This window comes from Drosophila novamexicana, unplaced genomic scaffold, assembly GCF_003285875.2.
Source record: "Drosophila novamexicana strain 15010-1031.04,08,12 unplaced genomic scaffold, DnovRS2.1 tig00000121-arrow-pilon, whole genome shotgun sequence".
Classification (NCBI taxonomy): Eukaryota; Metazoa; Arthropoda; class Insecta; order Diptera; family Drosophilidae; genus Drosophila; species Drosophila novamexicana.
In genome coordinates, this window is record NW_020824773.1 from 49 (window position 1) to 72,137 (window position 72,089).

At 38.0% G+C, this 72,089-nt stretch overlaps 1 protein-coding gene across 1 annotated transcript; it reads right to left on the reverse strand.

The window, feature by feature from the left end:
* Positions 1-3,601: 3,601 nt before the first annotated feature.
* LOC115758042 (uncharacterized protein DDB_G0271670-like) lies at positions 3,602-47,764 on the reverse strand (the record flags this gene model as incomplete). Its single annotated transcript, XM_030698555.1, is given in 3 exon segments — positions 3,602-3,786; positions 3,789-4,360; positions 47,712-47,764. Coding segments are annotated over 2 exon segments (726 nt in total), but the record flags the coding sequence as incomplete, so codon positions are not given.
* Positions 47,765-72,089: the final 24,325 nt, after the last annotated feature.

Genomic DNA, 72,089 nt, shown 5'->3' on the forward strand with positions numbered 1-72,089 from the left:
TATAAAAAGCATTTGTATTTAGTTCCAATTATAAAATAAACGAATTTGTTACTTTTTCAATATTAGTTTTTACTTTCAAATTATAAAATACTATTTGAAAATTTAAAAAATTAATATAAATGTATATATATAAAATAATTAATAATAACATATTATATCTTCAGACTTAATTATTTAAATCACCAATAAACACCTATTTGAGCACATGCACTCTGCGCTTTTTTGCTGAGCCCAATTCAAAGGTATTTGCGGGTTGATTTCTTTATCGCGCTGTTCACTCACCTCATTTGCAGTCAATTTTCGCGCTGCTCGGCGGTCATAAAAATTGTTGCAGAAAACATTCTTTTTAATAAGCAATTATTGTCTGCTCCTTTTAAACGTTGACGCGTAGAGACTCTTAACTAATTACAAACGATTTACATGCCATGCAGCTAAGGCCAGAGAGTGGAAGAGAGAGGTGGACAGAGAGACGGGAGAGAGGTAGGGAGCACAAGCCCCAGAACTGGGCCCAGAACCAGCCAGGCCTCCGGTTCGCTTGTGGATAATCCCGCTTTAAATATTTGCAACATTTAAAGTAAATGCAGAAACCGGTTGCCACTCTTAGCTGCCAGTTGCTGTTCTGTGCTCTTGCCGATCATCATGATGATGACGTTGCAGATGTGAAATGCGAAAGCACACTCATACACTCTACACACACACACACGCATACACACACCCACCCAGCAGGGCAGAAGAGGCAGCGCACATGAATCCGCTTGGCACTCACGTAGCCGCAGCCGTGTCAAACGTGGCAGCCCCACGCAGCAGAAGGCATCCTCATTGCACATGCGCAACATGTGCGCTGTAAAGCGAGTAAAGGCGTAAGTATGAGTATGAACATGAGTGTGAGTGCGAGTGCGAATAGTGCAACCAGCCTGTGCTTATTCAGCGCAGCTTGTAATTAGCGACTTTAGACTTTAAATTAGAGTACATGTGCGGACTGCGGTGCTTTCACCAGAGCCCGGCCGGGCCAAGCCTCGGGCTGAGCAGGCTCATTAGACGCTGCAGTTGCCAACATGAGTCACCCAGCGGGCTGGCTGCCGCCTTGGCCTCAAATGCAGCATTGAAATTGCAGTTGCGCTGCCAAAGCCGTCAAATTGCGTAGCCAATGGGCTGCCCGACTGCCCCGATCATAATTAGCTGTAATATATTGTGAACTGCACCCAGCTCCGCTTCCCCAGCTGCTGTCAGTGCGCTATTGTGAAGTTGCTTAACTCGAAATACCCTTACAACAGAGTTGCTCGCCAATGTCTTGAGGCTGTGCAACTAAAATTGTGGCAAACACTTTTCACAAGGCGTCATAGTTGTTATGAGACTATTGTTATTAATTTAAACTAAAAACTAAATTGATTAATTAATTAATTTTAGGAATAATATTTTACAAACTTTTGCTATCCTTGCAAGTGTATGTAAATTTCGGTATTTTAAAAACTTGGCTTTCTCACTCTTTTTTTCTGTGGCCTTTAATACGATCTTTATAGCACCTGGATTTTCTTGTTTCAGTCGCCAATATAAATTTATTCTTTTTTTGTACGAGTGTGTGAGTGAATGTGTGTGTGAGAGTGTGTGTTTGTGTGTGTGCTGATTATTTTGCGCTTATTATTTGGCTTATGCGATTTTTTTTCTTGCTGCTGTCGTTTCTTTTTTGTTTAATTTTCAATAAATGCTGCTGGTTTATTATGTCGCTCTGTTGTTGCTGCTGACTCTATTGTGTGTGTGTGTGTGTGTGTGTGTGTGTGTGTGTGTGTGTTTGGATCAGGCGATTACTCATTTGACTGCATGCACATAAATTTTATGCACTTTTTTGATTGCTTTATTTTTATTAATTGCTTTTTACACATTTTGTTTGGCTTTTTGAGCATTACAAGTCGCATTTAGTTGCATGATTTGCTCAAGGGAAAACGGCAGGCGGTATGCAGGGGTCGCTGGCAGGGATAGAGGGGGCCTAAATCGCATGAGAGGTGTCACTCGTTGTGTGTGCGTGTCGTGTGAGCTGATTGTGTCATTAGAATGAATGCGGATCGGACAGAGACAAAGCGAGCAAAGCCAAAATGCGGTCAAAGATATCAAATATGTTTCTATTATTTATCGAATATGGAATGGCCAACAAAGAGAACAATTCGATTATTTTATAATTGCAGTTACTTGTGAATCAATTTGAATACAATTTCTTTTTCACTCAATCAGGAAGATTTAGATTTGAATTCATTTAAATTTAAATTTGATGGAAAAAATGTTTATATAATAGAAAAAGAAAATATGGTTTAAAATTAATGATTCGAAAAAATATACAATTTTTGATTTGTTTGCCTAAATTTGCTGCACATCATAATTTTATGGATCCGAAATTTGTAATTGCCTTTATTGCTTTTGTCAGCCTGAACCTACTCGAAAAGGGACAGCATTTCGGCCATAATTTAGCCCAATTTTACGAGCAACGACAACAATCGCCTTAGACTTAAAATTAAACAAAAATAAACTTGAAACTTGAGAGAAAAAAAAAACTGATTTAAGCTCGGTTCGGCTATCGACGGATCGGCGTCTTCAATGTTGTTTTCCTATTGGCATTGTTGCTGTTGTTCTTGTTGTTGTTGTTGCTGTTGGTTTCTGCTGATTCGCCAAGCAACTATGCGCCAGCAGGCACAGATCGAGCCCAGGCAAGCCAATGCGAGCCCAAGCGAACTGAGCCAACGAGGACATGCGAAATTTTTTATTTATTGCTGACAATTGCACAAACTTTTTTGTGATCTCATTTTGTTGGTGTTGTTGTTGTTGTTGTCGCTGTTTTGTTTTTTGCTCAGTTTTTATGGTCATTAAAATTGGGACAAATATTTGACCGAGTGTTGCTGCCGCTGTTGTATTAAGTTTTCGGCATTTGTTTTTTATTTATTTACTCGTTTTTGTTTTGTTTTTGTTATTGTTGTTTTGTTTTTGTTTTTGCGCACGACATGGCTTCAGCCTGCGGCTGCTTTATAACGTTTTGTAGCGTAAAATGTTTGACGCCAAGTTTGCCCTTGACGCTCGGCCTGAGTTGCAGGAATTGTCAAAGTTGTTGTAGTGGCAACATTTTGCGGCAAGCTCGCTGATTTCATGATTAGCCAGTCGGTGCCGCGACTAATTAATGATCGCCGCGCCGCTTGCATGCTAATTAAATGCAAACCAATTTAAGTATTCAACTAGAGATGCGCGCGTGACCATATTATTTGTCACGCAGAACCAAGCGAGACTATTTTCGTGTCAATGGCAAGAGTTTAGAATAGATTTTAGAGGAGTTAAATATAGTTTTCTGCGTGATTCGTAATATTGCACTACATTTTCGATTTCAAAAAGGCACTAACTTTTATAAATAATGCAAGAATCGAATTTGGTTTATAATACCCCATTTTTCTATTAAAAACGCAATTAATTTTGTTTTATTATCTCTTCAACTATGCACTTGATCGTTTTTATCCGCCCAGCTGATCTATTTCGATTGCGCTTCATTTAACCCCCTTAAGCACGACTCACGCAGTTGCTCTGATTAGAAAATTCTAATTGGAAATGTTTGCGTTTAGCGACTCACCGACTCGGTTTTGATGTTGAGCGCCAGCACATGCGACGAGCTGTTGGAGGAGACAGATGGCGGCGAAGCGGGCGTGGCACCGCCACATGGTGACTGCGCCGCAGCGGCCGCTGGCGAGCAGCGGCTGAGCAGCGGGCTGGCCTCGCGCAGGGGGCTGGCGAGGGCGACGCCGATGCCGATCGTGCCGCTTGGGAGTAGGGCGAACCGGGCGACTTGTTGGCATTTGTGGAGCAATTGGAGGGCACTACGGCCGCGGTGGTACAGCTGGTCAAAGTGCTGGCTGACGAGCTGGACGAGCTGGATGAGCTGGAGGAGGAGGATGATGATGAGCTGCTGCTGCTGTTGGCATTGCTGTTGTTGTTATTGTTGCTACTGTTAATATTGTTGTTGCTGCTGCTGCTGCATATCAATGCTTGCATTTTGGTATTGTTGTTGTTGTTGTTATTGTTGCTGACGGCGCTGTTGTTGTTGTTGACACTAGCACCTGGCATGATGCTGCCATCGCAAAACTCTCGCTTTACAATGTTGCTGGCAGTGTTGTTGCTGCTGCCGTTGTTGTTGCTGTTGCTGCTGCTGTTATTGTTGTTATTGTTGTTGCTGCTGCTGCTGCCGGGCGTCGCTACAATAGCCGCCTCGCAGGGCAGCACCGTACCCAGCATCTTGTCGAGCTTATACTGTGACGTGGTGGATTCAGCGGCGCCGGCAGAGTCCTCGCAGCCCTCGGCCATGTCACTGACCCGCTCGCATTGTGTGCGCCGTCTGCAAGAAAGGTGAGCAAAGAAGTCAAGAGTTGCCTTAATCAACAGTTCAGCTTCAAAGGATCATCTTAACAGGTTGTCATCGTGTGGGTGTAAACAATAAATGAATGACTTGCATGAGTTATATTTCGTATATATGACAAAATTTAACGCTGTGCAGCAGGATTCGAGTTCCCCTTTGTCTGCTTTGTCAGCAACTATTCGGCATATTAGCTTATAGGTTTGATAGAACTAAATTATTTTCTATTTGTAATCATCTAATTAATAAAATCAATATGCTATTGCGCGAAATAAAGTGAAATTTGAAGTCTTACAGTAATATTTTAATTAGAATAATAGTTCTACATATAATTTCTACCTTAGCTAAGAATATAACCTGTTGCTTTATCCGTCTAAGACCTATTAACGGCTGGCTGAACCCTTGCTTAGCATTAATATAATAATAATATAATAATACTTGAAATATCTGGAAACAATAAAAAGAGCATTTATCAGCCTGAATTTTAAATATATCCCTGCCGGAATACAAGTGTCCTCATACAAAAACTTAACTTCTGACCTGTAGGAGCTTTTTTATATCGAAAAGATATAAAATTAATTTCGCAAGAGTATCTAATTTTCGGCACCTCGAGGGTATAATATTTGTGAAATTTCTTAATAGGTATGCCAATGTGTCTACGGAAGTTAATTGCCATTAAAATGCAGCTGGTTATGCGAACAACCCTATCGACGGGCATTTGGCTAAATGGTGACTGTACCTGTGCCTTTTGCCTGCTACGGCTCATAATTTAGAATTTACATTTATCGAATATATTTCGTGCACTTAAAACTCATGCCCAAGCGCATTAATTTCATTAATTATCCCTGTTGCCATCCGGTTGACCACAGCAACACAGCAAAAGCAACAAACAAAATAACAAAAGCCAAAAGCAGCGTCAGCGGCAAGGGGGAAGCGGAAAAGGCGGAGGCGGGCCTTTGGTGTGGGAAGCGTCGCACACATGCCGCATAATTTTGCAAATGCAAAACGTTGCCTCGAGTCCGAGTCCTGTGCATGTCCTTGCAAGCCACGACGACCTGCACTGGACAATGACTCCGCCGTGGAAGAAGGGGATTCGCAAAGTAGCTACAGCAGCGCAGTGTGGCTTCCAGCGGGTGGTTAGGGCTGCCCGCCGCCTGTCGTAATCGAAAATTTTACACCTACTCCGCATTATAATTTATATGCCTGGCGGGACGGGGTCCAGACTCTGAAAGGGAATGAGTCACGTCTGGCAAGAAAGTTTTTGTTATACATACATACATATGTTTCGAGCTATATAAATGCGAAAGTCTTTTGTGTATATAAGAGATCAGTGTATGTGCGAAACTTTTTTCATAAATCATGGAGGGATGTGCTTAAGACTTCAGGCCATGAGGAAATCTTATGAGAAATAGTCTCTAAATTTTATAAGACAAAACATAACTGATCAAAATAAAAATACAAATAACTACATTAATTAAAAAAAAATAAAAATATAAAAAAATACTTAAAAATAAATTCGACAAAATAAAAACTTAGTGAACTAATAAAAGAAAAAATTAAAAATCTTTAAAAAAAAATAGGGAATATTTACATAATGTTAAAAGCTTCTGTTCTCGTACTTGCATTATTTGACAAGATTTCAAGAAGATTTCGACATCAAATAGATGTCTAGTTTAAGCCTTTTATGCTTCAATGGGTAAACTGCAAATTGACTGAGCCGAGTTAAGGCGCCTAAATGAAGGCAACCAGCAAAGTATGCCCAAATCATTTGCTTCCATACCTTGACATTTGTGTCCAACTCAGTCTCACGCACACACCCACAAAATGCGTGTTACTCGTATAGAGGCGCCTGGTCGAAAATCGAACACTAAATGCGAAAGTCGAGCTACGATTCTGGATGTGTTGTTCCTGTCTTCGGCTTCGGTACACAAAACGGGCGTTGATTTTAATGCATAATGCAAATGGATGTGCATGTGTATGCCACTGAGTCTGAGTGTGTGTGTGTTTGAGTTTCTGTTGTTGCAGTTGTTGTTGTTGTCGGCAACTATGCAGGCAACTCGCCTACAACTGTCTGCAGTTGTAATAATGCAAAGCCGCCATGACCAACGTCATCAACAACAACAGCAACTGCACTCAGAGAAGGAGGTCGAGTCGAAGCTGGTGTCAGAGTCGGGAGTCCGAGTCACAGACGACACTGGGCAGCCGGCAGCAGTCAACGAACGCACTTTTCCGGCCACGTCGCCGACGTCGTTGGTCATAATGAGCCACAAGCTGGGGAAGGTGGGCAGGCGGGATGGCGAGGACGATGCCTTGCAAGTTGTGTGCAGGACATGTAATGCCCGAGTCAGGGCAGCAGACGTTGTATTGTAGATTTTGGACAGGAAGTGGACAGCACGAGGAGCCGAAGCACAGGCCACTCGCATCGGCCAGAGAAGGAGTAATAATTAATTTTGTACATTGCATGCAAATGTCTGGGCCCTGGTCGTAACCAACTGCTGGTCTGGGCTAAGAGCCACCCACCCGGTTCGAGGCATGTGGCATATGCATAAGCAGCAAACAATGCAAAACAAAGCAACACACGAATGCACAGCAGCAGAAACAACACCAAAATAATTTCTACAGAGAGAGAAAAGGTATGGTAACTACTTAGGAGACATGCCAAGAATATAATTTGATAGGCTCAGTGTATGGGCACGTGCGAACGAGATGGCTGAGTTGAGGCTTAATGAGCAATTGTTGCTGCTGCACCTTGGCAACATGTTGTGAAAGTTAGTCGTAAATACGGAAAATTGCAGCGACAAAATATGCCAGCCAAATTAAGTACAATTTGCGCATATTAAAACTCTGTCTAAATTGCACAGGCGAGCAGCAACTTGCAGCATGCAACAGCGCTTCCTGCAGCAGCAGCAACAGCAGCAACTATGCTGCTGCAAATCTAATCAATAACCGACAAACTGGTAGAATTTCATGTAGCACACTAAATAGCACGATTAATTATCGCTATGGCCGGGCAGCTATAATTCAAATCAAGTGCTGGTATGTGTTTGTTGTTGTTTTTTTTTTTTTGTAAGCAGCAGCAACATGCAACATCTGCAACATGCGCTGGCCTATCGCACATAACGCATTACAAACCGGTCTAATTATACTCATTTTGTTGCCGCAACGCGCTTGCAACATGTTGCTGCTGTAAAATCTAGCTATAAATTGCAATCTCCATGCAACTTTCTATTGCTAAAAATTTATCATTTGAGACACTCGACCGGCCAATGTCTTGGCCAGCGTTTTGTCTTGCCCCATTCGAGAGCGGTCCGGAGCGGCAGTTCCTCGCCAATATTCAAATTAATAAAATCATCAATAATTTTGCATAGCTGCAACATGCTGAACATGTTGCTGCCACGGCTGCTGCTGCCACTTGTTGTAATTAATAGTCAAACTAAATTGTAGCACATTCTGCCATCCATTCGGAGGTATCGCTTCAAATGTGGCACAAAGCAATTTCTGATTGGAAAACTGCGTCCGGCTTGAGCCAAACTCCAATTTATGCCGCAGGCTATTAAATTGCCTTTTGATTTGTAATTAGCACAGAATGCACATTAAATGCCAAGCGAATGGCGACTTCTTTAAGCCTGCGTATCTGGCCGACGGCAGGGAAGGGGGCGGGGCGGCCTCGGTGCAACTTTTTGGCAGCCAAACTTTGCGAGTGTCGGCCTGAAAAATAATCAATAATGCGCCCCATGCCACAGGGTGGCCAGCACAACATTAAGTCATTCAGTTAAAATTATTTATGCAACATTTACTTACGCACACACACAGACAATAACACACACAAACACACACCCGAACACACGTGAGCTAAAAAGTTTTCTGGCTGAGTTGTTGTTGGCCATTGCATTGTTTTAGGGTTGTTGTTGTCGGGGATGTTCATGCACTGGCACGAGTGTGTGTGTGTGTGTATGTCTATTCGTCTGCATGTGTGTGGGTGTGTGAGTAAACGTGCAATTTTCTTAAAAATTACACACGATTACACATGAAATACAACCGTTAAGGTGGAACATTATGTAAAGTAGATAGAATGGTATGAGGGCGTAATGGGGGTATGGGGGGGAGCGATGGTAATGAAAGCACGAGCAGAGCTTGTAGTTTTCCAAATTGAGTCAGAGCCATAAAGTTTGGAGGGTGCACTGCTAAACGGATTACAAAGACTCAAGTGTGCGTTGGCTGAAAGCTATGCGATATAAGTAGATCCAATATGAGAAGCAAAATATATATTTAAGAGATGTTGGAAAATATTTAATTATAAATGTAAAGTAAAGAATTTCAAATCTTTAAGGTAAATCCAAATTGTTTAATTAAAATATTTTAGTTAGTTAAGCTTAGAAGACTCCATTAATGCATCTATATTTTTTGCGTACATCTAAATTTTTCGTCTCCAGCTCTTCAAAACTATGCGATGTGCTGCAAGAACTTTATATTAAAATCGATATTTACATATACTTTATACCTATATATACTATGTAAGTAGGGGCTGATTCTATATACATTTCCAAAAAACTTGCTTACCCTACACTTACTTTTACGTTTGATTGATATTGCTTCTTGAAGCAATCTTAAATCAATGTTATTGATAATTTAAACCATTTTAATTTTTATAAATATATATATATATATATATATATATATATATATATATATATATATATGTGGAGCATCGATTTCAGGGACCCCAAAAAGTGGGGGTTTTCTCTTTGGGGAATCATGATGGAACTTCTAAATTAACCTCTGGGAAATTTTAACGGTCTTAGAAGCATAGCCTCGTGACTTATGAGAAATTTTATATACAACCATTATTTTGGGTACACACCATGTAACGTGTTTTACGAGGACTCAGTTCCCGAAATACTCTCAGTATATAACATAAAAATTTTCCGTATAATGAACTTTATATATAAGGTCAGTTTTAGGAACAAAAACGCAGGGTTGCCATATGCAGACCTTTTTGCATAAGCAACGTGTATTATAAGGACACAGGAACGATGAGATTTGGTCCAGTTCACACTTCAATTTAGTAAATAACAGTCAAATAGCTGTCCCCAAAAACATACTGATTTTATATAAATATAGAGACTCATATATAGAGGTTATGAGGACTAGGGAACAGTGAATTTCGATAAAACTCACTAAACTAAATAAATATAACGCTAAACCACGTAAGACTCAGCAATATTTTATTAAATTTATACATTTTAAATTTAGTGGCAGACTGGCTTAATTGAAATTAAGAGTCAAATTTATTTTGAATGTAGTTTTGGATCACTTTAGGTTAAAGTAAAATTAATAATGTGAATTAACATAAATGACGTTATTAAATACATGCATTTAAAATGAATTTTTTTTTAATTCCAAAATTTTTTAACATAAATTAATATTAATATACGAAAAAGTATAATCCACTTATTTTAAATATGGTCAACATATTTATTATTTAATCTATTTGCGGAGTTCCTTGATTTAGCCTTGCGCTGATTATCTATCCATGTTTTTACTTGCGCCGGTGTCCTACATTTTAGATATGTAGAATTATTTATAACTGTGTTGCATTGATTAAGTGACGGCAATCCTTTAAGCGACAACAGGTCGCCAAAAGCCTGGTATATTTCTTCACGCTCTTCATTCGACCACCGGTTTCTTATCGTTTTTCCAAATGATGATCCTGTTAAATAATAGAGTTTAATACAATTTAGTGTGAAAAAGAATAACGTTTTAGTAATATAGAAAAATATTAAAAACTTTGCAGTCGGTTGCAACCGTCGCAATACTCAATCATAGACCAATAACAGATTAATACAGCCTACCAGAACAATTTATTAGGTGATATCAATTTTAAACATTCGCCACGCACCCAGTCAATCGTAGGCAAACTAATTTTTATCGATCTTCAGAGTAGTCCATCAATAGTATTCATGAAAAAGTTAGTCAAGCTCTAAGATTCTGTAAGATTTGCGATTGTGCAATTTAAAACGATTTTTAGGATTTACAACGCCCCCAGTGGTCGTCATTATATAATTGTAGCACTTTACCTATCGTGGATATATACGTGTATATATTTCAAGCCCAAAGTTTCTAACTTCAATGGGCCCGCAAAATAAGCACGATATATTTTTTCACTTTGCGAATGAGGATAAATAGGACAGACTAATCGCAATGCATGTAAGCACGTGACAAAAATATGTAGGTTGCAATTCAATACTCACTACTTGGACGCTTTCCTTTTGCATTGGATTTTTCTACAATTTCATCATCGGAAATATTAAATTCGCTTTCTGATCGCTGTTCAGAATAATCTGATTCCGAATCCTCTAAAGGATCATCTGCAAAATACATTTTAAGTATAATGTAAAAACATTGACAATAGGGCTTATTGGATAAGTAATTATTAGATAAGTTAAAATATTATATTCTACACAATAACTACACTTAGTATCACTCACAACCTTGATGAATATATTTACTCACTTTCTTTTAACTGATCAAGGGCTACTGTGTTTTCATCCTCAACATTATTTCCAAGAGCTGCCATAAGCATCTGGGATACTTCGGCAATCTCCGCTACTGTTACAGGGATTCTGTAGATTTCTTTGTGTATATCTTTATGATGACCCATAAAATTGGCAAGCCTATCAATTTGGACATCTTCGACGTTAAGCATCGATGTATAGGTAGCTAAATGCTTTCGAAGCATCGTTCCCCTTAAGGCCCCTGGGCAGCGAGCCCCACACTCCAGGGCAAATCTTTTTAGAATGGGGCAAGCCCGTACATACTGCTTTGCTAAAGGCTTGGCGTTAGGCACGCTAAATATGTAATCATTATTTTTCTTAACACCAGCTCTTTTACGATATTTAAGAATAGTTTCAATACAATACTTGTCAAACGGTGTGAGCAGCACTGGCACAGTTCGATTTAGTTTTCCACGGATAGTCAACCTTGTGTATTTTTGAGCAATTTCTCTAGTTTCTTTCGTGAGACGGTCGAAGTTTTCTTTATCCACATTTTCATCGATGGCGTGGCCTGTTAGATAGTTCTCAATTGTTAGTCTTTCAATTTCACCAGCTCTACGGCGGTTAAAAATTTGAAGGCCAATTAGTGTGCTTTGTATTAACGATGTCCATGACAAAAAATCAAACTTAATTTTCAGCACACTAAGAGAATTTTCAGACTTTTTTATCACATAATCAAAAAGTTTTTTGATGTCTTCTTTACATGGTAAGATAGTTGGTAGAGCTCTCTTTTTCTTTGACTGATCTTCTATAGCTTTTTTGTTTATAAAAAGAGGGATTTCGGTTTCCCATAGAACAAGAAAATCTTTAATTATTTTTTTTTTTTCATGATTTTGTGTTTTTATGCAATGAGTCCATAATATTTTTGCGCACTTTTTAATTAAAGTTGTAAGGTTCGTTGCGACTGAAGGTGTTTTAAAAAACAACAAAGAAGAGTCCCACTGAGCCACTTTTCTGATACAAGATATCATTAAATCCAAATGTTTGGGATTAATGGCGTCTTTAAGTTCCTGTATCTCATTGGGTTCAGATTTTTTTATTTCACATAATAGTCTGCTTAGCAATCTCATGTTTGCTCTGATCATATCGTACTGAAGTTCGCCGTGCTTCATAGATTCTGCGTTTGCGAATAAAACAATCAATTCATCATATATCAGATTCCGAGAAATTGGATCATCATTTAAAACAGGCATTATTTTTGTGCGCACAACGTCGTTTGCACTTTTATGCATAAAGCCGGTTTTGGAGCGACCTTGTTTAAGCAAGTCACGAGTTCCTTTCTTATGATCGCTGCCTTTGCAATTATTAATATGACTTCGTATTGTGCTTTTGGGAAAAAATCCAGAACATCCCTTGCAACATATGAAATCAACAACTTCATTTTTAGAATTAACTCGCTTTTGACGGGGCACGATTAGAGTTCCATTATTTAACGATGCATCGATATTATGGATATAATCACCATTTTTTCTAATTTCATCAATAAGTAATCTCCGAGTTTTGTCATTTTTCGGCAGGCATATGAATTTTTGTACTTGCGGCTCATTTTTATGAACAAGCTGCAAGTGACGAGCGAATTTTGTTTGCAACTTATTGCAAAATAAGCAAAAATGTTTCTTACAATTTTTTTGGGTTTTCGCAGTTTGAATAATCAAATCCCTGACATCACTTAGTGGAGTTTCAGTTGTGTAAGTAAAAACTTGTTTATTGGTTGAATTATTTAAAATGCTGGACTGGTTAGTTATATCCGGAGTATAACTGGAATCGAATCCATGAGTGGAATCTGGACAGTTAGTATTAAGCGATTGAAATGTATCATTTATCGTTGAATGATTTTGATTTTTTGCCGATGAATCTAGCCTATCATAGCCAAATTCGTTAAGTAGTTCCAAAGATCTTCTATTAGTCGATGAATTTTTAGTTGTATTGATAAATTCTTCGGATGCATCTATTTGAATATATTTAATAATAAATATATAACGAGGAATCCATATTAATTATTACTGGACATAATTCAATATTTTAAGTAAATATTTCGTATCTAATATAGTAGCACCAGGAGCTGTGCCTATATACATATTTAAGAACATTTATTTTACTTAACTTTCAGACCTGTAAGGATGTGATAGTATGACATAGTGTATACCTCCACTTCACTTGCAGTTAATTAATCATTCGGATGTGTCTCTATTACATCTTATATTTTAATGTATACAATTATTTTTATATTACGTTAAGCAGAATGAACGTTATTAAAAAATGTATATCTGTACTGATCATGATAAGCATTTTATTTATATATAGATAAATATTTATATTTTTCATTACCTTTACTAGAAACATATTAATATGAGACGAGAACAAGACAGCTGATAGGAACACAAACTAGCTGGAACGAACACGAATCAGTTAACAAACTATAAATTGGGTGATGTCAAGTATATAAAGTTAGCATTAGTAAATAAATATTAAAATTAGCAAAAAACGGTTTAGATATGTCGGGAGGCATATAGCTTAAAAGAGAATATACTAATCCAAGTAACGCAATGACGGATTGTTTCTTTGATATAGTAATTTTATGATAAGTTAATCAGATCTTACCAATATGAAAAATTTTTAATTCATAACATATAAGGTATTGAATCTTTTAATGTATATCTTCAGATTCTGGCTTTGAAACTGTGCTAATCAAAATTATACACATTTAACGCTTAAAATTGTGAAGGATTGCATTTATTTGCTGTGTCACTATTTGACTTATCTTTAAAAGTCAAATTTAACATTAGAATTTTAAACGGACGTTAATATTGCAAGTACTGGATTTATCTTCATTCGTTGCTGATTCACTTTCATTTAATTTAGTGCCTGCTTCTAGTGTCTATAAATATTTTAGGTATAAGGGAAAGTTTCCTTTCATTTTTGTTTCATAATTTTGTGTTTAATTGCAATGAGTCCATAATATTTTTGCTTACTCTTTTATTAAAGTTGTAAGGTTCGTTGCGACTGAAGGTGTTTTTAAAAAAAACTTCGAAGAACTGAGCAACTTTTCTGATACAAGATATTAAATCCAAATGTTTGGGATAAATGGCGTCTTTAAGTTCCTATATCTCATTGGAATCCGATTTTTTATTTCATGTAATAGTCTGCTTATCAATTTCATTTTTGCTCTGATCATATCGTACTGAAGGTCGCCGTGCTTCATAGAGTCTACGTTTGCAAATAAAATAACGTCACTTGCACTTTTATGCATTGGGCAGGTTTTAGATCGACCTTGTTTAAGCAAGTCACGAGTTCGTTTTTTATGTTCGCTGCCGTTGCAATTATTTATGACTCCGCATTGTGGTTTTGGGGAAAAATCCAGAACATCCCTTGCAACATTTGACAAAATATTAGTCTTTAGAGTTAACTGGCTTTTGACAGGGCATGATTAGAGTTTCGTTATTTAATTATGCATCGATATTATCGATTTTATCGCTATTTTTCCAAATCTCAATAATAAGTTATCTGCTAATTATATCATTTTTCAAGGGTCATAAAAATGTTTTTACTTGCAGCTAATTATTATGTACGAACTGCAAGTGACGAGCTAATTTTGTTTGTAATTTATTACAGAAAAAGCAAAAATAAAAGTTACAATTTTTTGGGTTTTCGCAGTTGGAATAATCAAATCCCTTACATCACTTAGTGGAGTTACAGTTGTGTACGTTGAACCTTTTTTGTGTTGGAACACTTTATATAGTGCTGGACTTACTTATATCCGCAGTATAGTTGGAATCAACTACTTGGGTGGAACGTAGATAATTAGTACCAAGCGATTGATATGTATAGAATGCTTTTGCTTTTTTGATGGTGAGACTGGCCAACAAGAGGCCAGGCAAGGGATAAGTATTTTATTTATACATTTATTTCTTTTACATATTAATATAAGACGGACACAAGACAGCTGAATCAAACACATAATAGCTGGAGCAAACACAAAACAGGTAAGAATCCATAAGGTGAGTATTCTCAAGTATATAAAGTTAGCTTTAGTTAAAATATACAAATATATATAAATAATATAAATAATATATAATAAGGATGTACGTCAGAAGGCATATGGCGTACAAGAGAATATTCTAATTTAAGAAATGTAATGACAAATTGTGTATATTATATAGTATTTTTATGATAATTTCCTCAGATGTTGCCAATATGATTAACTCATAATACAATTTAAGACTGAACACTCAATAATAAATATATCACAATATATAACTCTGCCAGAAATTTTATGCAAATGATTTTTTATTTAGTCCTATTGGGCTTAATTTACTTATTTGCATACATACCGAAAGCTTCAAATTGGCCCGGGTTGCACTTATTTGTTGTGTCACTTTCTAAATTAAAGTCTGCTACTGGCGCGCCTTTAAAAGACAATGTTAATTAATTAATTTTAATATGACGTTAGTGTTTTACTTACTGGATTTATCTTCGTTAGTTGTTGATTCACTTTCACTGAACTTAGTGGCTGCTTCTAGTAATTCTATAAATATTTTATGTATTATTAATTTAAAAGTAACAAAATTGTTATATATGTACACACCATTATTAAGTTTCTGACATTGCTTCTCCAATATTTCTCGATCTTCTAAAGAAATATAAGAACATATACATACAAATACATATAATTATTGAAGGGAGAAATGTCAAGCCCAACTTACCATTCGAATCAATAATTTCCGCTTCAAAACTGCCTTTGCTGAATTTTGCAATGCAAATTTTACACCCTTCGTCTATTTTAATTTTTTTTTTTGGCAATACATAATATTGCTCGCACTTAATTAAGAAATACATCCTCTCGCACGCTTTCCAGAAATTTAATGGCGCCAAGTTTTCGAGCTACGCGACGAGTCAACACACGACAAGTCAAGTCATTTCTGTAAATATACTTTTAAGGCAGCTCTGCACTATCAAATTGAATACTCGAAACGCGTTCATTTTGCTCGTTTAATGGTAATCGATATTTATGCAATTAAAATAAGAGTAAAATAAGATGTGAGAAATATATTTGATTGATGATGGATGGTGATCACGAAAGCGGTCATAAAGAATAACTGCTAGCGGAAATAACTGTTTTAATTGGGAAAAAAATTAAGCCCATTTTTTGTTAATAGATTCTTATTTTCATGCTACTATCGATATCTTACTTACATGTGAAGCAAGGTTTGTATTACGTCATAATACAAATAGAAAATACATTTTACTCTTCATGCATTATTATTAAACATTTCATGTTGCTTAATTAAACTAAGTTAATAATAATGCTTATAAATATTAAATAATTATTTCACTAAATTACCTATAGATGCCCGATTAATTGTAAGCATTTTTAACTAAAGACTCTAACTTAAAAATACGTTTTACATATATGGGCCTTGTACGTGATTTGAGTTAATAAAAAAACCAAGCTTATAAATAAAAAATTTGTTTTATTTTTTTATACTAAAATCACGTACAAATATATTTATAACAAAATTTTATTAGGTAAGAGTCGATAGTTAAATTTTCTTACGATAACTTGACTTTGGTCAAGATATCTTGAAAAAAAAAAATTATTTTTTCTTACAACTTAATTATCGACCAATCGTTCCTCTAGCAATTATACGTTAAAATGGTCCGATGTTGACATGATTTTGCGTATATATGAGGAGTATAGTATAACTAATAAGTGCCGAGTTTGGTCAAGATATTTTAAAATACGAAAAAATTTGTCATACAACAACTTAGTTTTCGACCGATCGTCCCCATGGCTGCTATATGTTAAAATGTTCCTATGTTAACATGATTTTGAGGAGGAGTTAGTCAAACTAATAGGTGCCGAGTTTTGTCAAGATATCTTGAACAACAAAAATGTTTTCCATACAACAACGTAATTTTCGACCGATATTTCCTATGGTGTGTAACAGGCAGAAGGAAGCATCTCCGAGCCTATAAAGTATATATATTCTTGATCAGCATCAATAGCCGAGTCGATCTAGCCATGCCCGTCTGTCTGTTCGTCCGTCCGTATGTATGAACGCAAGGATCTCAGAACCTGTAAGAGCTAGAGATTTGAAATTTTTTGCTGTTGGACCTCCTAGGTCCCGCGCAGATCGAGTTTGTTTCCGATATTCAATAACATGCCGCGTTTCCATGTAATCGATAAAAATCGATATCGAAGTCTGATTTTTTGAGAAAATTGGGCAAATAATAAGAGCTATAGTCCCCAAATTGACTCGTAGCTTGCAGAATAGAATGTATATATCAAGTATCTTTTCGTTTTATATATATCACCCCCTCCCCTTTACTGTGTCGAAAGAAGATGGTTTAGGGTATTCCCTAGTCGGGAGCTTCCGACTAGAGCCTCTTACTTGTTTTAACATATGTTCTGCGTGCATAAGAAAGAGGAACTTTTGCAAAGTTTCATAAAAATAGTTTCAAAACGGAAAGACTAGTTCTCATAGAAACAGACAGACGAACAGGCGGACATGGCAATATCGACTGGGCTGTTGATACTGATCAAGAATATATATACTTTATGGGGTCGGAGATGTCTTCTTCTATGCGTTACATATTTCACGACAAAATTATAATACCCTCTTCAAGGGTATAACAAGGCCTACACATAAAATATTTGTTTTATTTTTCAATAAACTCAGAATACATAAAATGCCCAAATATATTTAAAATATATTTTATTGAGTCTTTAGGTAAATTTTCTTACAATTAATCGAGCATATATCGGTAATTTAGACAAACATGTATTTTATAAATATAAGCATTATTATTAACTTTGTTTAATTAAGCAACATTATAACATATAATTGCTAGAGGAACGATTGGTCGATAATTAAGTTGTAAGAAAAAATAATTTTTTTTTTCAAGATATCTTGACCAAAGTCAAGTTATCGTAAGAAAATTTAACTATCGACTCTTACCTAATAAAATTTTGTTATAAATATATTTGTACGTGATTTTAGTATAAAAAAATAAAACAAATTTTTTATTTATAAGCTTGGTTTTTTTATTAACTCAAATCACGTACAAGGCCCATATATGTAAAACGTATTTTTAAGTTAGAGTCTTTAGTTAAAAATGCTTACAATTAATCGGGCATCTATAGGTAATTTTTATTATTAACTTAGTTTAATTAAGCAACATGAAATGTTTAATAATAATGCATGAAGAGTAAAATGTATTTTCTATTTGTATTATGACGTAATACAAACCTTGCTTCACATGTAAGTAAGATATCGATAGTAGCATGAAAATAAGAATCTATTAACAAAAAAAGGGCTTAATTTTTTTCCCAATTAAAACAGTTATTTCCGCTAGCAGTTATTCTTTATGACCGCTTTCGTGATCACCATCCATCATCAATCAAATATATTTCTCACATCTTATTTTACTCTTATTTTAATTGCATAAATATCGATTACCATCAAACGAGCAAAATGAACGCGTTTCGAGTATTCAATTTGATAGTGCAGAGCTGCCTTAAAAGTATATTTACAGAAATGACTTGACTTGTCGTGTGTTGACTCGTCGCGTAGCTCGAAAACTTGGCGCCATTAAATTTCTGGAAAGCGTGCGAGAGGATGTATTTCTTAATTAAGTGCGAGCAATATTATGTATTGCCAAAAAAAAAAATTAAAATAGACGAAGGGTGTAAAATTTGCATTGCAAAATTCAGCAAAGGCAGTTTTGAAGCGGAAATTATTGATTCGAATGGTAAGTTGGGCTTGACATTTCTCCCTTCAATAATTATATGTATTTGTATGTATATGTTCTTATATTTCTTTAGAAGATCGAGAAATATTGGAGAAGCAATGTCAGAAACTTAATAATGGTGTGTACATATATAACAATTTTGTTACTTTTAAATTAATAATACATAAAATATTTATAGAATTACTAGAAGCAGCCACTAAGTTCAGTGAAAGTGAATCAACAACTAACGAAGATAAATCCAGTAAGTAAAACACTAACGTCATATTAAAATTAATTAATTAACATTGTCTTTTAAAGGCGCGCCAGTAGCAGACTTTAATTTAGAAAGTGACACAACAAATAAGTGCAACCCGGGCCAATTTGAAGCTTTCGGTATGTATGCAAATAAGTAAATTAAGCCCAATAGGACTAAATAAAAAATCATTTGCATAAAATTTCTGGCAGAGTTATATATTGTGATATATTTATTATTGAGTGTTCAGTCTTAAATTGTATTATGAGTTAATCATATTGGCAACATCTGAGGAAATTATCATAAAAATACTATATAATATACACAATTTGTCATTACATTTCTTAAATTAGAATATTCTCTTGTACGCCATATGCCTTCTGACGTACATCCTTATTATATATTATTTATATTATTTATATATATTTGTATATTTTAACTAAAGCTAACTTTATATACTTGAGAATACTCACCTTATGGATTCTTACCTGTTTTGTGTTTGCTCCAGCTATTATGTGTTTGATTCAGCTGTCTTGTGTCCGTCTTATATTAATATGTAAAAGAAATAAATGTATAAATAAAATACTTATCCCTTGCCTGGCCTCTTGTTGGCCAGTCTCACCATCAAAAAAGCAAAAGCATTCTATACATATCAATCGCTTGGTACTAATTATCTACGTTCCACCCAAGTAGTTAAGTAAGTCCAGCACTATATAAAGTGTTCCAACAAAAAAAAAGGTTCAACGTACACAACTGTAACTCCACTAAGTGATGTAAGGGATTTGATTATTCCAACTGCGAAAACCCAAAAAATTGTAACTTTTATTTTTGCTTTTTCTGTAATAAATTACAAACAAAATTAGCTCGTCACTTGCAGTTCGTACATAATAATTAGCTGCAAGTAAAAACATTTTTATGACCCTTGAAAAATGATATAATTAGCAGATAACTTATTATTGAGATTTGGAAAAATAGCGATAAAATCGATAATATCGATGCATAATTAAATAACGAAACTCTAATCATGCCCTGTCAAAAGCCAGTTAACTCTAAAGACTAATATTTTGTCAAATGTTGCAAGGGATGTTCTGGATTTTTCCCCAAAACCACAATGCGGAGTCATAAATAATTGCAACGGCAGCGAACATAAAAAACGAACTCGTGACTTGCTTAAACAAGGTCGATCTAAAACCTGCCCAATGCATAAAAGTGCAAGTGACGTTATTTTATTTGCAAACGTAGACTCTATGAAGCACGGCGACCTTCAGTACGATATGATCAGAGCAAAAATGAAATTGATAAGCAGACTATTACATGAAATAAAAAATCGGATTCCAATGAGATATAGGAACTTAAAGACGCCATTTATCCCAAACATTTGGATTTAATATCTTGTATCAGAAAAGTTGCTCAGTTCTTCGAAGTTTTTTTTAAAAACACCTTCAGTCGCAACGAACCTTACAACTTTAATAAAAGAGTAAGCAAAAATATTATGGACTCATTGCAATTAAACACAAAATTATGAAACAAAAATGAAAGGAAACTTTCCCTTATACCTAAAATATTTATAGACACTAGAAGCAGGCACTAAATTAAATGAAAGTGAATCAGCAACGAATGAAGATAAATCCAGTACTTGCAATATTAATGTCCGTTTAAAATTCTAATGTTAAATTTGACTTTTAAAGATAAGTCAAATAGTGACACAGCAAATAAATGCAATCCTTCACAATTTTAAGCGTTAAATGTGTATAATTTTGATTAGCACAGTTTCAAAGCCAGAATCTGAAGATATACATTAAAAGATTCAATACCTTATATGTTATGAATTAAAAATTTTTCATATTGGTAAGATCTGATTAACTTATCATAAAATTACTATATCAAAGAAACAATCCGTCATTGCGTTACTTGGATTAGTATATTCTCTTTTAAGCTATATGCCTCCCGACATATCTAAACCGTTTTTTGCTAATTTTAATATTTATTTACTAATGCTAACTTTATATACTTGACATCACCCAATTTATAGTTTGTTAACTGATTCGTGTTCGTTCCAGCTAGTTTGTGTTCCTATCAGCTGTCTTGTTCTCGTCTCATATTAATATGTTTCTAGTAAAGGTAATGAAAAATATAAATATTTATCTATATATAAATAAAATGCTTATCATGATCAGTACAGATATACATTTTTTAATAACGTTCATTCTGCTTAACGTAATATAAAAATAATTGTATACATTAAAATATAAGATGTAATAGAGACACATCCGAATGATTAATTAACTGCAAGTGAAGTGGAGGTATACACTATGTCATACTATCACATCCTTACAGGTCTGAAAGTTAAGTAAAATAAATGTTCTTAAATATGTATATAGGCACAGCTCCTGGTGCTACTATATTAGATACGAAATATTTACTTAAAATATTGAATTATGTCCAGTAATAATTAATATGGATTCCTCGTTATATATTTATTATTAAATATATTCAAATAGATGCATCCGAAGAATTTATCAATACAACTAAAAATTCATCGACTAATAGAAGATCTTTGGAACTACTTAACGAATTTGGCTATGATAGGCTAGATTCATCGGCAAAAAATCAAAATCATTCAACGATAAATGATACATTTCAATCGCTTAATACTAACTGTCCAGATTCCACTCATGGATTCGATTCCAGTTATACTCCGGATATAACTAACCAGTCCAGCATTTTAAATAATTCAACCAATAAACAAGTTTTTACTTACACAACTGAAACTCCACTAAGTGATGTCAGGGATTTGATTATTCAAACTGCGAAAACCCAAAAAAATTGTAAGAAACATTTTTGCTTATTTTGCAATAAGTTGCAAACAAAATTCGCTCGTCACTTGCAGCTTGTTCATAAAAATGAGCCGCAAGTACAAAAATTCATATGCCTGCCGAAAAATGACAAAACTCGGAGATTACTTATTGATGAAATTAGAAAAAATGGTGATTATATCCATAATATCGATGCATCGTTAAATAATGGAACTCTAATCGTGCCCCGTCAAAAGCGAGTTAATTCTAAAAATGAAGTTGTTGATTTCATATGTTGCAAGGGATGTTCTGGATTTTTTCCCAAAAGCACAATACGAAGTCATATTAATAATTGCAAAGGCAGCGATCATAAGAAAGGAACTCGTGACTTGCTTAAACAAGGTCGCTCCAAAACCGGCTTTATGCATAAAAGTGCAAACGACGTTGTGCGCACAAAAATAATGCCTGTTTTAAATGATGATCCAATTTCTCGGAATCTGATATATGATGAATTGATTGTTTTATTCGCAAACGCAGAATCTATGAAGCACGGCGAACTTCAGTACGATATGATCAGAGCAAACATGAGATTGCTAAGCAGACTATTATGTGAAATAAAAAAATCTGAACCCAATGAGATACAGGAACTTAAAGACGCCATTAATCCCAAACATTTGGATTTAATGATATCTTGTATCAGAAAAGTGGCTCAGTGGGACTCTTCTTTGTTGTTTTTTAAAACACCTTCAGTCGCAACGAACCTTACAACTTTAATTAAAAAGTGCGCAAAAATATTATGGACTCATTGCATAAAAACACAAAATCATGAAAAAAAAAAAATAATTAAAGATTTTCTTGTTCTATGGGAAACCGAAATCCCTCTTTTTATAAACAAAAAAGCTATAGAAGATCAGTCAAAGAAAAAGAGAGCTCTACCAACTATCTTACCATGTAAAGAAGACATCAAAAAACTTTTTGATTATGTGATAAAAAAGTCTGAAAATTCTCTTAGTGTGCTGAAAATTAAGTTTGATTTTTTGTCATGGACATCGTTAATACAAAGCACACTAATTGGCCTTCAAATTTTTAACCGCCGTAGAGCTGGTGAAATTGAAAGACTAACAATTGAGAACTATCTAACAGGCCACGCCATCGATGAAAATGTGGATAAAGAAAACTTCGACCGTCTCACGAAAGAAACTAGAGAAATTGCTCAAAAATACACAAGGTTGACTATCCGTGGAAAACTAAATCGAACTGTGCCAGTGCTGCTCACACCGTTTGACAAGTATTGTATTGAAACTATTCTTAAATATCGTAAAAGAGCTGGTGTTAAGAAAAATAATGATTACATATTTAGCGTGCCTAACGCCAAGCCTTTAGCAAAGCAGTATGTACGGGCTTGCCCCATTCTAAAAAGATTTGCCCTGGAGTGTGGGGCTCGCTGCCCAGGGGCCTTAAGGGGAACGATGCTTCGAAAGCATTTAGCTACCTATACATCGATGCTTAACGTCGAAGATGTCCAAATTGATAGGCTTGCCAATTTTATGGGTCATCATAAAGATATACACAAAGAAATCTACAGAATCCCTGTAACAGTAGCGGAGATTGCCGAAGTATCCCAGATGCTTATGGCAGCTCTTGGAAATAATGTTGAGGATGAAAACACAGTAGCCCTTGATCAGTTAAAAGAAAGTGAGTAAATATATTCATCAAGGTTGTGAGTGATACTAAGTGTAGTTATTGTGTAGAATATAATATTTTAACTTATCTAATAATTACTTATCCAATAAGCCCTATTGTCAATGTTTTTACATTATACTTAAAATGTATTTTGCAGATGATCCTTTAGAGGATTCGGAATCAGATTATTCTGAACAGCGATCAGAAAGCGAATTTAATATTTCCGATGATGAAATTGTAGAAAAATCCAATGCAAAAGGAAAGCGTCCAAGTAGTGAGTATTGAATTGCAACCTACATATTTTTGTCACGTGCTTACATGCATTGCGATTAGTCTGTCCTATTTATCCTCATTCGCAAAGTGAAAAAATATATCGTGCTTATTTTGCGGGCCCATTGAAGTTAGAAACTTTGGGCTTGAAATATATACACGTATATATCCACGATAGGTAAAGTGCTACAATTATATAATGACGACCACTGGGGGCGTTGTAAATCCTAAAAATCGTTTTAAATTGCACAATCGCAAATCTTACAGAATCTTAGAGCTTGACTAACTTTTTCATGAATACTATTGATGGACTACTCTGAAGATCGATAAAAATTAGTTTGCCTACGATTGACTGGGTGCGTGGCGAATGTTTAAAATTGATATCACCTAATAAATTGTTCTGGTAGGCTGTATTAATCTGTTATTGGTCTATGATTGAGTATTGCGACGGTTGCAACCGACTGCAAAGTTTTTAATATTTTTCTATATTACTAAAACGTTATTCTTTTTCACACTAAATTGTATTAAACTCTATTATTTAACAGGATCATCATTTGGAAAAACGATAAGAAACCGGTGGTCGAATGAAGAGCGTGAAGAAATATACCAGGCTTTTGGCGACCTGTTGTCGCTTAAAGGATTGCCGTCACTTAATCAATGCAACACAGTTATAAATAATTCTACATATCTAAAATGTAGGACACCGGCGCAAGTAAAAACATGGATAGATAATCAGCGCAAGGCTAAATCAAGGAACTCCGCAAATAGATTAAATAATAAATATGTTGACCATATTTAAAATAAGTGGATTATACTTTTTCGTATATTAATATTAATTTATGTTAAAAAATTTTGGAATTAAAAAAAAATTCATTTTAAATGCATGTATTTAATAACGTCATTTATGTTAATTCACATTATTAATTTTACTTTAACCTAAAGTGATCCAAAACTACATTCAAAATAAATTTGACTCTTAATTTCAATTAAGCCAGTCTGCCACTAAATTTAAAATGTATAAATTTAATAAAATATTGCTGAGTCTTATGTGGTTTCGCGTTATATTTATTTAGTTTAGTGAGTTTTATCGAAATTCACTGTTCCCTAGTCCTCATAACCTCTATATATGAGTCTCTATATTTATATAAAATCAGTATGTTTTTGGGGACAGCTATTTGACTGTTATTTACTAAATTGAAGTGTGAACTGGACCAAATCTCATCGTTCCTGTGTCCTTATAATACACGTTGCGTTTTTGTCCCTAAAACTTACCTTATATATAAAGTACATTATAACGAACAATTTTTGTGTTATATACTGAGAGTATTTCGGGAACTGAGTCCCCATAAAACACGTTACCCTAAATGGAGTTTGTTTCATTTCATTTTCATTTCGTAGAGTTGCCACATCGACCAAATGAGGATATATACATATTAGTAAAAAACATATATTATGGGAGAACTAGCGTACGAATTGTGTTTTGTTCTTTTTTAATGATCAAATGCATGCAAAATAAACCTAATCAGATTACATCATAGTTATGCAGATGTCAGCAAACGCATTTAAAATCTGTGTTCCCGAAAAATCTTCTCGCCATAAAGTGGACCAACTTTAAGATAATATAAAAATTATAGTATTTGAGGTACAGGCAAAGTGCTGGTTGGATAATGTTAAGAAAAGGTATTGTTATTTTTATTAACCCTTAGGTTTCTTCTAAGAACTAAGAATTATGAAGAATTATGAAAAGTCCCCAAAAGAGACATTCCAGTCCTAAAAATTTTAAGGTCAGTCCCCAAAAGAGCGAATTGTCCCCATAACCAACGCAGCATACAAAAAATGTCCTTATTATCGATGCTCCACATATATATATATATATATATATATATATATATATCTAGTTTTAGAAAACAGTTTTCTGTGTTGGGACTAGAAATTATTCTATATAAGCCGGTTAAAACTCGTTTCCTATCAACTCAGTCTAAATAACCTTAGGACAAATGGAGAGAGAGAGAGCGAGTGAGAGAGCATTATCAAACGCATGGCACGGGCCATTACATTACATTTCATACGTGATCCACAGGGCCCCTCACGTCCCTCGACCCTCACTTAATGCAAACAAAATGCATTGCAATCCGGTCAGTGGACTATTTAACTGGGTGTTTTCTTGTTTTGCTTTGTTTGTTGTTGTATTTTGTTATATATTCGTTTATTTTTTTTTTTTGCTGTCGACTTTTTCCACTCAAATCATTAAAAATAATAATAATGAAATTTGCGTGATTCGAACTGAGCACGCACTAGGCGCTGCCAATAACACAACAAACACAACAACAAACAGCAACAGCAGCAGCAACAATACCGGAGGCGTACTCAATACAACAATAACAACAATAAACATGTGCAAGCCGAACAGTCATACGCCCCCAGAGAGAGAGAACTCAGCAGAGAGGAAGTCAAAGTCATGCCAGGCCAGAGCAGGCCAAGTTAAGTCAGACCAGACCCGAATAGGATGAGGCTCAAAAGCAGCCCTCTCATAGCGTGTGTCCTGCACACATACACACACACACACACACACACACACACACACACACACACACACACACACACACACACACACACACACACACACACACACACACACACACACACACACACACACACACACACACACACACACACACACACACACACACACACACACACACACACACACACACACACACACACAAAAACACTCACATTCACACACACACCCATTCATACACGCTGTCCTTAATGCGGCTCGTAATGAGTTATTCGCATTTTGTATTTGCAATAAAAAGCAAGCCTCCTTCTTGCCAAACCCGCCCACATTTGGCAATTTTAATTCATTTAGAAGGGAAATAATAAAAAAAAAAATGAAAAGAATAATCTGCTCCTACTTGACATTTGGACGATTTAATACCCTTTGAAAAAGTAAATATTTATATATCTCAAATATAATAACATGACAAGCTAGTTCAGTTATACAAATTCTATAAAATATATATATAAATTAAATAAGAATATTTTTCGGCTTTGTGCAAGAGTAAATTTTCGTCAAATAAAAACAATAATTTAGAGTCCATTTCCAGACCGTAAATAAATAAGCGATACATTTTAAATAAACTTTGATGCTGATGCTGAGACACTTATCCCCACTTTACCAATTTCAAAGGGGTTAAATGAATGTTTTCAACGATGTTATCTTCAAATTTTCACACCTGAAACTAAAACTTTTTAGCTTTTCCATTAGAAAGGATTATTTGTTCAGTGTGAAACATAGATAGTATAACGTTTCTTCTACAATACTGGGCATTCTTCAATGGAAATGGCTAAAATGAAATTCTCACGACGAGTATGTATCTCAGATCTACTAAGAAAATATTCATACTCTCGCTGTACAAGGGTATGTGAGAGGGCATAGCCATGGGTCGAAAATTGCATGTCCCATTCGTGTTGCAGTTGTATAACAATATTTGGGGGGAGGGTTTTGGAAATGAACGACTGCAACACGAAACGCACACGACATGAGAGCACAAAACATAATTTTGCTAAATTAGCGAAAAACAAAAGAAATGGCATGTGGGCTTGTGGACTTGTGGGCGGGGTTCTCGACGAGCACCGGCCAGAAAACTCCCCAATTGAGCACGCACCAAAATCGTTTGCCCAGAGTCGCGTTTTTAGCACGGGCTTCGGGTTAGGGCGCAATAATCAACGTCTAAATATTTGGCAAAAAACGTAGAAAAAGAGCCGGAAAATATATGTAAAACCTGCTGCTGGGCCTGGATTGCATTTGATGCCGGGCAACGGGCATCGGGCAATGGCCAACTAATTATAAAAATTTTTGCAACCCCTTTCGCCGAGCACAATAAGAATTATGCGAAACCCTTTTGCAAGTTGCATGTACCCAAACCTGAGGGTCTGAGGCCAAGTCCGGGGTAAGTGATTGTGTACGTGCTCATTATGGAAATTTCTTTCTTTTTTTGTTCGAGCATTGCAAAATTAATGCAAATGCCGCCTGGCATGTGCGGATCGCAGTAGCCGGGCAGTGTGGGCCGTTAATGGCAGCCATAAGAACGGGCAACTGTAGAGCTCTGAAACATTGGAACTCGCAGCTTAGCGAGGGGCGCTTGACAAAGGTTTATTGGAGCTTTGGCACAGGCGATACGCGATTATAATTAGAATTTAGCCGCGGGATACACATGGACACATGGACAGGAACTGGCATTCCAGGCAGACCAGTCAAGGGTTGCTCTCTCTATGTGCATGGGGTTGTAAAGTGTTTTTGGGTTGATTGCAAAAACTGCGCGGCCGACTGGCTTGAAAGTGTTATGGTAATCGAATTTCGAATCGATTAACTCGCTAGCATTGGTGAGGCAGATGTTTGTGTAGATGGGGCGCATAAATACTGATTAGATGTCCCACAAAGACACAAGCAAAAAGAAAACACATTACACAAGCTCACATTAGGAGCTGCAGCTTAAGCTTGAGTTTACTTTGTGTTCCACTCTTAAAGGCCACAAGTGCGTTTGACTCATTAGCCCAGACCCCCAAAAAGCCATTAGAAACGCAATAAAAAATTGCAATGTGCAATAACTAAGCAAAGTAGTGTGCAATTAATCGATCAGTGATAATTATCGATTATATATTAAATACAATTATTATTTACATACACGTATGACTGCAAGCACGGGCAGTTTTAGACCCCCTCCCTGGACACCTAAGCGCGTCGGACTTGTGCCTATAATGAGCTGAATGCACATGCACGGGCAGACATATAGACAGGCAGACAGACAGACAGAAAGATAGAACGAGAGGCGGGCGGGCAGACGGACATCGTTTAATGGATCGTGAACAAAGTTGCATTGAAATGGCGTCTTTAAATCGCTTAATAAGCTGCGATTAAGTAGGGCATTGTGGGCTGTAGAGGGGCCAGTCACTGGGCACTTGGTAACTCGGCTCGTTGCATTAGTAAGTGCAGTAATAATAATTAGCTTCCCCCTAGTCTTGGTAATTAGCACAAGTGCAAGCGAGACGGCAATCGGTGCATTTGTAAGCGACTGTACCTAGCGAACGGCAATTGTTGTTGTTGTTATTGTTATTGTTGTAGTGCTAGCAGCTAACAATTATTTATTATTTATTTATTATAATTATTTATTTACTTTTTGCAGCTGGCAACGCTTATTAAAATCAACTTAATGCATCGCTTGCCCGCATCAGAACAATGACTACATATGTGTGCCATTAAGGCCGCCCCCAAGCCCTCCACTGCAACGGCAACTAGCCCAAACCCCGTAGCTCTAACTACGTCATAATTATAGCAGGTTACAGGTTACGCGACATTTCTATACCCTGCATGCAGGAAGCGTCAGAGAAGGGTATATTTAAATCTAAAAACGCTAATACAACAAAATATGAAGTGTTGAAAAACGGTCACTAGTTGGAACACTTATTTTAATAAAAATTGTAGAATTTTTATTCTTTTTTAAATTACAATAAATTATAGAAATTATTCGTTACTCGTGAGTCGTAAAAGTATAGAAATGTCTTCTCGAGAGATATTTTTGAGCTACAACCTTAAAGCGCTCTAATGTAGCATGAAGAGTTTTCCAACACTGGAAATGTTTATATGGAAATAACAAAAGCAGATATAAATGTTAAGCCGGACACTCGTGTATATGAGAGTGAAATATGTTTATGTATATGTATATTGCATTAGATTAACGCTAGCTTCGCGTCGAGCTCGGAGTATTCCGTAGTCAAGCACTTGTTGTACACGTACTGTAAGGCTTTAAGCGTGACTCAGAGCGATGTCATTTGCTTATGGAGTTAGCCGGTCATAATCAAGCTAACTATAAATTGACTGGCATATAAGCTGATTACAAGTCGATTGTGCTCTGGCTTTTAATTAAGCTTTGAGTTTTTGCTAATGGGCCCCCACGGAGCAAGTACGAGTATGTATGGCTTAGGAGCCATCTGGGCTAAGGGAAATTATGAAAATGCTTACGAGGAAATGGCGGGCAATGAGCGACGGTTCATATTTTGAACTCGCATGCAAATATGTTGTTCGCAACTGGAGCACTCGGCTAATGCAGAGAAATTTTTGATTTCAATTGAAATAAATTTCTATTAATATTTTTAATTGTTTGTTAAGCTAGAAAAAATTGCAACAGTAGTCACAAAATGGCGAATGTGCCGAGAAGAAAGCGAGAAAGCAACAGCAAAATCGTTATATTTGTTAATTGAGATTTGACCTGATGATATTGTAAAATGAGCACAACAACAGCAGCAACGAATAAAATTGACGTCAACGAAAGTTGTCGCCAGAAAGAAATGTGCTGTGAAAGTGTGTTAATTAATTAAACGAGAAGCTGAACACAAACTGTACTACACCGAGAATATTTCGTATGTAATAAGTGCTATGTTAGTTGTAGGAATACCCATGTTAGCAATCGATAACCGATATTACGATAAGTCTGTCGATAGGCAAGAGAGCTTGAAAGTGCGATATCTCGAGATATCGGCAAACAAGCTAGAGTGTGAGATTAAAATCTTTAAAAAATATTGTTAAATACCGAGCCAATTAAGAGCAAGTGTAATTAAACTAGATAATTTGTGCTACAAACTGTTCAAAGAGAGTATTAATAGAACTAAAAAATTGAAATAACTACAATTGATTATTGATATAAGAAAATGCAAGTAGAAAATATGTTCATCTAATCATCTATTTGAATCGAACTGTTTAAGAAAAATTAAAATGTTGATCAATTATGGTAGGCTACAAACAAATGAATGATTATAAATTCAATCAACATATAATCTCGTATATCTACATATATAGAAAAATGTTACATAACAATAGTTATCATATAAAAATTTAAATTCACTTAAATCATGATTTCAAGCACACAAACTCGATTAACCATATAGTTTTGTAAAGAGAATGTCCCAGACGGGCCAATTGAATGCCGCAAGCTGTATTATAAAGACCTATAACTAGATGCCTAAATATGCGCCGCAGTATTCATGGCAGCTCCACATAACCATTCCTAAAATGAGCCCACCAAAACGCCCCAATACTTGCACCGCAGACACTGCTCACTAAAAGTCTGCAGCCATCGTGCGCCTTGGACGTTGCGTCGTCGTCACACTTTCCTATAATTTGCGCTCATAGTGGCAGCTACAGCAACAGCAAACAGCTAAAATCAAATGGTACGCATGAAATTAAAGTTTAAGCTCGCAAAATATTTATATGTACGATGCCGAGCGCCAATTAATGTAAATTACGCGACGTCGACGACAGCAATGGCAACGGCAACGGCAACGACAAACGACAAACAGCAATGGCAAACAGCAATGGCAAACTGCGACGGCAACGGCAATCGGTACGGCAACGGCAACACCAACACCAACACTAAGATCGACACCAATGGCAAGTGACGCCCAGCGAACGCGCGATATGGCAACGCCGTGGGGGCCTGCACGCATGCGTGCATCTGTCTGTCTCCCTTGCGCAGCCACGCTCTATGGCTGAGGACAATTTTGAAAGTGCGCGCACAACGCCTGCAAGAAATTAGCGGCTACAAAACACACTGTAAATGATTATTAAATGCGCCAATTTGTTGTCGCCATCGCCCGCAGTCGCAGGTACAGTCGCCGCGGAGGCTCATTAAGTGCGTGACGGCCCCAACGTATGCATAAATGCATGAGGCCGATTAGGCAACGCCACCAAAACTGAGTCAACTGTACCGCAATGGGCTCGGCGCTGGCAAAAAGACTTTCTAATGGCTGCTCAAATTTGAGTTAATACTATTAATTAATGCATAACAATAACACTATGCAACAGCATATACCCCACTTTGATGATATCGATATTTTTCGATTGATTTAAAAAATTGGGTTTTGCAATTTGTAAATCAATGGAAGTGCACAAGTTATAGCAACAGATAAGATCCTTAGCTTTGAAAATGCAGAATATGTCAAAGAAAGTCTGTTAAAAATTAAGCACCTTGTTATACTTAATACACATCAAACAAGCTACAGTATATTAAATGTATGGGTAAATTTATGGATTTTTGAGCTAATAGACGGTGTAAGACTATGTGTTAGTTTTGCTTAGCGCACTCTTCCTTGACTATAGTAAAGTTTTTAAAGGAGAGTATCATTTGGGAATATATTATTTTACTGACAACTTCTTGGTCTTTCTTGGTATACATGGAACTTTACTATTAAAATCTTGATCATTCACGTACTGTTCACTATGTATCATTTTCTTCAGTCGATCTAGAGCTTATTTTAGCAGTACGAATTGACTGCGTCAGCTGTACTTTTCAACTGCGCAGTCATTATCAATAATTCGGCAGTACTTTTCTAACGATTGCCGGCGTCGGCATCGTCGTCGGCTTATTAAAAGGTTAAATAACTTTGCATTGAACCCGTTATCGCAATTGCTTGGCCATTATCGACATCAACATCAGCATCGACATCATCGTCATAATAATAATAATGCAAAAGCCAATCAACGAAATATATTTATTTAAATGAGTCTAAATTACGTCTCATTGAAAAATATTGAGAGGCTGCATTCATTTTGGATGTTGCCATGTTGCCATGTTGCTAGTTCTCTGATTGGAAATCAACAAATAACAACAACAAATAAGAAAAAAATCGTTGCCCATTCAATACGTAAATTAATAAAAATCGAAATCAGTGAAAAACACTAAATGCTCAATTTATGCGACAATAATTGAGGCAAGAGGCCTGCAAATGACGCCAATGAGCCAAAGAAAGCAAATCGAACAAAACACAACTGAATCGAAACAGCAACAGTAACAGAAACCAAAGCTCATAACCAATCAGGGCCATATTAATCAACTTTTAATGAAAGTCATTTAAATGTGTTAATTTGTGTACACATTCAAGTGCCCCGTGCGTTGTTCTCTTGTGCCTATTTCCAACCCCAAGCTGATGCCGATGCTGATGATGATTTCTTGATTTCTTGGAACAGCATATGCTGGTGGCCCGTGCCTGTGGAGGGGAGGCTCAGCTCTAGATGGGCAAAACCTCTTACTTGGTGCAATTTAATGTTAAAATCCCGCACCCTGGAGAAACTGTATATTAGCTAATTAGTTGGTCAGGGAAATTACATAATACGTATATTATTGGGAATAGAGTCAATATATGCTTTGGAAATTAATAATAATAAAAAGAAATTCCTAAAAATCGAATCTTGCGATAATTCGATTCTTATGGTTAATAAATCAATATAATTCTCTAGAAAATGTATTTAAACTTGGGTTGAAATTATCTTAAATTAACAAATACAAAAAAAACTTGTTCTAGTTAGTCTAATGTCTAATGCCTAGTTCCCAGCTATTAAAAATTAATATACATTATTTATTGACAACTCCATCGAGCCAAACTTTTTACTTATAGAGTCGTACTCGTTGCGGAACCTAATAATTGCTTCAGTCGCGTTTCATTTTGCATAAATTTGTGCGTATTACTTGATTTTCTCCACTCTCTCAGATTCTCTGTAGGATCCTCGCGGCGGGTAAATTGTTTCACGCGTCACAAATGACGCAATTTACGGCTCTCGGCGCTCAGCGGCTGGCAATAATGCCAATTAATAAACAACAAAAGCACAATACATATTTATTAATAATAAGTAAAATAATTTGCCCAATTAACGGCGACAGCATTCTAGCTGCCTTCCAACTTCCAGCCGAGTTCCAGCTGTCGGCCAATCACAAATCACAACGCTCCCGGAGAGCCCCCAGCTATCCAACAACTTGTTGTTGTTGTTGTTGTTGTTGTTGCTGTTGCTGTTGCTGTTGTTGTAATTGAATCTTTTTTCCAAGTATTTCTCTAAACGTTCTACGCGCTGAGCGGCAAATTGAAATTGAAATACATTTTCAAGCTTGACAGATTTAATTATTGTAAATAAACACACGCAATGGATAATTATGTGCCCATGCTTGGGATGCCTGGACCCTGGGGATAACGCTGCTGCCTTAAGCGGTGGGCTGGTAATGCAAGCGGGAGGAGAGGGGAGCAAATATGTCATTCTCTTTCCCCTCTGACAATTTATGGCCCTCTTATCATCGACTGATCTCCTGCCAAATGGCCAATATAAAACTGAAACTGCGCAAATTGTGTGCCAAAAATATGAAAAATCGTTATGAAATTTGGAAATAAATACATCAGGTATTTAGGTTCATGTGATAAGAATTTTGGCAAGTAAAGTAAGTTGTCAAAAGATCATATTCGGACATAAAATAAATGTACCAAGAAGATTTTATATACGTGATTGTTACCATGATAGAGGTATTTAATTTTATAAACAACCCTTAAATTATATATCTCTCTTTTTATACATACTTTTTTGAACTCTTCAATACGAAAATGAAATTAATTTGAAAATATTTATTAAAATGGTATTTCCACTTGTCCCCACATTGGAAACTGTATCAGAAATTATATCGAAATTCACACGTTCCACTGCGTGTATGCGCACACTTGGCCAGACAAGAGCGCTGAAATTTGCGCTCATTTTGGGCTCATAAATTGCAGGCAAGCCTCGAGCTCAAATGGGCCCAGTAACAGGCCTAGAAATAAGAATTTTTAGCTATCCAACACACATATGACACCCATACACACATATATATATATATGCACACACTCTTGCTGTTGGCATTCCATTTGCATGAAAAACATCTAATATCGGTTGTTGTTCTTGTTGTCGCTAAAATGCAACTTAACAATTTTGTAGGCGCCAAATTTGATAAAATTTATTTAAAATCAAGTTACTCATAGTTCATATACAAAATTCATAAAAAATTAATTGAAATCAATATGCAACTAATATATATCAAGCTCCCGTACTCGGCCAGAGCTCGAACCCGGATTCTCATAGTTGTGTTTCCCTGATCTTTACAAACTGCATATAAAATGCATGGAAAGCAATGAATATGACCTGCAACTAATATATCACAAGATTCATGATCGCGTACTCAAGCTGCATTTAGAAATGCTAAGGTACCATAGTAAAGGGATTTCAAACACTAATGCATGATAATTAGTTGATAAAGTAAATATGTATTCTATAAAACTGATAAATATAAACACAATATTTACTTACGCCTAACTTTACAATTCCTTATCAACATACTGAAAATGAGTTTCATTGTCCTTAAGAGCATTCATTCTTCTGATATTCCAAGGCTCCTGCAATTTGTTTAATTACAAAGGAAAAATTTTTTTGCTGCTCCATTCTGAGAGGGGCGGGGGGTCGTTAGTCAGGTCATTTAGTATTGGTTGTTTGTTGTTTTGCATTTTGAAATTATGCGAAATTATAATGCAAGTGCTGGCAGTAATGAAAAGTCGGTCGATTTGTGGCTAGCCCGGCAATCGCAGACAATTTGCATTACTTATACGCAATGTGCGCCAGTAATTGCATGTAATAAACGACCGGGGCCCATTTAGATAAGTTTTTACCTTCGCTCAGCTGAAACGGCAAATGTAACTGTAACTGGTTGCTTCGACCTGCTAATCGGACACATCAATCGACCGAGTCGGCCATAACAAACCATAAATAAAGCACGAATACGACGCCAAAAATGGCGCTCAGCGTTCGCTGTTTTTTTTATTGTTTGTTTGTGATTTTTTTCCTTTTTCTTTTTTTGTGTTTTGCTTATGAATGAAGCAAGCAAAGTTCATGAATGGAAGGCGGCGGCGACGCTGGCGAAGATTGCACACAGATTGCGACTAAGTTTGTATGAAAAACACTCGCACACTCGCGCCCCCATACACAGGCAAGGCATACAGACACACACACACGCCAAGTCGACGTCGCCGCATTAACAGCAGCGCAGCAAACGGCGGCAGCAGACAAACAGCAAAAAGCGTGCGAAAAATCAGCAGCAGCAGCCGCAGCCACGTGACGTCACACGCCTGACAAAGATGCGCACAAAAAGCAGCAGCAACAACAACACGAAGAACAACAACAACGACTGCGGGAAAAGAAAACAACTTATAAAGTTGTTAAAGCCTCAAATGCCGCCTCACCTTAGACGTCTTGGCCACGGCCACGGCTGTGCGATTCCGCCCGAGTCTGTATCTCAACTTGGCCAACAGTTTGGCGCAACAGGCGGCGCCTTCGCTGGGTTACTTGGCTAAAAGCAGCAGGCGCACAGCACAGCCAAGGCGCAACGTTGACGTCGGCGGCGACGCCACTGTCGTCTTAATGTGACAGACGCGAGTGTAAGAGTTGTTATTGTTGTTGTCGCTGATACTGTTGTTGTTTTTGCTGTTGTTGTTGTTGCTGTTGCTGTTGTTGTTGTTGTTGTTGCTGTTGTTGCTGCTGTTGCTGGTGTCGGCATGACAAGCAGCTGAAAAAGAAGCGGAAAAGCAAAGCCCCAACGACAAAGCTAAGCAGAAACAAGGTAAGTACTGAGATGGGGTGGTTTTTATGGAATCAATTGTGGCATGTGGTTAAATTATCGTTTTATATTAAACAGCATTTTAGAAAAAACGTATTATTTAAATGAAGTATGCAATTGAAGTGTTCAAATTGTTATTGTAAATAAACTTCATACAAAAACGTAATAAAAAGCATAACAAACATAAAGATAAATAAATTTATAAAATAAATAATATTGCATATTTTTAATTTGTAAATAAATAATTCAAGAAGTTCTCATATGTATTGTGAAGTGTTAGTAAATATGATTAATAATTAAATAAAAAATACATTAGGAATAGATTAAAAAAAAACATATTAAAAGAAAAACGAGAAAGTAAGAATGTCTTCGGCAGGCCGAAGCTTTATAAGCCTTGTAGAAATTTTCCTTTTTCAGATATGTGAGAATAACGAAACTCGCAAAAGCTAAAGTTGATGAAAATATCTTTGAAAACTGAATTTTACAGAAGAGCCTACTTTTCGACCGATTGTTCATATGGCAGCTATATGATACAGTGCTTCGATCTGGCCGCTTCCCTCATATGTACTGCATGCAACAGAAAGACGGATCTATGCAAAGTTTCAAGACGATAGACTTGAACATAGGAACAGACAGATGGACGGATGGGCAGACGGACATGGCCATATCGACTCGGCCATTGATGCTGATCTGGAATATATATACTTTATAGACCCTATAGAGAAGTGATGTCTTCTCATAAGACTATAATAATAACAAAAACTTAAAATCAGATTTACTTAAAGATTCCATAGAAACACCGAATTCTTAATGGGGATATCTAAAGAAAAATAAATATATTGAATATATATTAAACAATGAAGAAACTTTTTCAAAAACTAAAACAAAAGTCGTAAATTATATTTTTAGGTAAAATTCAACGCAAACACCGATTTTTTATTGGGTACATATGGGAATATTTATCCCCTCCTTCAAGAAACGTCTCTTAAAATGTGTGTAAATAACGTCCACGTCTGGAAACTGCCATTTGACAGCCCCTCAAAGACACATCCGTAAAAGCACACTCAAGCCATCAATTGTAACTGCCAAGGCAAAGTCTATTAGTATCTGAGTCGCTCACCTCACAGGTACAGTTCTTGACCTTCAGCTTCAATTTCAGTCAACGTGGCACGGCTCCTGCATACCAGCCACATACAAGTTGTAGCCACCAACTGATTTCCCAACTTGCCACTGGCAGCAGCATTCAAGTGGCCCATTAGGCGCACTTAAAACGCCCACAGTGCCGCACACCCACACACACACACACACACACTGGCAAACAGCAAGTCAAATGGGAAAAGTCTATTAAAACACCCACTAAAAGAAAAATTACAGACACTTGGCAGGCAGCTCAAAAAGCAGGACACCAGAGGCATGCAGCTAAAGATTTTCAGCCAACTCTCTGCCTCGCCCGTTAACAAATCTTAAACACAAAGAGCCAAAAAAAAGAGGAAGAACTCCCTTCGTGTTGATGTTTTAACAAATAATTTTGGCACACGACTTGGGGCACGCCCCGCCTCCACCTAAAACCTGCCGTTACATTTGCTATAAAAAAAAGTGCTGCCACTTTGGCAAATTTGTGCTGAAATATGCAACAGGTTGTTTTGTCCTGCGAAACAGCTCCTTTTGTGGGTCTGTCTCGCTGCTTGTGTGTGTGTTTGTGTGTGTGTGTGTGTGTGTGTGTGTGTGTGTGTGTGTGTATCTGTGTGTCCCTTTTTGTGAATGAGCTCATAAAACGTTTTTCTTTTCACATTGCTCGGGTGTTGATGTCGTCGTCGTCGTTTGTCTGTCCTCTGGCCGTGTGTCCCTTTTCCTGACTGGCGTGCGCCCCAAGTTGCTCTTTAGTTTTCAATTTTTTGCTTTTTCACAACAGCAACAACAACAACAACAAAAACAAGAACAACTACTACATCCTTCACAGTATCTACGAAACGCTTTTGTGCAACTTTGGGTTAAACATTTTGCCATGGCAAGGGCAGCCTTTGATAGATACGGCTGCGGGATAGACCTGGCTCGGTATTCAACAGTCCCCCACCCCACCCATCGACCCTCTGGCCCTGTCTAGAGCTGCTCATTTTGATTAAGTGCAAAACAATTAAGGCTACTGTTTGCTGATGTTTATGTAGTTAATCGTGCCCAGGCCAGAATAAAGCGAGTTTCAGTTGGGAGCGCATAAACGGAAGATGACCAAAACCAGAAACAGCTGTTCCCTCAACCACGAGTGTGGTTAGAATGGAGTCAATGTGAAGATAAGATAAATTTTTGAATGTGTCAATTCTGTATACTTGGAGGTGACAGGAGGGAAAACATAAATCAGAGAGCACTCAAGTAGTTCAATGAAATACCAAAATTGTATTTAAAAAAAAGAATGATGTCCATCTTCGGTACGCACAAATTTAATACTCTGGCGGTTCTGTAGATAGGCGAAGATCTATCTAAGTATCTATCTATATAGTATATCTAGTATAATGCAGATATTTAAAAGACGTTTTAAAATATTCTTAGCTTCGACTTATACTTTAAATAAATCTAGGAAGGAAAACTTTGCCAAAGTATCTTGTATGTTAGGAGTGTATACCAATAAAATTATATATTGCGATTCGTTTTATATATTTCTGAATTGAACAATTTTAATAAAATTTTTTACCAGCGGATATAGCCCTGCTAATCTACCCAGATTCGGTTTGAGCTGTGCGTTGATTGCCAGTCAATCAGTCAATCAGTCAGTCAATCAGTCAGTCAGGAGGTAGCTAAGGTAACGTAGCTAAACTTTGATAAAATAAGCTAAAATTATTGAAAGTGTTTAACAAAATTGAATAACTCAAAGCAAAGAATTTTTATAATTTAAGAATACTAGATAAAAGTCTATTAATCACAGCTGTCAGAAATTTGTTAAATCTATAAGTCGTATATCTAAAAATCGTACAGCTTAAATACTCTCTAAAATATCTAAGAACGATGCACGATATATGAATTACCCAAACCTTTAAGAACTATCTTAATTGCTACTTTTTCCGTTTCGTAATTCATAAGAACTAAAAATGAAATATATTAAGTTCAGGTATCGAATAGGTTAAATGAAGTTATCGGAAAGATTTACGAATTCGGTTGCGATATTTTGTGCAAGTCTTCTTCTACTTGGAAAATGTGTGAAAGCGCATAGGCCCGAAGAGAATATTGTCTATAAGCTCCTTTTCGTTTAGCTGTTTTCAGTTTCGTATCGTCTTCTTTTTAGTGTTTTTCGTTTAATTTTTGTTAATTAAACGCAATTAAAACTGTCGCTCCTCTTGACATACTATTGCTGGCAAACACATATAGAAGCATACGAGAGTCCGAGGAGAAGCTGAAGTAACATCTGCCCAGTTAATGAGACATGTCGTAGTCGTCACATGCTACTGACAACTGTCGAGCTAATTGCGCAATTAACTGCAAGACACGGAGAATGGACAGTGAGAGGCAGAGAGAAGGAGGGAAAGAGAGAGAGAGAGAGAGAGAGTGACCCACAGAATGCCACATGTTGCATGCAATGGGGCACGGGGCACTCTGCAAATTTGTTTGTATTAAGTGTTGCAAAATCTCAAGCACTTAATTCACGCTTAGCTAAAGGTGTTGAAAGGCGGTCGCTGCACACAACACACACCCACACCCACACACACACACAAGCGTGTTGAAAAACTGGGTAGACCCCAAAGGCATTACAACCAGCCAAGTTAAACCAAATGCGAAAACCGCAAAAAAAAACCTAACTGTACCGTACCCAACAAGCCAAAGGACTCGTGGTCCTGTGGTCCTTTTTTTCTAGCTATGCATATCCTGGAGTCCGCAGCTCATTTTGACTTTGGGCTGCAGAACAAGCTGCTTATCCTTTGGCTGAGCCTGGGCAAGAAAAATGTTAATTACCCTTTGTGTTTAAATAGACCCACACACATGGCACACACATCCACACACGGACATGCACTTCATCCTTTTGGCACACATGCCTGCAAAAAAAAGGAGCTTCGCAAGGGTCAAAGTCGTTGGGCAGGAAAAAAAAAGGACTTTGTGTTATTTGAAGCAATTAAAATTATTATTTTAATGTCAACACTTTGGTGGCCAGGATAATGCATGTAAAATGAAAACATTGCCAACGCCCCCAAAAGAGGCGGCGGGGCCCCAAATCCGTTAAATGTTTTTAAAGATTTTTGGCACAGCCCGCTTTCGCTTTCGCTCTCCCACTCTCGCTCTCTCTCTCTCTCTCTCTCTCTCTCTCTCTCTCTCTCTCTCTTGCTCTCTTTCTCGCTCCGCTTTGATTCTTTTGCCGTCAGCAGTTGGCGGCAACTTTAACGACTTCGCTTTGGAGTTACTTTGGTTAAGTTTTGGGGTTGATTTTACGCCCGTGCCATGGCTTACCAGGCGTTGAGAAATTCCGTAAAGTGTTTTTACGGTATTTGCGCCAGCTCCAGCTTGGGGTTAGGTCAGGTTTTCCATCACCCTTCGCATATACTTTTTTTTCTCTCTCTCTCAGTCCGCTTGAGAAATGTTTTTGGTTGCTTTGCGTTGCTTGCGGTTTAGTTTGCCCCTGTGTATGTGTGTGTGTGTGCGAGTGTGTGTGTGTGGGGTCGGGAGCTTTTTGGGTTAGGTCCGGGGTGTAGTGTTCCCTTTTGCTTGTCAGAAAAGGGGAGTATGGGGCTGCACTGCAGATAAGCAGGTGTTACATTTTTATGGCCAAAGTGGCTAAGCAGCTTGTGCCGCGGGGCTTGTGGCATGTAAAGGCTGCAAGGTTCGAAAAATGTGAGCTCTTTATTAAATTTATTTCTTTTTTATTTATCTCTTAACCTTGTAATCTTGTTTAGATATTTATTTGTTGAATTCTTTAGAGGAATACTCAGGGACAGTTGTACGAGTAATGCTTAGTAGAACCCAAATTATATTTTAATTGTTATTTAATGTGCTGCTGGAAATTCTTAGAAATTTGTTTTTGTTTCGTTTTGATGTTAGAATATTCTCTAATTGAAAGTTTTTCTTAATTGATGAACTCGAAAAAGAAGAAATTGTCTAATATCAAGTTTTTTTTAGTTGATAGACACAAAAGAAAAATTCTCTAATTCCTAGATTTTCTTAATTAATAAACTCAGACTTAACTAATATTACTTAATTTTTTTTTGTTGCGAATAAAGTATTTTTGGTTTATTTGTCATAATTAAGAAGATAATAATTAAAGATTTCCTCATTTGAAAAATGGATACTTGGCATTATGCTTATACACTCAACATTATCGGATTAATCAATCTTCAGATTTTCCGATCTAATAACTTTCTATATCTATATCTATCTATCTATCTATCTATCTATATTCATCAGCATGCTTTTCTTTCTGCACTTTTAATTAGATCTGCAGTTTGTTGGAAAATGCGACCACTAATAATCATTGATATTTATCTGATATCCATCCATCAAGCAAGCGACTGGCTACCAAAATCCACCCCTTTAGAATGTCGCTCCCTATATAGTATATGGGAGCTTGGTGCGTTGGGCACTTTGACACACGCAATGGGCTATGAAGAACTTTAATAGTTAATTGAGCAAAATACTTTTTGGTTACAAAACAACCAAAAAAAAGAGGAAAAAATTAATTATGGTTTCATGTTTGGTTTTAAGGTCTCGCTCATTGCTGGAATGCGCCGAAGTGAAAACGCAAAGCATAAATTATTTAATTGCTAATTAAGAATGAGCAAAAGCAATAATAACAACAATAACCGAATGTAATGAATTAGAAGAGAAGGCGAATCGAAGGCATTTCTAGCGTGTGACAATTCGCATTAATTATAGAAAATGGCTCCAAAAACTAAGCCATTAAAATGTTGGTTGCTTGTGCGGCAGGGGTTGAGTGGGGGCAGGGGTGTGAGGGAAGAGAAGAAGTGCGATCAGGGCAACTTATCGGCGGTGTAGGGACGAAGTGGGGGCCCGGCGCTAGTTGAAATGAAAGTGCGCATCAGACGAACAGAAGCGCTGCTCTCGCTCCCGCTACCTCTCATGATCAAAGTGTTTCTCTCTCTCTCCCTCACTCTCTCTCTCGGTCTCACATCGTGCCTTGCTGCCGCTCTTTGCGTGTCTTCCTCGCCTGGCCAGAGAGTGAGAGATGGACAGAGAGGCGAGGATCGGGGCAGCTGGCCGTGTGCCGTTTCCATTTGGACACTTGTGACATTTTCTTAATTGAAATGATGCGCGTTCGTTGATAAAAATTCGTTTGCAAACTGCGTGTGAGTGTGTGTGTGCGTATCTTTCTCTCTTTGCACGTTTTGTGTTGATTATTATTACTGTTCATTATTGTTCATTATTAAATGAGCGTGTAGAAGTGGACTTTCTGTGCATTTAGCACTTTGGACCGTCGCAGAATGTTTTCGGGCATTTTTCGTGTGGGCTTTCAGGCATGCCAGTTGAGGCATATGCTGCGAGTGGCATTGCCCCAGAGTTGAGGCATCTGAATCGTACGACTAACAAAGGCTCAACTTAATTAACAACTTAACCGTTATATGAGCTCCACAGAGGTACTCAGGAATACGCAATACAAAACAGTTCTTCGAAATCCACAATACTTTTTGCAAGGTAGATATAGATCAATTGTCTTCGCTTGAACTTTTAGTTTTTTAGGGTTATAAAGTAGGAAATTATTTAAAAAACTAACCTAGTTGTATTTGGCAATTGGAAACATCAGACTAACAAATGGCATTTATTAAATTTTCAAATCGTTTTAAGTTTAATTTTTATACCTGTCTAAAGTTATTTACTTAGTCAAAAAGCTGTGAGGGACTGTACATATCTTTAATTATTTTATTAAAAACATGTTTCCATTTTCTCCATTTTTTCTTCTTATAACCAAGCCAATATAATAGATAAGAGTGAATTTTGGAAGTTTGTGTATTGTTAAAATAGTAGCTGGAGAGTAAAAGATGCATATGTTTTGTTTATGGTGGAATACTTTAAGATTAGACTTAACTTTCTTTCAGAAAAGATATAATTATGGATATATTTTGTGAAGTAGGACAAGTAATGTGTGTTATTATTGGGCTATTGTCAAGAAAAACTCAGCTGGAATCGAGAATTCTCAGCTCCTACTCTGACTATTCCATCAACTCGATTCCCAACGCAATAAGTCGTTTATTCCAAGCCATTACAAATCCAATTATGAACAAAACCAACTTGAACTAACTTTTGTTTCTTCCCTTTAACATATACTTTAATTACATTTGTAGCCTGTTTTGCGTACGGATTTCTTTTCACAATTGAAATGCTGGCAAAAACGCATTTCCTGGGCGCCGCCCACAAGCCCGTAATAAAATTGCAAGCATAAAAAACTCCCAACTTGTAAATTGGCCGCACATCAAAAGGCGAAAATCCTTTCAAGATGCTCCTGTTCCGACTCCTCCCCCGGCTCCTGCTCCGGCTCCGGCTGTTCCTTTTGCATGCATTTACGAGCAGTAATTATTGTTTTTAATTTTGTTTAATCTCAAGACCCTCTGTGCACTTGGCCAGGTTGAGTTACATGTTTCGGGAGATCTCATGATGCACGCATGCAGCAAGCTGGGGGCGGAGTTGCAGCTCATTAGCCGGTGGGCGGTTTTAGCCAGCTGCACGCCAAAATATCTGCACATAATTACGCACTTTTTCTTCTGCTTCTTCTCCCTCTCTCTGCTGCCTTTTATTTTGTTGTTGGCGGCTTTTACGATTTGCCTACTTAAAGTGACAACGTGACGCCGGATGAGGCGGTAGCCGACGAAGGCGGGGCGGGCCGGTGCACCACAGTTGTGCAGGGGCGGAGGGGGAAGTGTGTAGTGGGTAGTGGGGGCAAGGCAGGGGGATCGCAATTGCCGCTGGCTTTTGGTTATTTTTAATGCCTGCTGCCTGTTTGCTGATTTTCGTAGCCGTTTCTTGTGCCGCACTTGCAGCATTTTTATGCGTTCGTCATCCGTTTGTCATAAAAAAGCAGCAACAACCGCAGCAGCAACAACAACCTGGAGAGCAGCAACAACAAAAACTTTTAATTTTAATTTAATATCTAATAATTGTTGGTTTTCTTTGCTTTGTAATTTTTCGTGCTGCAATTTATGCATTCAAAGTTGGCGAGCTGCAGCAACAGGCGAACATTCGGACACACGACTTTAATGGATTTCTCTGATGATGCGCAATATCATTAAAATATCTTTGAAAAATGTTTTAATCAGGCTATACGTATGTGCAGTAGCATTTACAGTGAATGCACATTATATTCTGGCTACATATATTTAGGCACACAAATATATATTACGCGACTATCGAGCCCGCAACCTTCGGTTTAGTCAAACACAAATTGTTTATATTGTCGTCGGGTTGGGTGTCTTTCTATACCCTTGCAGAGGGTATTGCAATTTTGTCACGAAATGTGTAATGCACAGAAGTATATATATTCTGGATCTGCATTATCAGCCGGTTTGATATAGCCATGTCCGTCTGTCTCTTTCTATGCGAACTAGTCTCTCAGTATGGAAAACATTTTCCATGGCAAAATATTCTGTTCTTAAATATATTTTCACAGACTCACGATACATATATTCACATATCTGAATATGGGAAATGTTTATAAGAGTGTGACGTATTCGCTGTGCTGGGGATATTCTGTCCTTCTCGCTGTTTTCTAAATTTTTAATAAAAATGGATAATTGGTAGTAAACATTTTAACACTTTGTTAATACCTAATTAAATATAAATATGTATATCACATGATAATTATTTATATCTATATGAGTATAAAAGATCTCTTAATGTAAATAATATAAAAACTTTAAGCCAAACTCTCTTGCAAATTATTGTGATATATTTATTTATCTATCTATCTCTCTATTTTTCTATCTGTCTATCATCTATCTCTTTATCTATCTATTTTTCTATTTACCTATCTTCCCATCTGTTCATTTATCAATCTATCTATCTGTCTACTTCTAGAACTTCTAGAGTAAAATATAAAATTGGCTCAAAATCAATGTATATTTATATTTATTTAGATAACAACCTCTAAAATTGCTCTCTACTGCACCGACGGCTTTTTACCCTCGATTTTTTCCAGTTCAACTGGAAAATGCAAAAAAATAATCAAAGAAGAAAAAAAATGCTGTAATATCGTTGTTAAAAAACAAACGAATCGCTTAATTAGCGTGCAAAAATAGAATAGAAATGATAAACTCATTAAATGCAAATGCTCAAGAATTGAGTAACGCGAAAATGCGAAATAAAATTAGGTTCCTCCGAGTGTCATTGGGATGTGATTTTGAAGCGGCCGGCGCATAAATTTATGTGCTACGAATCTCTAAACAGTCGGGCCAACTAAATAATTACGCGATAACTAGCCGTGGAAAACGAGTTGCAGCCCGAGCCCGGGCTGCCCCATCCGGCCCCCCACTTGGCAACAATGCAAACTAAACTCTGTATTAATTTGCAATTAATGCAGCTAATTATATTTAATTAAATGAACGAGCCAAGCGGCAGCGGCGAACAATGCAAAAAACGCAAGCGGAGCGCTCGAGTCGAGCGCATACCCTATAGATACTTTGTAGCCAGTTACAGATACAGATACAGATGCAAACGATAATTTGTGGAGCTTGGGCACACTGGGAAAAATGTAACGCGCAGGTTGGCGGCGACTGCCAAATGAAACTGATTATTACTAATGCCATTGTTGTTGATGTTGTTGGTGTGAATTGCTGCTTATTGTATCTGGCAGATACATTTTACAAGCGAACGGCGCGCGCGTATTTTGCAAAACGTCCGCGACTCATTCAAATGGCAATTGTAATATTTAGATATCTATTTTATTTTTTTCGTGGGGTGGCATCATTTGCAAGGCTTAGCACATTAAACTATTTATGTGTAGAGTTGCGTTTGTTTTTTTGTTGTCAGCACTTTTATTTTCGTATCTCACAGATACATTTGAGCGGCTCATTGTTGCAAATTGCCAGCGCTGCGTCCGTCGCTAAACATATGATTAGTTTAGTTTGGCTGCCTGCTTTATTATTATTTATTGTATTTACTTTTATTATTAGATGGCCGCGTCTATTTTCGTGCTCAAAACAAATGCCAAACGGGGCGGGGGGAGTGCGGGAGTGGGAGTTCACGCAGCTGGGGCAGCATATTCTTGCATCATGTTGTGCCCCAAACGCATTGCACTCGAGAGTTAATAACGCTGCCGCTGCTGCAATTTATTTTGTTGTTGCCTGTCTCTTGAAAATTATGCTTAATTAATGCTATTAACGCTTTTATCTCATTGCATAAAAATCACATCAATTTATTGTATTACTGCATTACGATGTCAAGGCCAAGATTTGCATAAATCTTGCATTTGGCTGCAGTTCTTAAAGTGCGTTAGATGCAAATTTATTTGCCTGTGAAAATAAACACCATAAGCCTGACACTAATGATATTTTAAGAGCTGCTCATTGATTCAACTGCAATTAGCCAAGGAAGTTGCCCAAGTGGCGAGTTAAATGGGCAGCCAAAAAGTGTAGACTCGAAAACAAGAGTTGCGATAGTTGAAGAGTAAGATAAAACAACTATTACATATTAGAAATTATATAATCAAGCTAATGAGCTCGAATTCTCATTAAAGAATGCTAATATTAACAAAAAATTAAATTCAGCTTCATCATTTCTGTAATACATATATATTCATGAACCACTTGGAAACAGATGAAACATAGCGAATCGTGTAACCCCAAATTAATTGAGGGAACAGAAATCGTTTTTCAATATTGTCAACAAATCCTAAATCACAAGTGCCGCATATCAATTACTTATAACACATATATCAAATTTCATGTCAAGTGACATTTTGAACAGCTCGGAGCTATTTGAAGACATTCGTGAACCAGTTCACAAATTTTATAGCAATTATTATATGATATGTAAATTAAATAATATATTATTTTGGATGCATTGAATAAATATAATAACTGATAAACAGAAACCCAAATTAGAAATTCCAATTTCAATAATTTTATTTTTAATTTAAATCAAGATAAATAGATCTTTCTATCGCCCAAATAAGTAAATGTTAGAATGTTGGACCAAACGTAAAAAAGGAATATCGTACTGTTCTTTAACCTTTATGGTTCTTGAAATTTCACTAAATATTATGATGCAATCTTTTAAAAATTTAACATACTTAATTTCTATTTTTTTAATAAAAGTTTCAATCGAAGAACTTATCCTTAAAGATTTTTCAATATTTCTCTTTAATTTGCATTCTGTTTCAAAATTAGAGGAACTGATCTTTAAACATTGCGAATTTTCAGTTTTCAACAAATATCCTAACGCATTACTTAAAAAAATTAAGTTTACTTAATTTGTAGTTAGCTTTAAATTAGATCCAAACTAAGAACTGATCGTTAACCTTAAGGATTTTGCAATTTATACCAAAAATTCGAATGCGTTCTTTAAACAAAGTGTAAATTATTCATATTCACTGTTAAATATAATTCATAAACAATTGCATCGTATTGCATAATTTTAAAGTATTTAATCAGAGTATTTCTTTCTAATTACCGTCTTTTTGTTGAATCAAAGCAGCAAATTGGGAATTTCCTTGAATTTCCTAGTTTTTCAGATTTGTGTCAAAACTCGCAGCTTTTCTTATTTGTTTTGGTTTTGTTTGCGTTTTCACTTCTTTTCTTTAGCGTTAATTAAGATATTTTTGTATTTATTCGTTTAAGATTTTATAGAGAAGTGCACTAAAAGCGAAAAACACTTTCTGAGTTTTACTTGAACTGTGGGTCAAAGTTAAGATTGGAATACCGAACAGAATTTATTGGGAAGAAAACACTGCGAAACGATCGGACAGGAATTGAGAGTAATTAATTGAATATTCTGATGCACTTTGTAAATCACACCCACACACACACACACAAAGATGCTGCAGTTGCAGTTGCAGTTTATAGTTGTAGTTGCTGTTTGTTGTTTATTTGTTGGTTTGTTGGTTTGTTGCTGAGCCACACGCGACGATTTCTTGAGATAAGCGCGCGCGAAATCTTTGGAATACTTTTGCTCAGGTTGCGCACCGCAGTTGCAGACTGCTGTTGCAGTTGCAGTTGCAGTTGCAGTGTTGCAGCTGTGAAATGTTGCTGCCTGGCACACGCCGGCAATGGAATGCAAAAATGCACACGCGTTGCTTTCTGTGTGTGTGCGCGTTCGAGTGTCCGAGTGTGTGCTTGTGCGCGCTCAGCAGCGTAACGGTGCGTGAGTGGTACGTACAGGCGCAAAGTCGTCCACAGACTGAATGAACGTGTGGCGCACAAACGGCGCTTGGACCCCCAACAATCATCAACATAAGTAGCAAAGCGCGGCCACAACAACAGCAACAACAGCAACAGACCACGACAACTACAACGATGACGATGACGGCGACGACGACGACGACAACGACGACTTACGACAAACACGAGCAAACAAAAATGTTGCCGAAGCCGCTGCCGAAGCCGAAGCAAATGGCCCAAGCCTCTGGAGGAGCAAGCGAGCGAGACACAACAGAGAGGGAGCGAGAGGGAAAGACAGAGAGCGCGAGCGAGAGCGAAAATCCAGACATAGTCAAAGCGACGTCGACGCAAGCAGCGAGTGGTTGTTTGAGTGGGTGAGAGGGGGTGGCTGGTTGGCCTGTGGTCTTGTCTCAGCTAATATGTGAAACAAAACGCGAGCAACGTCAGCAGCGCCGTTGACTGCGCAGGAGCAGCGCACACACAACATGCACCATTGAAATGCTCGCACTCGTCGTCGTATTTTACTGCCTCGCTGCTCCGCCCGCTGCCGAGTGTTGTTAAAATAAAAATAATGACGTCATTAAGCGCACAAATGAGCGCTGCTGCTGCCAACGACGACTGCAGCGGCGACTGCAACAGCGACTGCGACGTGGGCAGCATTTATAACTGTTTTCGGCGCAGGAGAAGTGCACACTTGACGAAGCTCCGGCCCCCCAGACTGAACGAGACAGAGAAAACTCGAAAGAGTGAGTGCGAGCGCGTGTGGGAGCACAGAGAGTAAACGCGCGTGCAGTGCGAGCGCAAATTTTGAGCAATTACTGTTGCTTCTCAATTCTTTCGGCCGGCACTCGTGGTGGGGCACATGTGGTGTTGGGCATTGGAAGTGGGCATGCATTGATTACCAGTGCGTTTTGCCAGAGGGGTGGGAGCAGCGCGTGTGCTTGGCGAATTCTAATTCTTATTTACATATTTTAATTTTTTCTAGTTGCAAAATGTTTTGAGGCTTACATTGGGAATGATACAAAAATTGCATATCCCTTTTGCATGCAACCACATTTGATTTGTACTGGGAATTTAGCCTATGTATTTGCCAATTGGGATTTGCTTGTTAGTATATCTTATTTGACTTTATAGGCACTTTTTTTTAAAGCATTAACCTCTAACCCCAAGCAATATTCTTGAGTCGACATTCTGGTAAAAAACGTTTTGGTAATAAAAATAATTATTGCAATTCCTAAAAATATCAAAAAATATATTAAATTTCCAATATCTTGAATTTTGTATAACAAATAGAGAATTTGAATTAATAATCGGAATAAAATTGATAGATATCACTTCTTCAGCCCGTTTTTGCCAATTTTGGTTAGGGATCGAATTGTATATCAACATAATAAAAAGTTAATTAATATTGAATTGTTTGAATACACATATCTTTTTAAAAACATATGAGATATGAAGTTCAAGGTTGTAGGGCCCATCTCCAACCGAATTTAAAGGAAGGGAGCTGGTTCAAACCGTGAACCTTGAAAACCTAGAATTATCTTAATAAGATTATATTAACATAAACTTATTAAAAATAATTTAAACTGACTTGTATAAATAATTTTAATAGCTTGGACTAAACGCATTTGACTTCCTCCAGTGTGCAAAGGGACTCCATTTGTTTTTTTTTTTTTACCATCTATATAAGTCGCCATTTGTCACTTGTCGCCGCATTCCAAACAATTCGAATGCTGTTCCTTTGCCAAGAAATTAATAATTAAAATGCCAATCCGCAGTCCGAACCATCAACTCATTCATACTCATCAGAAGCTATATATTCAACAGCCCCTGCTCCGATTCCTTCGGCTTGACTCAGTTCAGTTTGTCAACTATCTCCAATTGCTCTTCCGTCTGCTTTTTCTTCTGGCTTCCCCTCTTACCCGCCCACTCGCCCACCCACTCACCGTGCCAGGCCACAGCACAGACACAAACCGAAAAGTGCCAATAAATATGGAGCATTTGAGCAATGCTTCCTCACAAACCCCGACCCAAGCTCCTCCTGCTTCTCCTCCTGCTTGTGCTACCTTGTACACTAATTCACATTTGATGTTTTGTTGTCTGTTGCGATGTTGTTGCTTTTGTTATTGCTGTTGCAGCTTGCATTTTTCTGGTCAATGAGGTTACAGTCAAGTCACTAGACAAGCCAAACTAAACCAGCGAGAAGCTCCAGCCACCCCACCCCCTCCATGGGTCCGACCAGTTGCAGGGCAGAAGATGCAGCAACGCCAACTCGTGCGGTCTCTGCAACCGGTCACTCCCGGTCTCAGCCATGGCCGCAGCCCGCCGCACTGGTTGCTGTCCTGTGTCCAGTCACAGTAACAGTCACAGCCCCAGCCGCAGCCACCCACCCGGCTCAGTTCAGCTATCGCTCAGCTATCGGAGGTGTCGATGACGTCGTCGTCGTCGTAGTCGTCGTCGTCGTCGTCGTCGTCCATCGTCCGGAGTCTCTAGTCTCTGCTGTCTGTACCCGCTGCCCACCGCAGACTCTTCTATCCACATCAAGCGACTACTGCAGTTGTTGTTTATTGTTGTTTGTAATACTTAGCTGGATGGTAAAGTATAAAGACTTTGTCAGCATATTCGCACACACGAGCAACTTGGAAAGTACATATATTGCCAAATAAAATAACTATTTCCTTTCAATCAGTTAGTCAGTATTATATTGAAGAAACTGAAGCATCGTTTTATATATTTGCAACGTTAAATAAGGTTAGGATTTTGAGCACGTTAGTAACAGACTTGCAGCTGTTAGCATAACATGCAGTTATTTTAAGAGATGTAACCCAAAGCTGCGCTGTTAGCAGTATATGAAATATTCTGCTAAGATTTTAGGCACAGCTTTTAAATATCTAATATACCCATCCAGGCATAATAATCATATTTAAAATCCTCAAATTTTGTTAAAACATATTTATAAAAATGTTTATTAAAGTTACTCCCTGTAAAATGTTACTATTATGTTAACTCCTTACTGTAATAAAGCATAACATAGTTTTAATTGTAACCGAACATTAATGTAGAGCTAAACATGTACCCAAATATATATTAACTTTAGTTAATTCGGAATAATGCAACGCTTTTTCGTGGTTATAAAAGTGATCTAGTTACGAAAAACAAAAGATTGTATATATTAAGCTTAATACTCATAATTGTAAAGAAAATATGAAAATTAAGACTCAAACCAAAGCCCGGTCTCATATATTTAAACCGAATCATAGGGCCAGGCATTGGCTGCAACTGTAAATCGTTAGTTTTGCAGCCTTTTAATGTATAATTATTTCAGCAGGTGTCACATATAGAGCATCCAATTATCAAGAATACCGTGCTTTACGGAGCGTTATAGTGGTTGTTTTTAGCCAATTTGGTCAAATATTTAAGTGCTGTTGCCACTTCAGTTCGCTCTTCAACTGACTTGGCCTGAACGGACTGCAGACTGGGCTGCTTCTGGCCGAGCTCATCAACTTAATTTTCGAAATTTTCACGTTGTCTCTGACGGTGTCTTCCGCCCCCGCTGCGCCGCTCCTGGCCAATGCGTTGCACACATTGCTGTTGTCTTTATGTCTAATTTTTGTGCAGCATTTTACCGGCAGCTATAAAATTGTATTACCGTTAAATGCTGCACTGGCGAGCCATCGTCTAATTTACGTTAGCCGGCAGCCCACTGCTCAGCCCGGCGAGGAGGAGCCAGGAACTGGGCGGGGGGGTTGGATGGCTGGGGCAGGCTGCCCACTTTCCATCTTGACTTGATTGTCATTCGTTACGTTGCCGTTCGGGCCATGGCCAACAAACTGATTAAATTCAGCACGCGCCCTGCGGGCATCTTAGAAACTTCTTGCTGCAGACTCGACTCTTGCAACTGGTTGGTGGGGGCGTGGTGGGGGCAGCCGAGGAGGCAGCATCTGAGTCTCACTCAGGCAGCCAGCTCCAAGCCTCATCAGCAGCTGAGGAGGAAACTCGACGCTCTACATAAATTTGAAATTAACGTTTTCTAGCACATTCTCTCCCTCTTCATTTATCTCCATCTCTCTCTCTCTCTCTCTCTCTCTCTCTCTCTCGCTCTCTCGCTCTCGACCGCTTACTCTGGCAATTTGTATTCGTTTCTGCTGCTTGTCATGGCCTGTCTGTATGCCTTCTTCCTCCTTGTACCTCCCGCCTCTTCATAGCCAGCTCCCATCTCCGTTTCCCACTCCCACCAAGTCCAAGTGTTTACATGCTTTCTGTAATTATCATTGCCATTCCATTTGGCTTGGAACACACACGCAGCTCCATGGCTTCAAGCCGCATCTGAGTGGATTTTCGGACTGCGTCCATTTGTGCCTGCACCCTGCCCCGCACACTAATTAAATGCAAATCTTCGTCGCGTTCATGTCTAACTAATATATGGCTAAAACGCCGTGGGGCTCATTTTGGCCACAATTTCAGCAACGCACGAAAACTTGTCAGCGACGCGTACCAAAATATCGAAAAAACAACAACGAATCAGAAATCTGTTACAAAAATATCGACTGACCGTAAAATATGTTCACAGTCAAAATGAATGTAGTTTTTACACTCTACTTATTTAGTTAATTTATAGATTTGTTGAATCTGTATCATAGCCAAACGTAATTAACTGCAGATATCGCATTACCAGTAAAATGTTATTGTATGCTTAACAGATTATAACTCATTTATATATTAAATGCTCAAAAATTAAGTTTGGTTGTTATTGACAACAAAATTTTGATTCATACTGCAATTTTGCTCTTTGCTCTTAATGAAATTTTCTTATGAATTTTAGCTTTAAGTGCAATGCAGAGAAAATAACATAATTATTAAGACTACATTTTGTATGGCTGATGTAACAAAAATAGTTTATCTAAAAATCAAATGGAAAATAATAAAGTAAAAATAAGCCGTTTGCTTTACAGATAAATACAAATACAAAACTATATTCATCAGCATCAGAAAAAAGTGTTGAAACTTGAAACTTTTAGTATTAATTGAACATATTACGTTTAATAATGCAGAAATTAGCACAGATTTCCAATAAGATTTTATTATCAGAACACACAAAACATTTTTATTTTTTAGACAGGTTTTACGATGTTCTAAAAAATCTTGTTAAGATCAAAAATTAAAAAAAAGAAACAAATTGACAGAAATTACTCATAATAAATATTATAAGTATATTATATTATCTATTAAAAAAAATATAACCCAAATCTCTAACCAATCCTCCCCTCTCTCTCTCTCTCTCTCTCTCTTTCTCTTTCTCTTCCTCCCTCTCACTATCTCCATTTTGCCGTCTCTATCGTTTTCTCAGCCTCTTTCAATTGTGATTAGATGCAATTTTTTAATAATTTGTAATTTAATTGTCAGTCGGATAAATACCTTAACTATCTCAAAATATACTCAATTGCACTTTATGTGCTCTTTCACGCGCTGCTCTTACTCAGTCTATAAAAATAATTATCACCTCTACTCAGGAAAGAGAAAACGATAAATAGCCAAATAGTCAAATGGCCAAATTGCTTCATGTGGGCCGTGCAATTTATGCAGCCGACTGATATGCATAAAAGAGTGTGCAGGGATCGTGTTGCCTTAGAGAGAGAGAGAGAGAGAGAGGAGTAGACAGAGAGAGAGGTATAGACAGGGAGATAGTCAGAGCCATGATAATTAACCGTAGTCGACGCTACTAATTACAAAAGCATCCTGCAACATCATTTGAGATATTTTTCCATTAACTGGAGACGTTGTTGTCGACGCCGCGTTGCAGAAAACATATTAAAATTAACCTGATTACTCCGCAGGCGCTGCCAGCTCGGAATCGGACTGCAGCTCCGAATGGGAGTTGTGGCTCTGGGTAGGACGTTGCAAGGCACAAACTAATTTCAAATAACATAATTCATTCGCTTAGCCAGGGCTACAAGCGGCGCGGGGCGGGGACAACAGGGCGTGTGTATGGGGGCCAAAAGGGAGCCAGCGACTCAGCGACTGCGCCAAAGTTTGACTGCGGCTGACCGGTTTTGTGGAGCACCAAATTAGTTGGAGTTTAATCACAGCGCACCATTTGCAACCAGCTAAACAAAGCACCGAAGCTGTCATAACAGCCAGAGAAGGAGCTGGCGGTTTGTGTGAAAGCTCCTGTTGCCGGGCCATGCAAGACGACCCGGGCCGGGATATGCGCGGCCCATTGCGGCACAGCTGCGCAAACTGGTTTCATTAATGCTAATTATTATTGTACTTAAAGGCATTTCGCAATGCCAAATCAATAAAGAACCCGTCCCGAAGCCAAAACCAAATATGTCAAAAACTATGCTTGCCACGCAAAAATTTCGCACGCATAAAAATTTGTGATTATTGAATGTGTATATTTTTTATTATTGTTTTTGTTGAAAGCGCAACTTTAACTGCAAGCACAGTAATTGCAACAACAAGCGGCGACAACAACATAAACTTAACTAAAGTACATTGTGCACAGTGGCACAAAATATAGTTTGTTGCGGACTACAAAATTAATAGAAATTCTTTCTAGTGTTGAGCATTTAGAATTGCAATCAGCTATTAAAGTGGAAAGTTCAGATAAAATCGTATAGGGTTTCTTTCCCAGTGTATATATCATTCTTGGACATTCTCTAGAATTATTTAAGCAATCTACAAGCTTCAAGTTGCTTATTTAATTATAGACGCTTTCAATTTAAATATAGACGCAACTGCAATGTAGCTTACATGTACCCAATCCGAGTTACTCAGATCAAAAAAGATGCATATTGGTGCAAAATTGACCTATGCTTGATTAAAGTTTGGATATTCTTATTGACGTTTAACAATAGATATCATAATTTGATTAGACAGCCTCTCAATTGCATAGTCCCATCAATTTTCACCACTGTGCGCAGACGCCAAAGCCTGAAATTCTGTCCTCATTCCAAGTGCCGCAACCGAACGGCGCGTGTGCGCCGGCTGCCTTGCAGCTTAGGCTTGACTTGGGCCTGCAACTGGGCCTGGGCTGGGGGCTGCTTAAGGTGCATAGACCTGTGTGGCTGCGTCTGGCTTCAGCTGTCATATGCCGCCTGGACTACCACACGTAGCTACGTGGTAATTTTGTAATATCGTAAAGTATTTTTTAATTGAGCGCGCCTCCTTCTGCAGGCGTTGGGCTCGTCATTACGGAACTGGATATGGGCCCGAGTTCTGGCTTCGATTTGGGGCGCGCGCCTTACGAGCTGGAAGGGCATATTTTTTGAAGCTCTTTGTTTCTGTGCTTTGTCAACTGTGCCAAGAATTGGATTTTTGTTAATCCGCCGAAACGTTTATGACCAACTACCCTTTGAGCTGGCTGCGAGCTGTGTGTGTGTGTGTGTGATTTATGCGCCAAGAGTGGAGCATTAAAATTAGCTCTAATTATGACTATCGCAAGAGCGCAGGCAATTAAAATGCATTTGCTGCTTTGGCCAAGAACATAAATCAATTAAAGATTTATGAGTCTGGGCCAAAAACCAGAAAAATAATATAAGAATATACTAAAGAAACAATACGGCAACCAGAGTGAAGGCTATTTCGACCTAAGTCTACATATAATTTTTTATGATTAGTCGCTTTGAGCTTTGAGATTTTGCATAACCTTTTGGCTGCCTCTTGTATTAACCTGGCTTTATTCCGCTTTGGTGCCTCTGGCCCTGTGCTCCCCTCTCTGCTCTTCCTTCTGGCTGCCCATTCATCCCGGCGCAAGGCAACGCAACACATCGCATTCATTCATTCAGGTCCAGCCCTAACCTGTTAGCCCCGGACTCACGACTTTATAATTAGGCACAGTTGATCTTGTTGTTGTTGTTGTTGTTGTTGCTGCTGCTGCTCAGTTAATGCATTCATAATAATATTTCTTTTGCTGTTAAATTTATGCTTTTTGCCTTGTAGTCTCCCCATCGTTGTTGCTTTTTATTTATTTTTGCCAGTTTTAATTTTCTCGCTTCGTACAAGTCGCAAGTCCCAGTCCAAGAGCCGAGGAGCCGAGCAAAAATCGTTTTGCATTCTTAAACATAATTGCATGTGGGCGTGGTCATATATGAAATTTCTTTGATTAAAGTCGATTAAAATCGCAGCCTGTTTCGCCCGCTGCTGTTGTTCCAGATGTTTGTTGTCGACTTTACGGTCAGCTACTTTGGCCCAAAGGAATGGGTTCAAGGATTAGGGCGGATATAAATCGAATACACAGATTATTATTTTTAATTTTTTAGTAAAACATTTATATTTTGTATGTTTATATTTATTTATATAACATATATATTTATTGAATATGCCTAAACATATTAACAAAACAAAAATTAACATGGAATTTCAACTCTTGGCATATTTTCTTCTCGATAATCACAAATTTTAAAAATGTATTTCTTAAGCTAATAAAATATAAATTAGCAATATAAAGGAGAATATAATGAAGTGAATTAGATTGCCAGCAAAACTTAAGTTTTACTTGATTGCATGAGAATCGCATAGAGAGGTAGTGTTTATTATAAGGAAGATTACAGTTTTATTGTTTATATTTACGTATGGTTTAAAATATTTCTGGGTTATTTTAGTTAAGTCTAGGTTATTGTTTATCTGTAGGGTATGTTCTTTTAAGTCTTCGTCGAACAAGAGTTCACCTCCTTAGGAGGTTGCTTGCCAGGACATCAGGAGATTGTTAGCTTAGCTCGCTGCTAGCTTGTTGACAACTTCGCCTTTCATTAAAACGTGCATACTAACACATATATGAAAAGAGATTGCATTTGTTGATAAAATAATTGTTTGCGTCTACTGCTATATTAATAACAAGATAATTATGGCGATGAAGACGATGAAGCATTGCCTTGAGTATTTATTTACATTTAATTACTACTTAGCTGGGGCTGGAAAATAGTTTAGTGCGCAGTGTCAGGCATTCCTAGTTAGACATTCAGGTATTCCAGCCAAGTATTTCTCGCATCTGCTATTGAAATGAGATTCAAACGACGCCAAATCTGCGGCCCCAGCCTCATCATCATCATCATCATCATCATCGTCAGCATCAGCGGCTGCGTGGCTGTTGAGCCACTCCCTATTGCTACCACGGGAACCCCCGCCCCGCCAGCTAGCCCCACTCCAGTCGAAGACATGCCGCTTCTAATCTGCACTCAAGTGAATTGCAAATTACGTGTCTTAAATTGAAGTTTTACGAGTTGCTACTCTAAATGTTTGCACCAAAGTGCTCGCTAGCTGTTTGCACAAGACTCGCAACAGAGTCTTAGGCAATGGACCAATTTCTAAGCCAACGACGGCTGCGCACACACATGCCACAGTCGGGGCTGAGGCTTCGGCTTCGGCTCCGACTCCGGCTCCGGCTGTCGCATCCTCATTGCCAAAGTCTCCATTGGTTGCTGCGTGTTTAGGCCGAGTGTTGTATTTCATGTTGTGTTGCTGCTGCTGCTGGCCCAGCTTTGTGGCTACGTTGTCGTCCACTACTTCTGCTTGTTGTTTATGCGATGCAGGATATGATAATAATTACACCTTCGCCGTTTGTTGCCGCCACTTGCCTCCACTCGCTTCACCTGGCCAGGAAGTCGCCTGTTTGCCTGTTCGCCTCGTTGCTTGGTTTTCCCGTGTTTGGCTTCGTGCAACATCGCAGCGATTAAAAATTGATCTCATTATAATTATTTTTTATAATTTATGAAGCCTTAAAATGTGTGTTGCTTGTGTTGCCATTGCCATTTTACTGCTCCAATACGCGGCTACAAAGTAGTCATTATGAAAGTCATAAATTTGGATCGCCTCGAGCCCCTAACCGGCAACAGTTGGCTTTAATAAGTGCAGGGGAGGCTTCGTAGGCAAATGCCATTATGCGAAAAGTTTGCAAAAGCAAACTGTGAACTTAAGCCCAAGTACGTCAATATTTAGTTTGATTACTCTACAAAAAGATAAAGCAAAATATATTACGAAATTTTGTTACAAAATTTAGTTGGTTTTTATAAATTATAAATTACATTCTTCTGTGCTTTTCTTATGCATTAAAGTTTATTGCAGAATTGATTTATATTCTATTTTTTTAAATCATGAACCTTTCATTTGAGTAGATGTAAGTGCAAAGTAAAATATTATTCAAAAGTTTTCCAAGCTCTTGTACGAATCCAAGAGTAAATGTTCTTCAATAATTTTCCAAACATTTATAAATTTGCCTTATTTTAATTGTATCTTTTCGTAATCGCTTATTCAATTTATTTTAAATTTAATAAATAATTTAAATGTAATATTTTATATTAATTTAAATTAAATATAATTTGTATTTCAACTTAACCAGAACTACAAAATTTGTACTCTCTTCTCTTTTTACTGACTTAAGAAATCTCTGTGAGCATTGAACATATTTATGTGTTAGACAACTGTCACTATAAAAAGTCTATGCTGTCTATCAGCTTTTTTGGTATCTATATTTACCTGAGTTCTTTTAAAAGGCATGTGACTTATTTACAGTACCTTTCCTTATGCATTCGCAGAAACCGCACATCTTAGATAGAACGTAGCAAGTATTATGCATAATACATATTCGCACAGCTGTCCATTCAAACTACACTCTAAATACAGAGACATACAAATACACACACACAAACACAGACACACACACACACACACGCAATGTGGCAAAACTATGCTGCAGACACCCGCACTGAGTGTCTGACAGGGACCGGACTTGAGGTTTGCTCATTTTGCATTTTAGTTTGTAATTTAGTTTCATTTATTGCGATTTTACATTGACGCCTGACACGCAAATTCGTGTAATCCTGGCGAAGGCGATGGCGATGGCAATGCCGGCAGAACCCACCGACCATGCGCCACACAAAGTCCAATTAAATTATGAGGGTCCACACGCCAAGACGACGACGCATCGATCTGGCCGGGGCAGCGGCAGGGGCCAACTCCAACTGGAACCAGTTAAGGCTCGCTGCAGACGTTGCTTGCAACCGATTTGCGTTTCCAACTGCTTATGCCTCACTTGAGTTTGGCGTTGGCTCATTTTCAGCATCGCTTTTGGCCACTGCCCCTTCCACTTGCACTACCAGTGCCAGTGCCAGTGCCAGTGCCAGAGCCATTGCCATTGCCAGTGCCAATGGCATTGCGGTGTAAGAGTAATTAAAATCCCTTGATTAATATGTAAATTTAATGAGATTACGAATTCAGCGAACAAGATTAGGAATGCACGGTCTCCAACTGCCGACTGTCGACTGCCGACTGTCGACTGCGAACTAGCGACTGTCGACTGTCGACTGGCGACTCGAGGCAACTGTCATTGGCCAACTGCTTGGCTTGCTGCTTGTTGCTTGACTCCTTGGCCGGCTGCCAGCTCGGAGTCTTCGTCTTGGACGCCGCACACACAGTTGTAATTTTCACTTTGTTAACAACGGCCGGAGCTCAGACATGTGTGGAGTACTGCGACTGCGACTGCGACTGCCACTGGGACTGGGATACGGGTCCACGCTTGTTAACGTTTCTGTGGAAAGCCGCAGAGAAGCCACCCAAAAAGCAAATCGACATTGGAAAATTGGAAGCGCGAAATAAACTTGTACATAAATTGTGTGAAATGGATTTGCTTGCAGTTCAAAAGGTTGTCGATTTTGTCGACTCTGTTTTTTGTCGTTGCTTGTTGTTGTGGTTGTTGTTGTTGTTGTTGGTGTTGTTGTTGTTGGTTTTGTGCTGTTCGCTCGCGAACTGATTTGGTTAATCTGTCAGCAAGGCATTTACCAAGAGCGTGTTTACGTTTTGATCTTAAGGCGATAAATTTTCATTAAACTAGCAACATTTTACTCACATTTGACTGGATAGGTTGTAGTCGTATTAGGGACACGGTTTAAGAAAGCAAACTGTGCCACACTAACTATTAATACAATTAAAATAACACTTGGAAAAAAGTAACAAAGTTATTTAAAGGAGTGAAGAAATGAGTTATTTAATAGTCACAGGGGGAATACACAATTATTATTCTAAGGTATATATTAAGACTTTTTAATATTAATAAAAAGCGTAAATGTAATGGGAGGAGTTTTTTAGTCTGTCCGGCAAGCTAATTAGGATAAGTCGGAGAGGTTAAATAATAATGCTGGAAGATACGTCCATGTCGCCTTAACATTTTTATTTATATTTAAATGTGTAAATATGTACTTCCCAAAAAACATAAAAACGCATAATCAGTAGGAGACAGACAGACTATTGTATATTCACAGAACTAAAACAACAAACAGAGTAAGACATCCTGACTAACGTACTTACATTCACGAGAATCGCAAAGAAGGGCGATATTAAAAAAATATTGTTTTCATTTGTTTTCATTTGTAATATCATTGACTTGGTTCACATATATAAAAGAGACTATTTTCTGGCTTTCTATCCCCTTTCAAATAAATAAATATATAAATATGAGTAATATGTATAATTTACAGACTGAGAATTAAAAATTTTCTTTAAAAAAATCACACATTTAATATACTTATTATATAAATTAACAAAAGTATTTAAAAATCTGAAAAAGCTTTTTTCAGTATGACTGAAAACACCAATTAAATTATTAAACAAAAAATATTTTATAGAAGAGCACATGGTAAGCGAACGATACAAATATTATGCAAGAATTACTCGTAGACTCTACGAGAATCTAAGCTGAAAACAAAATAGTCAAATGCAAGTCTTACCTAAAGTTACATAGAATAAACGTTTGTTGTTTTTTTTATTTACTTTCTTATTGATTATATCATTCAAATCGCTTTCACCCTCAAACGATTGCATCATGAGCGACAACCTAAACAAATCAACGCAACCCAACCGCATCACCGAATCCCCCCGGAAAAAAGGGACCATAGCCAGGACCAAACTCAACGAAACCCTCATGTGCCCCAAATACAACAAGTTCAACAACAGCAGCAGCAGCTACAACAACAATCAGCTAAAGTCGTAATAACTTTTCCCGTTTTGCGCTATTTTCTCCACTTACATTTCCCATTTCATCCCTGAGTTTCAGCTGCTGCTGCTGCTGCTACTGCCTCCCTACTGATTAGCAGCACGGAGCTCTGGCCGGGTTTTTTCTCATTACCGAAAAACTCGCGCGCGTTTTTTGCCGCGCCAATGGCTCCACTTGTCGTCTGCGATTGGGTCGCCAGCTGCCGCTGATGCTGTCTGCGATTGGTGGGAAGCATTTTTAGGCGCTTAGTTCGAAGAGAACATTTACAGGGGTTGGGTTGGTTTAGACTGAGGGGGTAAGAGTGGGCTGATAAACTAAATTACACTGTGGGTTTCGCTTAGCTCGGAATATGCACAATCTTTGAATGAGTAACATGTTAGATAAGATTTGTCAGACTTTGTTGAAAACATTTTAAGTATGGAATTGGAATTAAATTAAAGGTGCGAATTATTGTCAACTGGCTTTCTATAATCATTTTCGGAAGTTAAAGGAACTTCAAAAGCTTTCATTGGAAAATTAGAAATCAACAATGATTTTTTGTTAGGATTCAAATTATTCTTGACAGCACAAGGTTAATTAAGAAACTTTTTCGCAGTTATAGTGGGATATATGAACATTGGGGAAAGCAACAAGTACGAGATTTTATTATTTCTTTTAAAGCTAGGTTAATTTATTTAAGAATTCAAGATAACTGGAAATTATACTCGATTTTAGGACAGCACATGGCGGTAAAATCACAAACAAGGAACGCATCAAACAGTGAATCAATGTGAGTTGCATCACATAGTCAAACAAATGGGTGGGCAGAGCAAAGCAGAGCGCAGCAATAGACAGACACAGCTTACTATCTTCAGGCAAAAGACAACGGTGTCCATGCCCATGTTGACATACATGTTGGCGACGCCATAAATGCAACCAGTCGACTGCAGCGGGATCCACTAACAGCAGGGTTATGGCACGGACCAAACATAGGGACAACAGGACATTATGCACCGAAGCACAAGGGAGCATTTTGAGGAGTCGAGAGCTGGCAGTCGGTCAGTCAGGCGTCAACCTGAATATAGTCAAGGTCGTAAACGGAGGCGTTGCCCCGTTAAAGCAGGAAATCAAAAAGAACGTAACTGATACCCAAAAAGCCGCCGAGAGCCAACATACAAGCAAGGCAAGGATATGGCGAGAAACACACACACAGAAGAAAGGCAGCTTGCAAGAACAAGCAATAGCAGCAAACGAAAGTTCGTTCAACCTTACGGCAATCCGTGCTCAGTCTTTCCTCACACACACACACACCCAGACACATTTATATACATATATATATGTATACACACATATATATACATATATATATATATATATATATATATATATATATATATATATATATATATGTATATATCTATAAACTGTCTGAGCTTAGACGCTGCGCTTCAAGGACTTTCACCCGCACACATACACAAAAAAAAGAATATTTAGTGAGAGAAAAAAATAAAAACAAAAACGGAAAAAGCATAAAACGTAGCATACTTTTTCGAGCGAGTCGCATGGGTTTTTTCCACGTTTGCCACGTTGCTTGCCGGCTGTCTCTGGCATTGGCTTGCCACTTGCCACTTGTTCTTTGGCCAAATGCTTTTGCCTTTTAGCTTTTTCGATGGCTACGCTCACAGATTCACTTGCTGTCCCTCTGTATATGTATCTGTGTCTGTCTCTCTCCGTGTGTGTGTGCGAGTGTGTGTGTTAGTGTGCCTGTGCAAACTTCAGCCACGAAGTATGCAATATATTTTTGGGTCTAGACGCTGCTCGTGCGACTGTCTGGCATCGTCTACGTTTTCAATTTTACAGCTGAGGGTCAACTCCGTCTGGTTTGAGAGGCACTCAACATGCAGCCGTTGGCTGCGCCAAAGTGGGTCAAGGTCTTCATATTTTTCACACTTTAAGCGAAGCGTCGCTTTAAAATTGTTGCCCAACTGTTGCTGGTCCCGCCCCCGGTCAGCACCCCCCAAAAAACCGGAAATGCAGTTACATTGCGTACGCTGGCCAAAATCCTCAACCTCAAACACTGGCCCTCTGTGCGCCGCCTGCCCCTGCTCCTGGCCGAATGCCAACAGGCGCGTTTGTAAACACAACAAATAACACATTTTGTTTGTGTGCGTGTGAACGTGTGTGCGTATGCGTGTGTATGGCATATTTTTTGGCGCCCGGCAAAACGCATTGTAGTGATTTTCGCCCAGCCTAACTATAAAATCGCATGTGGCCCAGTCGGACACCGATTGCGGCTACCATTTGCGTAACCCGCTGCCGTCCCAGCGTCTGCCCGGCTCGTGCGGCTTGTTTGCGGATGGTCACTTGTCCCTATGATGATTCATGTGGCGATGCGGTGGCGACTGTGCGCCCCAGCCTGTTGAGTGTCCTGCTTAAATGCGCTCAATTCGAATACTAATTTGGGGTGTGCAGCATGCCCAGTGCGCGAATTAAGTATACGCCGCGTGTGACGCAACTTTAAAGCGATTCCGTTTAGCTCCCCGCCCCACGGCTTGTCTCCTATGCGCTGGGGGAAGTCAATGTCCGGCCACTCGGTTTAGGGCAATCTAAAGCGCATTTAGCCTGAATAACACTCAAACGTTGTCAACTGCAGGCAATTCAGCAACATTCAATAAAAATCAACTTCTTATTCCAATAGATACACTTACAAAGGGCCTCACAGCTGCTTCAAGACGTTTGCAATTGTGCAAATCCCAAAAGTGGGATATGGTAAGGTAAAATAATTAAAATTTATTTTTGTGATTTTTTGTACCCTGATATACAAAGCTCAAGACCTTATTGTATGTGGAAAAAAATACTATAAAGAATCTCATTTATGTGTTTCCATTTCAAGCTTGGCCCTTGCCAGGTGAACCGCTCTCTTAAACTTTAAACGAAAGGCTTTTCTTTCACCGCTTTCATTTTCCTTACAGGAAACTCCTGAATGAGGAAATGAAGGTGGCGATTAACAAGCGATGTCCTTAGAAGTATCCAAGCCTACGGCTTGAAGTAAATAAATAAATTTCAATTATTTAACAAATTGTGAGTATTAGCTTAGAGCGTATACAATGTTCGGTGTTGGCCTTACATCAGCGCAGTCATGTTTGTATTTTGCACTCGACGTTTGCTTAACCCCTGACAGCGGAGAGTTGCAGCCCATGTTTATCAATAAATTGGCAGCCATGCCTCAAACTGCATGGGGCAGCATCAATATAAAAGAAAATCCACACATCAGCCTAACCAAAAATCAAGTAAAAAATACACACGCACACACATATGAATGCACACGCACACACACACACAGATATACGCATGAAACATGCACTGTGAAAATAAAATTCAAAAAGTCAGTCGCATTCATAAAAAAACATGGCACCAAAATTGTCAAAAATCAACTATAACAATTTTTTGTCGTCGCTGGTATCGCCGCAGACGTCGGCGTCGCTGCCGGCGTCGCTTTGGTAGGCGGAGTCATGTGTGAGTATTTTTTTATTGTCGCTGTTGTTGTTGCTGCTGTTGTTTCTCGCTGTTACTGCGGCGCGGCCATTGCGTAGTTTTTTGCTCACATTTGTTTTTTTAGCAAAGGGGCGTGTGTAGGCAGGCAGTTGGTGCTGGATTGGGCGAATCGCTAAGAGAGCCAACTCGGCCCGGTAGGGTATGGGAGAATAAAAATGCCGGAAAAACAAACAGTCAACCGCTCAGCTCAGCTATCTGAGATGTAAAATGTACATAAATGCGTACATTCAATAATTATAAATGCATATGCTTCTGAAGCAGAAGCCAAAGCTCATGCTTAAATGAGGAATGTCCTGCGGTTGCCGGCACTTCACGGCTTTCTGCTTTACGGTTAATCATTTACCAAATTATGTAGCCGCAAAATGTAAAATACACGTCTGCCCACACTGGCCCGACAGGGCCCAACTCCAGCCACGCCCCACAGCCAGTTGTCGCAAATGTTTATTAATTGAAAACGTAAAATTGCATTTCGGGGGCTCTCGACCGCCCGTCGGCGCAATGATTTCGATAATGTGGTCGCCGCTGGCCGCAAAAACAGTTTGTTGCTGTCATCACCAAGCGAGAGAGGGGCTGCCAAGGTAGGTGTGGCACGGTCAGTCAGCGGCAACAACAGCAATGCACTGCACAAGTGCAACTGGCCGATAATTGGCATCGGGTCAACTGCTGCCGCATCGCCATGTTGCAATGTCAGGCAGGGAAGACAGCAGAGCAGAGGATGCGTCGGCGTGGTGGGTGTGGCGGTATAAATGAAATTTCATAGGCAGGCCAATAAAATTAAATATGACTTTGATTCATTCACATTTAAAATCATTTTTACTTAACTCACTTGCTGTTGTTTACAGCCTCAGCTCACAGCTCCAGCGAATCTTGTGCTGTCAGACAACTCAGCACAAATGGGACTATAAGCTCGATATCAGATTGATTTTACAAATTGACAATTTTTAAATGTTAACATGTTCGATATATGAAGCTGACCCTGACCTGACCCTGGACACAATGAAAACCTAGTCTAAGATTAGGTATTCCAGTTCAGCTTAAGCGGCAGATAGCTTAAGTTTCTTGAAATTGATAAAATCGTATTAGAAGCTTTTTTTTGTAGCATTTATAATATACCTATATTGTGGAATTGTCAACCGTTTTGATACCAGCCGTACTCCCGCCACCTCCCCAACCAAAATGGAAAATTGTTTTTAGAGGTATAGACATGGACTTAACAACATAGTTTATCTAGAAAGTAAGTTTATAGTATTGGGCTAAGAAAATAAGAAGCACATATGCTGGGTAAAGTACGCAGCTTACAGCGTGTGTATATTTTTTTTGTGTTTTTTTTTCTATAGGAGTGGAATTGAGCTAAAAGTCGAAAAGTGTGTAAAAACCCACCGTGTCTCCGTATCCCACTCAAGGCACTGTCAATTTTTATTATAGATATTGCTTCTGTTTCAATTATGATTTAATTTTTTATTTTTTATTATAATTCAATCAATCGGTAGTTCGAGCTGGAGAGCAGACGATAGATAAAATAAAAATTTTAAAACAATTTCTATTTTAGATAAAGAAAAAGTTGAATATCCCAAAAGATGCTTCAAGTTGGCCAATCGACTTTCCAAATAGATGAGCCAATTTGCCAGCTTGTCGTCATTTAATCAATTGAGTTTTATTTTATATGTGGCCTTAAACATTTGATGCACTGTGGCTGTCCCGCTCACGTTTGTGTGTGAGATGCCGCAAAACATTTTGCTCACCTCAAACATCAATTCGCTTTCAATGCAGCATTTTCAATTCATTTGCCACAAAAGAGATACTCGAATCGAAATCCCAGCCCCATCGAAAACTCTCGCTACAATTTGTAAGCATTTTTGGGTAGGCTCATAAATTTCGAATTATGTGCTTTCAAATGCCTATATCGGATAAATGTATGCATGCATCTCTATCTAACTATACAATCTAGCTATGGGTGTACATATGTATTTGAATCTGAGCTCTTCGGGCGAATCTGGGGCTGCCAGGCAGTCAGGCTGACAGGCCGCCTGCTTGGCCTCTGGTCATGTTTGCACTTTAAAACACACGCACACACACACACCCACAAACAAACACAGATACACTAAGAAAATTAAGAAAAATTACTTTCATGTGTTGCATACATTATGTGCAACAATTCATGCCAGTGTGCGTGTGTTTATGTGGAGTTCAAAAATCATAAGCCATGAGGCTGCCTCACACGCATAATCCACACGCACACACGCACATAACACCTGCCCTGAGGCATTGAGAAAACTTCAACATGATTTTCAACATTCTACACAAGATTTTTGGTTCAGGTATTTTGGCCCAGGCGACGGATTATGTCACATGCCAGCACCGACAAAAGAGACGGCAACAGCAAGCGAGCAGGAGGGAGAGAGAAAGAGAGAGAGAGAGAGAGAGAGAGAGAGAGAGATATAGAGAGAGAGCGTGAGAGAGAGAGAGAGAGAGAGAGAGAGAGAGAGAGAGAGAGAGAGGAAAGCAGCTGCTGCTGCATAGCTGCAGCTTTCACATGTCAAAAATGCTGAAAATGCCCCTCGGTATCTGCTCGCATGTTTTTCCATTACATTTTTTGGGCCAACGAGCGAGCAGATGAATTGTGCATACAATGTATAAATGCATACATATCTATAAAGTATATAGAAATATGTAAATATATAAGCTTATATATTTAATTACTTAGTTTATATGCAAATTAGTTAGTGACATTGTGTGTGAGTGCGAAGTGAATTTAATTGTGTGGCAACAAAAGAAACTGCAACCCACTTAACTGCTGTCACGCTATTGTTGCAGTCACAACCTACATGTGGAAATAGACAAGATGAGAACTTATTTAGCACGCTTAATTAGTAGGAAACAAAAACAAACACACAAACAATATGAACCGAAGACTGACAACAACAACAACAACGACAAGTGTGTGCGCACTTCCGCCGACAATTGTGCCACTAAAAGCCCACCAAGCTGCAGGAGGCGCAGTGTGCAGAAGGACTCGTCGCAGCGTCGAGTAGAGACAGTCACAACTTTCATAGGGTCCTCCTCGGCTAATGATGTCAAATTACTTGCGGGCATTTTTATGTCATAATTAAACTGCAACAAGAGATTTTTGAGTAGCGTCAGCGCCACTCAACGTGCAACCAGCGCTGCAATATAAGCTACAACACTTTTTCTAATACCCTGTAATTCAAGAAAAACCAAACACTTGCAATATATCTAGATAATAAGGAGCAGCTCTTGCTCTAAGTCCATCCATGGTTTGCATAAAGCGCGCCCAACATTCAAAACATGTTTCCATCTAGAATTGAGATTAATTTAACTTAGAAGCGATTTTAGGTGAAATTAAAATTGATTTTAAATAAATTATAAGTAAAAAAATTTAAAAAAAAAAACAAATTTGTTATTTTTTAAATATTTGATTTAATGTTTTTAATTATTAATATTTTTCGTATATTTAAGACTGTACTTACATAATTTATTTCCTTGATTTAAATTGGAGTAAAATCTTATTTTGTGTGGTTGCTTATATGTTTTATTCACACTTTTTTAAATTTCATTAAATCTCTTTTATTATTAAAAACCACCTTAAACTTATTTGAATATAAATAAAAATATATGCCAGAAATAATTTCATGTTGTATGATTAAATATAAATTTAATTTTTGGAAATTTCATTTTGTGTGATTAGATATACATTTTATTATTATTATTTTTTTTTAATTGCCCCAACATTTTTTTTGATCGTTAAATAACTTCAAACTTAATTTTTCTACAAGAAAAACTTGCAATATTTCGATGTAACCCTCAATTCTTCCGTCTATATATATGACTACAGGCCATCATGTAGTCGAGCTTTATGCTGTTTGTCTAAAATGCTTTTTTGTTATGCGCTGGTTTTTTAGATGCACAATTGTTGCAGCAATTGCATACCCCGCCCACACTTTGCCTTGTTAACATACTTAAATGCACACAGCAACTAAGCCAGTCCCCTGCATAGGCATAAAAATAAACACACACACCCGCAGACACACACACGCACACACACAGCTTGGTCGAGTGCCAGCAAGTATGCAATATGCTTTTCCCATTGCCACTAATTACAACGTGCCGCGCTGTCGTATGAGCAGCTTTTGCTCTCTAGTACATCCTGTTCCCATTGTTGTTGTTGTTTGCAGTTACTCGTGTTGTTGGTCCGTCTTGTAGTGCGCTTTGTTTGTCGGTACTAGCTTAAAGGGGCGGCATAGTACCTAGTATATGCCAATTTAATTAGCGCTATGCTTAACTATTTATCTATGAAATAAATTGCGAGATGCGCTATGTTTCTGCAACATTACCAAACAGTTTTTTGTGCTTATTCGAAATAAATAAATAACTCTGTAAATAATAATATGCGACCGCAATGGGTTTTTGCGGTAGCAGCAAATAAAATATAAAAGAATGCTTCAATTGTGACGTCACAGACTATGCTAAAAAGTGTGTATATGCTATTTGAGCGAGAATCTTTGTCGTATTTCTGCTTCTGGTATGCGAGCTGTTGTCGTCCGTTCACCGGAAACGCGTGGCCATTATCAAACCAAATAGCACAGGCATCAGTTAAAACCGAGCCTACTCCTCCAGATCCCCTATCCCCTAGTGCGGGTGCGTTATCTTGGGCAACTGTTCAAACAGTGGAAACTGGCAATGCGGCCGCGATGGCCATTGACAATGGTCAAAAATTGTTGTGCTCTTACCTGGTAGCCGGCAACAAAAGGATGTTTTTTTTGGTTTTTATTTTTGACATACATATAAATATATGTATATATGCATGTATGCGCATATGTATTGCCATATACATATATATATATTTTATTGCTCTGGTAGTTGAAAGGAAATGAAAATTGTTTTATGCGGTTACGCCAAAAAGTATGCGATGCACTCATTTTTTCGCCCATCGGGCAGCGGGCAGCGCGCAACTGGCCCCGCAAAAAGTTTAAATAAATATATGATGAAATGCACAATTTACACGACACTGCCCACCGCTTCCCCCTTCCCTGGACAGAGTTAAATGTTAAAACACGGGCACATGCCGTAGCAGCCAGGCATTTATTTATCCGGAATACACTTTGGATTGCAGCTGGCGCCACATCCGTCGTTGCCCGATCCAATGCTTTATACAATTAAACTAATTTACGTTTATGCAAGACAACTTATTTTGCATCCAACAGAAAGAACAGCAGCAACAACAACAACTCAACAAACTTGTTCCCAACTGTCCTTTGCCTGCACATGTCAATCGCCTGAGCCATCGATTTAATTTCGCGAAGTCGAAGACGGCAGCTGCTGCTCATCAGTATCTTATTTACAAAAGAAATCATGCAATTTGCATTTGTCTCTTTTGGTGGCTCTGTTTTGTTTTTGGAACGTCAAGTACAGCTAAAGTTATCCCCGCACAGTGGGACTAAAAGAAAATAAAGGCGCAGTAGTTAAGCCTTCGTTAATATTATAATCCTTTAACTTAGTCTCTCTATAATCTCTGTATTTAAGAGACATTTCCGACGCTATAAAGTATATTTATATATTCTTGATCAGCATCAGCAACAGCTGATATCAATTTCTATGCGAACAAGACTCTCAGATTTAAGGATATCGTCTAGAAACGTTGCTAGGTCCGTCGGACCACTATATCATGTAACGTCATGGGTCAACGATCTGTCGTAAAATAAGTTCTTGTCTGAACAACATTCTTGTTAAAGTATAATGATATTGTGATCAAAGTCGGCATTTATTAGTTTCACTGGGCTCCTTGCCTATGAGACAAATCTTATCAACATGAGACCAACATCAAAACAAGCCCTATTTTTTTGTTTGATTGAAACACAATTCTTGGTATGAGAATATACTCTACAAGGTTAAGTTTTATAGGAATTCGACAGAATTAAATTTTTTTTTTCCATTTGTACATAACTTTGAATATAAAAAAAAAAAAAACAAATCCTTAAGCTGTATAAAAAAACTACATTGCTTATAGTAAGACGATAAAAACAAGTGAAATAATTTCAATTCTGTCCACTTAATGTTCGTCTCATTAAGAGAAAATGAATTCATGAACCACTGTGCACAGTGGACAGCTGATTTGCATCCAAACGAAGCCAAAGCCACCAACCAAGTCAAATTGCCAAGCGCTGTGCGGATTAATTCATTACACAAACCCGTTCAGCACAAGAAATAATAACAACAATCAGCGCAGAGCTGCCAGATCAGGGCTCAGGGCTCAGTAGCAGGTCGCTAGCAGCGCTGCCAATCTGTTTTTTTTTTTTTTGTTTTTTGCTTATTCCTCTTGCTTCTTAGTGCCCCCCGAAAACTCATTTGAATTTAGTTTTCATTTAATTTAATTTAATTTGCTTTTGACTTTGCGCTTCTTTCACTTAATTTTGTTGTTTTTTCGCTCTCTCTCTCCCCCCCTCTCTCTCTCACCCTGCCGCCCGCTTTCTGTTCCTGCTCTTGCTGCTTGGTTTTCCTTCATTACGCTTTTGCTTCCCAACCATGATGATGATGCCTGATTTTCATTAGTTTTTTCCTTATAAGTTTCAAATCGATAACGAGCATTCGTCGAAATCATATACATATATGAGTTGCCCACTCGCCGTAGTGGGTCCACCAGCAGCTCTCTTAATCTGAAGCACAGACCACTGGACAACTGGACAACTGGACCGCTGGCCGGTTGTTTGGCTGACGGGCTGCCGGGCAGCTGGGCGAACTGTTGTTGTCTGGCATGCGCATTGACTGCGCTTAGCCCACGGCCTAAGGAGCAGTTGTGAGTTATGTAAAGCGACGCTGCAATGACATAAATTGTTTGCTTTGTTTGGCTTCATTTCACATGTGGGGGTGGCTGTGGGATGGCAAAAGCTCCGGAGACTAAAATTTAGCTGTCAATAGCACTGGACTCTTAGTGGATGTGCGGTTCGATAAGTAAGGGATATCTAGATAGGGTGGTAAATATTAAATATTTTGAAACAGTCATTAAAGTTATCAAAATAATCTGAAAATTGTAATAAATCTAATTGAATGTTTTATAAAGTTTCAATATTTTGTATACTATATTCGTATCGTATCCACTGGAAAATCGACTTATCTCTCATTAATTTATGCGAAGTG